At 42.3% G+C, this 59,777-nt stretch overlaps 2 protein-coding genes across 2 annotated transcripts; one reads left to right on the top strand and one right to left on the bottom strand.

Moving 5' to 3' along the window:
* Positions 1-40,039: 40,039 nt before the first annotated feature.
* Positions 40,040-47,896, top strand: RPS19BP1 (ribosomal protein S19 binding protein 1). The gene is made up of 4 exons (XM_054988956.1): positions 40,040-40,134; positions 40,325-40,465; positions 43,326-43,429; positions 46,780-47,896. Exons 1-4 carry the CDS (start codon positions 40,083-40,085, stop codon positions 46,927-46,929), a joined length of 447 nt encoding a protein of 148 aa, XP_054844931.1. The 5' UTR covers positions 40,040-40,082; the 3' UTR covers positions 46,930-47,896.
* A 7,929-nt stretch (positions 47,897-55,825) lies between these two features.
* Positions 55,826-58,768, bottom strand: ATF4 (activating transcription factor 4). The gene is made up of 3 exons (XM_054989155.1): positions 58,556-58,768; positions 57,009-57,323; positions 55,826-56,765 (listed from the first exon to the last, which is right to left on the bottom strand). Exons 2-3 carry the CDS (start codon positions 57,223-57,225, stop codon positions 55,918-55,920), a joined length of 1,065 nt encoding a protein of 354 aa, XP_054845130.1. The 5' UTR covers positions 57,226-57,323; positions 58,556-58,768; the 3' UTR covers positions 55,826-55,917.
* Between the last annotated feature and the right edge of the window lie 1,009 nt (positions 58,769-59,777).

Below are 59,777 nucleotides of genomic sequence, written 5' to 3'. Positions count from 1 at the left end.
AATCCAAATAAAGTGATGAAGCAACTCCTTAATAATGGGAGGCACAGTAAGCCAGGACTTTATCCTGCACCCACTTTAGGGACGGCTTCCAACTCCTGTTAAAAACAAATGATGCTTCGCTTCCTGCTCACAGAAAATGATCAGGAATAAGAGATGGAGGCAAAGAGGCTCCTGTGGGAAACCTTAACAGTACTGTCTTGCAGAACCAACATCCGTGGGGAAAGACATCCTGCAGAGATAATCAGAATGTCCAGTTCCTGAGATCAGAGGGTGATCTATCCTTTATCAAAGCAGCATGTTTTTGAGCATCACATTATCACATGATGGCAGGCTTCTCCATAAGCATTCACCTGGTTACCTGTGGCAAGTTGACTCTCAGGTAAACAAGCAAGAATGTTTATAGGGAAAGAGTTGGTCCTCTCTTTTTCTCTCTTTGCTTTCAAGATGTCAATGGGCTAAAAATAACAAAACAGTGTAAGTATTAGGAGCATCAGGACAAGTAAAAAAATTTTGAGAGGTTAACATATGTACAATGCAATGCTAAGCATGTATACTCTGAAGTAAATCCCAAGCCTGAATGATGAGCATCAGTTCTCAGATGTTCTCAGTTCCAGGCTCAGCTGTGCCACAGAGAACACAGACAAGCCCTTTTTCCCTGCAAAATAATGACGCACCTGGACAATTGCCCCTCCCTGCGGCGCTGCCTCCTGGTGAGTGAACAGAAGAGACAGCTGAAAGTAAACTGCCAATTCACATGAGTCCAGTGATAATCAGGCTGGCAAGGCTGTGCAGACCACGAAATCAGACGGCAGTAATACTCCGGCAGGGAGCCAGCAATAATTACCACAATACTGTAACCAGAACACACACACACACAGGGCCAAACTATTTACCATGCTAATTACTATTTATCCTTGTTTATGGGATCTGGATGGTTGTGGGCTGGACTGATTGATTGACTGACTTGAAGAAGCAAGCTCTTAAAGGAGGCTGGCTGTGACTATGAAGGATTCCGCAGTGGCTGTATTAAGTTGCCTCTCTCAGGACTGACAACACACACGAACAAGACTGTCTATCCCTGGGGGAAGATTGAGGAAGCTCATGGTAGAAGTCCCAAGAGACACTACTAGAAAAAAATACAGGAATTCCTCATAGATACACAATCCACTGGCTGTTTTCATAACCATTGGAGCTTTATCTGTATTTACTGAGTCCCTGAAACATTTTTTTTTCCTGTAGGAGCAATATAGTACCAATTTAAGGCTCTTCTTTCTGGACAGATATTGAATGTGGAGGGGTAACTAATTTTTTTTTCCTTATGTGAGCTGTTTGTGTTAAATATTTTAGTGGAGTTTAATTAGGATATTTATGATTCTGAATTATTTTACTCTTTTTATTGGATTGATGTATTGATTTTAATAGCTGTTAGCCAGCTCAAAGCTTTAGAGAAGGAGAGAGAGAAATGTAGAAATAGATTTTAAAAAATTTTTAAAAGGTGCTTCTAACAGGCATCTTTTCTCCTAAGCAGCATCTATTCAATTTAACAGCTTTCCACTAAACAGTTTACATTTGCAAATCTATTTGCAAACATTAAAATAGAGCTTACCTCAAAAGAAAGTACTATCATTTTGGCAAAGAAGGAAACAGACAGAGAGAGGTGAAGTTGATCTATCCCAAGCCATTAAAAGACAGGCACACACATTACAAGTGGGTACAGTTTACAAATCTATGATGGTCTGTGACTTCTCATTATGTTCATTGTATACATAATAAATGAATTACACATAGCCATTTTACATAACAGTTTTATGCCTACAACACGGTTTCACACATGTAACCCCTAAAAATATAAGGTGTCAATCTTGACAATGTGCCCACACTGGCCACTTTTAACTTGATTCTATTCTAGTCTGTACTGCTATAGAAACTTATATATACAAGATGTAACACCCTGTGTTGGATCCAACCAGCTTTTTTGCTCAAGCTCACCTAATTCTCCTTCCTACTACAGCCTCCACCTTGTCTGCCTTTTGCCCATACATATGCTATGATCCACAGCATAGCCTTTAGAGTGGTCAAAGGGAGTGCCCTCCACCCCTTTTCATCAGTAGAAAAGCTATTTGGCATCAACCCCATATCTTGTCTTGGTTTGCTCTTGGTTAGTGTAGACAGTATACAGAGACCAAGGCAAATATTTCCACAATTGTGATTGCACGAAGACAGTAGCCATAGCCTCAAACTACCATTTCTTACTTTATATGAGAGAGTAAGAAGAGTTTGAATGTGCAAACCCACCATTTTATGCTAACAGTGCTTATACGGAGAAATATACTGCCATTCCTTCTTTCATGGACACTGTTCCACCTCTTTCATTCTGTAACAGAATTCTTTAATCTGACCACACCTAAGAATCTAGTCTACCCATTCACAAAACTGTCTTTCTTTTCCTGATGTTGTACATGCCTGCCTATTTCACAAGCCTTTGGAGAAGCATGTTAACATAGTCCTTCAAACATTTCCATTTCATCTTAACATTCATCCATGAATAAAGAAGCACATGCCTGGCTACGCACACATTTGCAATGATCCAATACAAAAGAAAAAAGTACAAAAATAATAACCTGATCTTGTGAATGGCAAGAACAGTCCAGCTAACATAGAGACTGGGAACAAAAAACAATAATATGTAAAGTTCAAAAAGCATTAAGGTTGTCAAAACAACAAAAGGTTAACAGTGGTGTGAAGGGAGAGTGTCATCAATGAGGGCACAGCTTTGCTCTCCTCCCACCTGTAAAAAGAGCTGACTCCCTCCTAAAGTCCATGGCCATCAGATAGCCCCAGAGTGTTACTCTTAATCCTCAAAGAGCAGGCAGTCAGATCACATGGCATCAGCTTTCGCTACTTCCTGTTACTAAACTGCATTAAAGCAATATCATCCTAGCAGCGATTTCCCAGATAACCAATTGCTGTGCATTCTTCAGTTGCTGAGCTGAGCGGGAGAGAAGGCCAAATGCATCCACAGATCGGCTGAGAAGCTGGCATCAGGCAATTCTTGTATTATTCAAGTTCAATCCTTGCAGTTAATCCTTTTTTTAAAAGCTTGCTCTCTAAACTACTTTTCATCTCCAGGAGCCTGCGTAGCTTTAACCCCCACCCCAAGAGCTGACTCACTGTTTTACTTCTCCTCGGATAATAATGTCGGTCATCTAAATTCACCAGGCCCATCCTTGACCTTTCCGGGTTTGACAGAATTTGGGATTTGACCCCTGCCACCTTGCTCTCAAGCCAAGCAGTGTCAGCAGATCATTCCTCCTGTTCTTAAACAAAACGTCAACTGCCACTATAAACTTACAAAGGCTCCAAGCTACCAGATATTCAAAACCAAAAAGCCATGCTAATTAAAAAAAATTAATTCAGAGTATATATAGTGAGGCTAACTTGCTCCTGCAGTCTGTTTCTTTGTGGCAGATCCTTCAAGAAGAATGTTTTTTGACCCTTCACCATACACTCAATCACCAGAAAAGCAGCAGGGACACATACGTTCAAAATATTATTGAACACTAGCAGGATGTCTACCAAATGAAACATTATCTGCCACTCCCCATTCAAGTGATCACCTGTCCAGCATCTCCTACCTGCCTCTCATTTTTCTCTTGATCATTCCCATTAGCACAGGTGTAAAGCTGGCGGCTTGGGATGTGCTTTGCCTAATACATTTCCAGCACTCTTTGGGCATATTTTCCCTTCTAAATGCTAATATCTCGTCTTAGTGCTCAAGAGACACAGGTAACAGGTGGCAGAAAGGGCCAGTCCCCTGCTGAGCAACCTTTTGAATTTGCAGCATAGAAGACTCAGGACCAGATTGCCCATCAGGGATGGAGATTTATTACAAGGATGTTTATACGTGCTGCACTCCCCCCCACCCAAGTAGGGATCCAATGTGACTGACAACATCATTCTTCCCTCCTCTGCTTTACCCTCACAACAACAATCCTGTGAGGTAGGTTAGACTGAGAGACTGGCCCGAAGTCACTGAGCAAGCTTCCATGGGAGAGTGGGCGTTTGAACCTGAGTATTCCAAATGGAAGCCCAACATGCAAACCACTACACCATGCTGAGTCTCTGGGGTTTCTAATCACGCACATTTGAAGTTAGAGAGAGATGACTGATCTGTTCATGTAAAAGTACACAAACTGACATAGGCTTGATCTGATTTTTCCCACTGGAATGCCTTGGACGAAGGGACATATATGGAACTTTGTCCCAAGTGAAGGGCCACAGATTCCTAAATACATCTTATTATGTTATCTTTTCCACTAATACCTTTCCTCCTGGGCTGGTACAGAGTCATGTAAACACACAGAATTATATATAGAACACTGTACACAGAGATTTAACTGGCTTCTTTCTACATGGCCACATTAAGAGACATGTTAAATGTCTGAAAGTTCATTTGCACTCCACAGGACATACACTGAAGGAGTCTACCCAGGCAAACCACAGTCATCTGCTAAGGATAGAGTGCCCCCCCCAACTTGCAGGAAAATAATGATGGCCTGAAGAGAACAACCTTCCTTGAAATAAAAGAAACCTTGAAATAAAAGAAGGATGGTGTTTGCAACTTCCTACAACCAAGTACCTTCCACTTCTAGCTCTTAACCATTAACACCTATGTATTGTCACTGATTTAGGAAATGGCTGTCCATTGCCTCTGGGGCTGTGGTACCTTATGAAGCTTCAGGAACTAGAGGCTCTCCTGCCTGGAGGGCTGGAACAGGAAATCCAGCTTTGTCACTCCATCAGAACTGTCAGGAAAGATTTTCAATTGTCATTTTCCGTCTTTTATCTGCATAGTTATTAATGAGAAAGATTAACTTCCTCCAAAAGATAAAAGAGTGACTCCCAAAGTCAAATGAGTCACACCCAAGAGACAATGAAACAGTTGAGCGATGTCACCTCTGGTGGGAATCAACCAAGTCCCTACCCTTGGCTGTCCAGATGGCAGATTCCTTTTTCTTCTAGTGTGGGCGCCTTGTTGTGCTATTGTGACAGACTAAAAATAACAAGCATTAATAGTCCAGGAGAGTGACAACCACTTATCCAGATGCATCCAGCATGCATAACCTAGCTCATATGGACCCGAGGAAAAGAAATATGAATTACAAATTGAGGTAGAGGAGAAGCAGACAACAAAAGCAACTGCAAAATATAAGCAATGCCAATCAGCACTACATTGCCTTGAAGCAAGGTAAGCTCCTTCACAATCCTATTCCGTTTCTTTCATTCTGTTCTCTCAGTACACCTACAACACCTTGGTCACTAAAACAGCCACTTTGTCAAAGACCAAGATTTGGGTCCAGGATCACCTTAAAGACCAACTAGATTTCCAGGGTATGAGTTTGTCCTGGAAATCCAGTTGGTCTTTAAGGAGCTTCTGGACCTAAATCTTGCTTGTCTATTTCAGACCAACACAGCTACCCTCCGGAACCTTGGTCAAAGGTTTGTCCTGCTCATGAGGGGTGTGTGGTATAGCAGAGTGCCATTCTAGGACCTGGGAAAGCCAGCTCACACCCCACTTTGCCGTGAAGCTCACTGGCCAAACAACCTCTCTGAGCCAATTTTTTAAAAGCCACTTTGCTTATCTCGCTGCGAGCCAGGACCCTGATCTCTTCTTATTTCAGCAGTACCCTGGACAGCTCCGTAGGCATCATCTCTGCCCTATTCATAGGGCTGCTGTGAAGATAAAATTGGAGGGGGGGATTATTCATGTCAGTGTAAAATGTAATAAATGTTTTAAAATTTACTAGATCTGGTGTATGCTAATACACAAGGAAGCAAAGTAAAAGATCATGGCTAGGTGAGAAGATGAATCAGTGGAAATAAAATACAGTAAACCAGCCCCTTTGTTGTACAGATTAACATGTGGGCCTGATCCAGAGGCCCTGGATGGCACAGCCTTATTACAGACCCAGCTGTCATCTTCTTGTTCCTTACTTTGGCTAGAGCTTCATGGGGCATAAGGAGCTCTGTCATAGACTGCTTTTAGCATGACATGATACACATTGTGCAGACCCAGCACAGCCAGTATTCCTCCCCAAGGCTGATTCACCCTGTCTGCCTCTATTGTGGAAGAGGTTCCATATCACCTGGGGTGGAAGAGCCAGGTCTTTATAGGCTTTTTTCTCCCCTCCACAAAAAAAGCAAGCCGCCTGCCTTCCTCCCCCTCTGTCACTTGGCCTGGAGTGGAGACAGGCTGGTAACTATGCCAACTCACCTCTATCACTAGACGGGTGGGAGGGAGAGAGAAACATGTTTGCTGATTACAGTGATGCCTACGGAGCTGTCCAGGGTACTGCTGAAATAAGAAGAGAATCAGGGTCCTGGCTCGCAGCGAGATAGGCAAAGTGGCCTTTTAAAAATATTTAAGGCAGCAACATATGTCTGACTTCTCACCAACTGCCGGCAATCTCCCTGTGCTGGCCTTAGAAATTTTTTACCTAAAGCAAAAAATCAAAATGATTAATTCTCGTGAACACATTACACTACTTTATACCATGGTCCCTGGAGGTCAAGATTTTCCCTACTCTGACTGGCAGAAGGTATCCAGGGTCTCAGCTAAAGCTTATTCAAGCCACCTACTTTAAGCTCTCTTTGAACTGGAGATGGTGGGGATTGAACCTAGGACCTTCTGCATACCAAGCAGATGTTCTGCCACTGAGCAACAGTCTATCCCTCCCTCCTGGTATTAGAGCTCCTTTTTAAATATATGGCACAAAGAGATGCAAACTGGAAGCAGAGAAGCACACACCCCAAACTACCACATCATTGTAAAGTGGCAAAGTTTTCTCTCTGGTCATTAAACCCTTATTTTAATGTGTTGCAGAATCACTGCTGTTCAAACTATAGTTTGCATAATCTACTGCCCTTGCAGAATGTGGGGTTTCAATCAAGTGAGGCACACATCCAAGATCAAGGACATCACATCCCATACTGTAGACTGAGATGGCATATTCTTCTGCCCCTCTTGTACACTAGAGCACAAACAGAATGCCATTCCCTTCCTCGGGGTCAGGCCTCAAGGAACGTGTGGATGTGTAAGGACAGGGGTGTTTCATATCCAGTGTACTATAACTTCAGCTGATACACAACCCCTACGAATGGTATTCGCTTCCCTCCAGCTCCAGCACAGGGCAGCCTGAGCTGAAGCCCTTGCTCACCAGAGGCTGCAAAAAAGAAAGGAATGGAGAATGGACAGAAAAATTCCTGGCAGTGCAGCATCTGAATTGCCTGTGACAATTCAGAGGCAGGCTTATTTTCCCCCCTTCCTTATAAACACAATGAGTCTTGACTGCCTGTCAGAATGTGCCCAAGACATGTCACTGGCAGAGAGCGAGGCCCCAGGTGTTTCAGCCCCGCACAGCTGACACTGCTATGATGGCTGAGGTCAGGGATGGCATTTCCCAGAGACGGGCAGGGAGGCAGTGGCACAAAAGCCAAGCGACTACCTTGCCAGGATTGCCATTGTTTAATGGAACACAAAGATAAATCCTTTGCCTGGATGGTCCAGGTTTGCTCATTTGAGGGAGGGACAGGTGGCTGAAGCTTTTATGCCTTCAGGCAGGCAGACATGTTCTCCATTAAGGATCTCGGGCTTCAGCAAAATAGCTACAGCTCTGTTGCCGATTTGGATGATTTCCTCACGGTTATTGTTCTCCCAGGATAATGTGCGCACCCTGGGAACTTCCAACAATAAGGCAGATAAATGGCTTCCAGCCCTATGCCCAGGCACAGGACAATTCTCATTTCCTACCTGGCAGATTGAGATTGGGTTGAGTGGATCTGCATGGTTTGGCATCTGCTGAAGGAATCATGCCATTGCTTTGGCTCACACTTTGCTCACAACTCAGGCCACATCACCACTCATCTCACTTCCCACAGGTTGAGCTGCAAGTTGGGTGCATATCAAAGCTATTGCACAACTAGCATGGTGTAGTGCTGGACTAAGATCTGGGAGAACCAAATTTGAACCCCCACTCCGCCATGGAAACTCGCTGGGTGACCTTGGGCTAGTCACACTCTCTCAGCCTAACCCACCTCATAGGGGAAGGGAGGGGAGGGAGAAGAACATCTGCCAAATTCTGCACAGATCTAGGCAACTCTTTCCCAACATGCCAGTGTTGAAGTGGTCTAAAGTTAGTTGCCACCAGTCTCAAAGAGTCCCTGTGCCCACAAAGTCCCTGGTAAACACCCTCCCTTCTCTTTTTTCTTCTTAGGAAGGACAAAGCCCGATCACCTCTGCTCTTATTCCCAGACTCAAGAAACCGCCTGTCCAGGAATCTGCCTGCTTTGACCGTTCCCTGCGTGTATCCAGACAGCACAGGTCAGCTAGCGCTAAATCAGGCTTCCCTCATCAGCAGTCTTAACCAGTTTGCAGAACACCTCCTGTGAACTTGCGTCTGGCTGTAACGTTTGAAATAATTGCTGCCAATTAAATGGCAGTGATTTGAAAAATAATTGAAATTTAATTTATACTAATTATTGAGTTACACAGAAGGCTCTGTGTGACGACAAGTTGGCACCAATCAAGCATTAGATCTTAAGTTCTCGAAAGTACATGCATGGGAGACTGTGACAGCTTGTTTCCCTTCCAAAGAGTGGGCAAGACAACCTTCAGTGCAGAACCTGGATCCCGCTTCTCTTTACCACCCTCACCCATGCACTTCTGGGAAGATGCCACCATCCTCCCTTCCTCCAACAATGTCCTGAATCTCTCACACTTACATGCCACTTTTCCATAGTCAAGTCTTGCAACCAGCAGCTACCAGATGGGGGAAGGGGCTACTCCCCACCACCACTGCATTCTCCTCCTTGCTTACCCTGTGTCCAAAGAGTCTAGCCAAGTTTCTGGCATCCAAGTTAAGTGAGTTTTAGGAGCAGCCCATCCACCGTAAACTCACAACCATTGAAATTAGATTATCAGACACGATGTGGAGGGACTGGAATATTAGGGAAGTGCATCATTTCTCCCTTCCCCCAGTGCAAACATAATGTCTGCTGCATACTCAGCTTCACTCCCCCAGTGGCTGTCACCATTCTTGGGTTAGATGCTGAGGTTTTTTGTATAGAGATATTTCAGGGATGCTGCTGGAAAAGGCCAGCCTCTGAACCAGATTCTCACAAATAGGATCAGCCTTAGAACTTGCTCAAAAATACAAAAGGATCGCCTAAGGGGTGTCAGAGCATTGGCAAAGCACATGGTGTACAATTTATGGCATCGAGGAACAGGAATTCTCTACTTAGACTGGGAAGATTTATCCAGGGAAGCTCATCTGCCTGCCCGTTTCCAATTAAATATAACAGGACTAGGCAATGTCAGCCCAGCTTCAAAGCAGGGAGGGTAAACTGGATGTCATGCTAATGGTGAAAGGGCTTAAGAGAAGAATGAAAATATGATGCTTACTAATTAATCAAATCTGCCAAGAAATATATGTGCAATTTATATTCCCTGAAGAGCTAAGTTGACAAAGATTTTTGACAAGGACCGGAGTGACAGAGGAGAACGAAGAGCAAACAGCCAGGACACAGAATCTGATAAAAAGGAAGAAGTTGTACAAGGCACAATACACCACAGGGGAAGGGCAGGGAAAACAAAGTATCATGTTGCATGGTGGTTTATGCACCTGATCCCTCCACTGACAGTGCTAACTACCACTACATAACCACCTTATGCCCAAGGTTTATGGGGATTGGATGCATTGGATATGGACATTTGAGTTCGGGCGAGAAACTCTCTACAGAGCAATGCTTTTGACCACCAATGCCTGACAACTTGTGTGCTCCAACGGGAACAGAGACTAGGGGTACATTTTAGTGGCCCAGGTTATCCTGTGGGCTCCAGGAACCAGGCAAGGTGCTGCTGGGAGATAGTGGTAGCATACCTGTTCTAACCAAACATCTTCTGAACATGAAGGGGTCCAGATGGCATGAAGGGACACAAAGTGAATCTTTGTCTGGGATCCTGTGATGGGTCTCAGCAGCCCTGATTACATGAATGCAAGCCAAAGGGCTTGCATTTGGGAAATGGCTGTAACTTTCTCTGAGCCTATGGGACTCCAATCTAAGCAACACACTTCATCTTGGGGAATGAGAGCCTCTCCAGCCAAGCCACTCGGGAGCTGGAGGCTCTCAAGCGGTAATGTTATTGGAGCCCATGTGCACCTCCCAACATGGTGCAGAGAAGAGCCCAAGCTGGAAGGAACCAGAATTACAAAGTGTCAGCTACCCATTCCTGCCCTACAGTCCTGCAGTGAACCTGCTACTACTTCCACCACTGATCTTCTCAACAATACTGTTACTTTGCAAGTGGTTTATAATGGCATTGCTCTGGTCCCCAAAACAACATTGTGAGGCTGGGCACTATTATTCTTTTTTTAGAGAAGAGGGGCCAAGACTGAGAGAGAGGCCATACTGCAACCTCATCAATTTGTCTTGATTCTGAGTCTTCCTGGTTCTCATCAAGTATTGCCTGCTAGACCCCATTAGACAAAGAAACCCAAACTTAAGAGCGATGAAAGAATATTGAAGGATTCTTTAGGACAACTTTTGGCTTATCTGACAAAAAACACAACTTTAATATGGTGTCGCAGTGGTGATTGGGGTTATTTTGCTGATGAGAGCAACTATTTACTGGGAATGGAACTGACTTATTCCACGCTGAACAAGTAGCCTGGAAATGAATGGTGCACCTCTGTCTTACTCTCCATTTGATTTCTGCTTGGTTCCAATATGACTAAAGGACAAGAAGGCTTTACAATAAATGGAGATTGGCGCAACAAACTCAAGTTAGTCCATTAGACGTACATATGTGCATAAACCCCAATATGGCAGCTTCTTGCCTCTGCTCCATCTCCCAGCCAGGAGGACACTTTCCATATACTGCTGACTCTGGCCAGGTAGTGATGAGTGATAGTTGCACTCACTGCTGAGGGTCTTCTTATAAAAACATAGCATAACATTATTAAGAATAAACAATGAAAGGAACGCAAGCCCTCCCAAACTCCTTCACAGCTGCTTGCCTAGCCAGCTTACCCTGAGCCATAAGCAAAACCTGGTCTGGAACAGCTCCAACTTCTGTTCAACAGTGGTTTGTGAATTCAAACATTACAACAAACAGCAGAGAGCATAAACTGCGGTTACGAAACCATTCACAAATTCTGTCTTGAAATCCCAGTTGGGTACCCATGGGGGGCATGGGGTTGTATTCAGATGTCACAGCTCATTGCAGTTTGACCCAGCTACAAGCAGACAGTGATTATGCACCTTGCGCCTGCGATTGTAAACCACTCTTATTTGGTAGGCAGGTGGTTAAAAGATGCTTTTCTTCCTCCTGAAGCTCTAAGCCGACTAAGAAATGCAATCTCAGCAATACCCTGGCTTTGATGTAAAGAAAACAGTGTGTCACAAGCGATCACACACTTAAAGAGCAAGACAGAGAGAAGACACGCGCTAGGAATCATTAGCAATAATGCTAGGCAGAGAGCGTGGGTTGGCGACACCTGGTTCTTCAACCAAGGCAAAAAAGATGTCACTGGGATAACAACATAAGGAACTGGGAAGCCTCTCTCATCACTGGGCAAAACTTTCTGGGTGCTACTGCTTTCCTTCATATTCTCTCTCACCCCATGCCGCATTTCCATTTGACTCTTAACCTGCAGTTTGCTTTTAGCCACAGCCTGAACCCCCTTCTCCTTCTCCTTTTTCCTAGCCAGGGGAGAGGCCAGGGATGCAAAAAAGTTAACCCTGAGCTGGCACGGAGAAACTGGGAACAGCTCTGGCCATTCAAACAGTGTACCACATTCTACTCCTGCAGGTCTTTCTTCTTCACCCTTCCCTCTTCAGCCTAGCCACTTGTGCTACTGCTTCTTTCAAATATTACAAAATGGCTGACAGTCCTCCTTGATCTTCCTTTTCCTAAGCCAAACATGCCAGCCAGTGTTTTATTGTTTTCCACTTAGAAAGGCGGGGGGAAACCTTACAGAAAGGCTAAACGTGTTTATCCCAGAGCAAGAATGAAATCCAGGTGATATATTTTATTACAGCCAGCCAAGTAGACACAAAACATTGGCATGCTTTTCAACTCACCAGAACTCTTCATCAGGTGGCTGGATAGTACAAAATTTTAAAAAATTGAAAGGTAAAAGGCAGATTTCTCAGGCCATGATCTTAAGGTCTCATCTCGTAGACAATGAGATGCAAGCAGGCAATTAGCTTCATAAATCATTTCTTTCATTAAAGTTTTTATGAAAAAGGAAAGCCATGATGCTTCCATGATACACCTGTACTAAATGCATTCCTATAATTAGCAAAAAGGATGACATTTTATTTATTTTTTTACTTCATTTGCCCCCCTCCTTTCTCCCCAATGGGGTCCCTCAAAGTGGCTTACATCCTCCTCCTCTCCTCCATTTCATCCTTACAACAACCCTGGAAGGTAGATTAGTGTGCAGCTGGACCCATGTCACCCACCAAGCTTCTATGGCAGAGTGGGGATTCAAACCTAAGTCTCCCGGATCTTAAACCTTCACTTCTGCATGATTTCCATTGTACAATGCTCAGGTTTTTCTTATATTAGTCGTTCAGCAAAAGGGTACACATCTTCTTTATTTTGATACCTATCTCATTACAATTTTTGCTGCAACCAAAACATTTACCATCTGTTAGCACACTGTCTAAATCCTTGGTCATCAGCGTTGCCCTTCTCTAGAATCTCTCCTACTTGTTGTTATCATTCTTACCTTGCATGTCATGGTTTTGTCGCTTTCATTGAGGCTTGATTGTTTACATACAGCAGTGCTGACTTACCTGTACATGCCTTTGGCTGGGACACTGTCCTCTGCCGCATGTGCCAGCCCAAACACACACAGCAACACCACACACAGCAATACCACTCCAGCAATCTGCTGCCTTAGGAAGGTGTGCTGCCAGTATGCTAACACTGCACACATTTGGGCCGCCTCACCCACCACATATATAAAAGGTGGCCAAAAGGAACATTTACAGTAAGCACTCAGCCCGTGCCACATCAGAACAGCAGATCATGCCACGACATCACAAATTCTCTTCTCCGTGTACTACCCATCACTTCCACTAGTCCACTTTCCTCCTCTTGTACCTCTTGTTTGATCTGTGTGCCACAGCCGAGGAACGCTACCCTCTCAAGGGAGCCCCTGATCAGTCTCAATGTTTGGAAGGATCACTGCCCCCAGAACCTGAAATCCAACACTGAGAGCAGAACCACAAGTGACAAAAGGCACAGATTGGACACTTGTCTGCTTCCCTCAAGTTTTGATGGGAAATGTAGGCAGCTTGGCGGAATGTTGGACAAGTGACAGTTGAAAAGTCCATTGGACAGCAGACAGAGAGCGAAGCTGCGAGACCAGGATGCCTACATTTCCCATCAAAACTTGAGGGAAGCAGACAAGTGTCCAATCTGTGCCTTTTGTCACTTGTGGTTCTGCTCTAGTCTAGTCTCTCTTATATAGGCTCACATGAACGTTGTCCTTTCCTTTACAGACAAGTGAAACCTCTACTCCATATATGTTATATATATATATATTCCCTTGTGCCACACTAGGGATAGTGTTTGTATAATGAATAAAACATGATTCCTCCCCCCTTTCAATTGGAAAGGATCCAGGAACTCATCCCAACTCATTTTGTAAATGATATTTTATGGCACACTCTGGGATATCTGTGGAGGAAAACAAGTGCGCAAAGAGTTTAACTCCGTCCCTCTTCACTCTTCTCAAGCTAACTTAAGGGTCTCCCCATGCTAAGCCTCAAAGGTCCTAGGGATTTCTCCCTCATTCCAAAAACTCTGTGAGCAATAAGCCCCCATCTCATTACCAGCCAATGAACTCAGAGGCTGATTCATACTTTTCATGCAGACACACATGCAAGGCTGATTTCTGGACTAGAAGCAGGAAGTTATTTAATTCTGACATTAGAAAGGACAGCAAGAGGGACAAGCCCTTCAGGAGAGAGAGAAAAAGTGGGCTGAGAGAAACACAGCCTCAGCAGTTGTGATGGTACAGATGATGTACAAATCTTCATGCTTTATCGCCCAGCACAGTTATTAAATTTTCAGTCAACAATCAAGCCAGAGATGCACAATTTCTCCTTGAAAATGAAATCATTTACTCCCTTCTCATTTCTCTCCACACTTCTTTCCTTCCAATTCTCTCTGTCCAATGAGATATCTCAGCCTCCAAAAAAAAATTGGGAATGTTCTAAATCTCTCCTCCCTCCCCCTCCAAAAAAAAAAAAAGATAAAGAGAAGAATCAACTGAAGAAACTTCTCCGCTGCTCTCACCTTCACAGACCCTGTTGCCCTTTGCAAGAACTCAGCAGCATCCTGGCTTATGACAATAAAATGTGCCATATTTCTAAGCCACAAAAAGAAAATCCAGGCTTGCTTTTTGTAAAATGCTGCTGATCTGCAGAACTCTCTACTGCAGAAACTCATTGGGTGAAGAATCCAATGGAAATACACAGAAGTGACAGGACATTTAACAATAACAAAAGCATTTTGTAGTTTTTCATCTGGCTAGGTTCAACATACTATACCAGACCATCTTTAAAGTTTCCATAACTTAATGTTCAGTTTCATAGAACATTAATCAGGGCCAAGCGCAGGGCTTTTTTTCAGCTGGAACGCAGTGGAACGGAGTTCCGGAACCTCTTGAAAATGGTCACATGGCTGGTGGCCCCGCCCCCTGATCTCCAGACAGAGGGCAGTTGAGATTGCTTTCCGTGCTGCTCAGCACAGAGGGCAATCTAAACTCCCCTCTGTCTGGAGATCAGGAGTGAGGCCACCAGTCATGTGACCATTTTCTCCGAGGGCAACCCACCTCTTTTCCCAGAAAAAAAGCCCTGGCCGAGTGTAATGGTCATCCTTCCAAAGCATTTGTCCCTGGTTCTTGTTGGTCATACAAAAGTAGGGTTGCCAGCCTCCAGGTTGTGGCTGGAGATCTCCTGGAATTACAACTGATTTCCAGGCCACAGAGATCTGTTCACCCAGAGAAAATGGCTGCTTTGGAGGGTGGACTCTATGGAATTATATAATGCTGAGGTCCTTTTCCTCCCCAAACCCTGCCATCTCCAGGTTTCACCTCCCAAATCTCCAGGAATTTCCCAACTTGGAGACGGCAACCTTATACAAAAGTGGGCAACATTAGCCAGCAGCCTGCTTTTACTAGGCCACACCAGAAGAGTGTTACCAATACCCTTTCAGTTTCCTAGCAGATTATGATTTGATCTTGGACCTTTTTCACAAAGGACAGGAGATTTCAATTACCTGGAGTTATACAGCAGGGATTCTGTGAAAAGCTACACCAGGCCCACCTCTTCCAATTCCCCACCCTCAAACTCCCGTTGCCATAGCAATGTGACTGACAATTTCAAGCCATAAACCTAAATTTGCATTTTAATGGGACACAATTAGAATGTTGAGACAAATGGATCCTCCTCTCTTAAAGGTAACGAACACGTACAGCACCTTGTTTAACATTGCACAAAGGTGCCAGGCAATATAGTATGTGCAGACAACACTGAAATAATGAGCACTAGGAAAAGTTGCACTCTGAGAAAGGGATGTGTAACATAGGTTTGCAACAGAACTCATAGTGAAAAGCATGGGACAGACCCTTGTTATCTTGCAAGCCTCTTCATGCAAGTGCCCTGTCATACCTTGGTCTCTGTGGACAAGTCTCCCAGGCTCCTAATATGCCTGAGGAAGGATCAGGACTGACAGCATGATTTGTGTGGAATGTGTGCACTAAATCGGTGGTTTCCAAACTATATTCCAGGGAACCCCAGAATTCCTCAGAAGCTTACTGATGATAACATCATAATGGTGGACAAGCTTCTATGAAAGGCTGCTTGCTTGTTGACACCAATGTTCTGGATGCATTATAGATGAGTTTCACTGTTCATATGGAGTGACCAAGAGGCATAACAGGCTTGTCAGCATCCATGTGATCTGAGCATCTGCTGGTTTTTACCTTTGAAGCCCTTCATACCATGAGGCCCACATAACGGAGAGCCACATTACAAGTTACAGCAGCTATGGGTCCATATCAAAGCCACCATCACACTTTTAGAAGCATTTGTAGTTTTGGTTTAAATTGCCCGAGGCCCTAATCTGGAGTGCACACATGAAGCAGCAGCTCCAGGAGCTGTTATTTCTCCTCCCGCCACGCAGGTGCTGAAACAGCAACAGGGGACAGTTTGGGCACCTGAAAAGGTGCACGGGGGGGGGGGGGGGAGAGCTCCTGGGGTGCGATACTATGTGCATGACCCAAATCAGAGTCTCGTGATAATAGAAAACTAAAAATGCTTGGCGATGATGGCCATGGGATGGACCTGTGGCTGCTGTCACTTGTAGGCTTGCTCTGAGGGTCCTATATGAACCTGTACCCCAATTCTGTTCCCCTCAACAATGTTTGCTTGCTGTGGCTTCTATTAGGACAGTAATGTCTGCATTAGTCCAAATTATGGGCTTTTTAATGATCTTAAAGAGGTGAGGATATCTTCTCTGCCTGCCTTCAGAAAGACCTGGAAAGCTGTGTTATTTAGGAGTGTTTCTTTACAGCTGCAGCTGAATACACTAAATTGAATTTTTCTAGCTTTTTGTATCTGGATGGTAATATTTTGTACTTAAATTTATTCTGTCTGATATTATGGTTATTTTTTCATGTCGCTTATATGAAAACATAAGATATATCATGTGAACATCTATAAACGTATATTTTACTGTAAGCTGTTTTCGGCTCCTTTCAAGTGGAGGAAGAACAAAATAAAATATTTAGACAGAGAGACTTCAGAGAACCAACAGTCGAAGATGGGGGGAAGCCAGAGATTACCACTGAGCCCTTAGTCAAGGGAAGTTAGAAAGTATCCACAAAGCAAAAAAAGGGGGGTGTTGCCCTGTCCCTAGCGGTCAAGTATGGCCTTCTGTAGTCCTCTGCAGCACCCCCCTATATCCTAGGCATTAACATCTAACCCAAGAAACAGGATAATTATTTCCTCTCCTTATTGGAGAGAAATACTGTTGTATAATTGTCAGGCACTTTCAGCAGATGGGTAGATATTTGGAAAGGGCAAAACGAGGTGACATTTTAAATACACACACACACACACATACTTCTGAGACATCTCCATTTAGTCTTGCATCTATTTTTTCCCCCAGAAATCCACTCTGTATAAGATAAAAAGGCAGAAAATGAATTTCTGTTGCCCTCGGTACAAACCAAATTCAAAGCAGGCAGCTGGCAAGAGTGAATAGGAAAGAGAGAAAGAGAGAGGGTGTGGAGAGAGAGAAATAAATTAAAAATAAAAAGCTGGAAAAAGGGAAGTGCAAAGGGAGAAAAGCAAACAAGTGAATCATAAAAGCTGCAAACCGCCTGGAAATTTAATTTGGCTTTTCAATTTTAGAGTGACAGGACATCTGAAGAGGAAGGCAAATGGGGAGAGGGGGGAGAGAAAAGAGATGAGGAAAACTGTTAAGCGAAAAAGGAAGCAGCCCAAATAATCATATTGGATTTGGAACTCATCCAAGGGCTTGACCAGATGAAAATGAACCGCAGTGTGAAACCTCCCAACTATGCCTCTTAGGGGTTCTGAGAAGCAAGAAAGAGGGACGGCTCCAGCGTGCGGGTGGCTGACTGAACTGTAAGAGGAAGTCTCTGCAACTCCCACGTTAATAGGCAAGTGATAATGAACTGCTTAACCAGTCCCTTGGGAGGAAAGATTCAGAGGCTGGCAGCATTTGAAAGAGAACAGCCTGTTTAATGGGCACATGGACCGAGCAGATTAGCAGCCAGAAAGGGGAGGGGGTTAGAAGTCTAAAGACAAAGCACAGCAGACGGAGAACCCAAATACTGGAAATGGGGAGAGCTGACCCCACAGCTACCCATTGAGGAAGGGAGTGAATACAAATCTATATGGACGTGGTAGGACTGAAAATCACAGAATCTAGGGTAGCAGCATGGAATTTGTCAGCTTCTCAGTAAATGCAGTTTATTGTCATTCATTGGCACAATTTGGTAGCTTCTACACAACCTTGAAGAAAATCAGCTTTTCAATTCTTTAACAAGACGTGTGTTTCTAGTGCACATGCAAGGAACATGAAATTTATTGAGATATTTACATCCTGCTTTTCTCCCCAGGATGGACCTAAAGTGGCTTACAACATTGTTCTTCCCTCTTTCATTTTATCATCACAAAAACAACCCTGGGAGGTAGGTCAGGCTATGAAAGAGTCACTGGCCCAGTGTCATCAGAAAGCTTCTGTGGAAGAGCAGGGATTCGAACCTGGGTTTCCCAGATTTTGACTGCTACACTACACTGGTTCAGAGAAAATAGTTATGTAGTTCTTGTCAGACACAATCAGATGAAGTTTCAGTGGAGCTTTCAACTATGACGGCTGAGCTACCCAAACTCAGAACAGCCACATGATTCTGCACGGCTTGCTTTTCATGCCCTCCTGCTTCTATAACTTCAGCTCACAGGTGGACCTAACAAGTGATGCACTGCCATGCATGAGCAACTAATCTGAGCTGTTTGCACCGCAGCTTGGCTCAGCTGCAAGCCAGATGCACACCAGTGCACAACTGAGTAACAGAGATCCAGCTAGCATATCTGGGCTAGCTTCTGCAAGGCGTCAAAACAGGATTTACACGAAAAGACCCGCCCCATTTCTACTTCCTGCTGCAATGTACTTTGTGACCCTTCCATTGGCTTCTTTCCGTACAGGAGAGACAGCTTGCAGGGACACTTTGGCACAAATCTCCTTTCCCCACAAATACTCTGTGGGGAAAAACCCAAGTTCTGTGAACATATGCACATCTATATACATCCCAAATTAAGTTATCAGAATAACGCATGCCAATTATGCAGCTAAGGAGTCCGGGCTTTCTGTTCCCGGAATTTGGTGGAGAGGGATTCGAACAGAACCATAAGGCTGGAAGAGAGCTGTTGATTAGCGGTTTATTTGTTACCCTAACACTGCCAGAACAGGCATCATTATGACAGGCAGAATATTATGAATGAAGGGCTTGCATATTTGCAAGGACCTTTGGAGGATGGAGCACTTTCCTGGAAACAGAGACACGCATTTCTCCTCTGCATCAGAAAAGCCAGGCCACCCACTGGCATGGAGAGACTGTGAACTTTGCTCTCACCATAACACTGTCCCCAAATTCAGAGCTTTGCTGGCTCCACAGGAGTAGATGGCAACCATTCGCTTATATGGGGGAAAGTGAGCGGATACAATAAGGGACCCTCTTTGGGTAGGGACAAAACTAGCTCCCATTAAGCCTACTCCTATCTACATAATCCCACCATGGGGTTTTTTTGGTCGTGCTAGACCATGCTAGACTAATGAAAAGTAACTTTTATATGGAAAGAACTCACAGTTCTTTAAGATAACTGCCTTTGCAAAGCTTCCAGTGGTCTCTTATCCAGACCCTGAGTAAGTTCACTCCCTCTTAGTTTCAGAACTGCTCTGGGATCCAGGCATTTAATCGTTCTGTGAACCTAAACCATTCATCCACTCCAGGGCTTTCCAAAACTGGGCCCGCTCAGGAAGCCCTCGGATTCCTAGGAGGCTTAGCAGGTGCTCCCCGGTTATCCATAAAGGGGGATAACCTTCTCTGCATGACACCTTGCCTGGCATTACTGAACTCCTCCTGAAATGGGCTGCTTCACTGAGTGTTAGTAGGGCACACCCCTGAGTTGGCAATGTAGGCCAACAGGTTGGGCTTATGCCCCCAGGGGAACTGACTGAGCACTCTAGAATATGGCCACGAGTTCTCTGCAAAGAAGCTCACAAAACCCATCTCTATCCCAGGTGGCAATTTACAAGGCTGCAAGAAACTGGTTACATCTGTATGCTGAATGGGTGGACACACACAGAGCAGAAGTTTCCGTCTGGATCTGCACCCTCTCCTTCTGCCCTCAGAAATCATTCCCAAAAGATTTTAGCTCAGTGCTACCAGCGGCAGCAGCTGGTTGCTGTCACTGCCTCCCCACCAGGCTGCAGCTCCTTGCTAAATGGCAGCACGCTGGCACTCCTACCAACACCATCAGTAAAATGGAGATTATACATGGGTAGACAATTGCTCTCATCCCACCTTTTAACTCTAGCATTGTAGTTCTCAGAGACCAGGTTCTTGAAAACCCAGTCTCAGGTAGACAAGAAGCAGGTCCCCACCACAACTTCAACAATTTTCACCGTGCCTTCCCTTTTCTTGTGATGGTGTGGTGAAAAACTGCAGAAATTACACAAGGAAATGCTCACACAAAGTTTCCCAGATGGAGCTGCCCTCCATGCAGTCACGTTTTCAAGCAGCTAGCATGCTGTTAATTGCATGCATGATTCTTAGTGAGGGGCCGCTTCTTGGAGGCTGGTGTCTTTGCGTCCGGGGAAACTGGCATTTGGCACATTCCTTTGCATCTGCGTTTTGTGTGTGTGAGAGAGAAGCATTACACAAGCCTAACTCTAGTGAATTTTTGGCATTTAAGTGCATATGCACAGCTACAGCAAATTTAAGAGGAAAAAAACCCTGTCACTCTCTCTGACAAATATGCATCTGTGTGTGAGAGAGAGGAGAGAGAGGGAGAAGGAGAGAAAGTGCTAGTCTGCTCGGTTTACAAGGCTAAGACCTAGAAATGTTAGAAATGTCCTTAAGAAACAAGTGGAAACTAAGAGTCAACAAAGTCTCTTGTGAGTGACACAGTTGCACAGGGAGCTTTATACATGAGTCCTATTGGACTTCAGGCACAGAGCCTCCTGAAATTAGAGATGTTCATTTTGACCCTTTGAGTCACTGCGGAATTACAGTAATTGTAGAAAGTGCCATCCATAAAGGAGAAAGAAGCAATAGGGAGGAAATAGTCTTTCCCCTGAACTTCTGATTTAGTGCAAAAAAAAAATCCAGTACAGATCCTGGGAAGATTAAGTATACATGCCATACGTTGTATGAGCCTACCTTTCCCTTCAGATCTGCAAAAGAGGCCCGGCTGTAAGTGGCTGTCTTTCTGAAGGTAAAATATGTAAGGGGGTACAAAAGGACATTTCAGTTGAACTTATCCCAAAGAGGGTCACCTCAGCCAAGTCTATACATTTTTTGGAATATACGTAAGGATTTTTTAAAAACATTAAAATGCATCTACAGAATTTTTAATGACCTTGTTATGATACTTAGCAGGTTTATATTAATATTAAGCATGTTACAGCAAAGTCATACATTTTGTATTGTGCATTTCAATTCTGCTTTATATTCTTTGAGTGACTTGAACCAAAGTACTCTGTTAATTGCCTTGAGCATATTGTTGATAAGGCTGGATCTAAACTTAATAAACTAAACTGTCAAAGGCATTTCCCCTTTTTGTACCATGGTGGTTTATCCTCATGGTTCAGAAAAGCACAACATCTGGCACAAACAAGTTGGCACACTTTCATCAGTCAATAAAATGGGGAAATATACCTGATCCAGCAGTTCATCTTCATTGGACTGATTAAGAAAATTGGGTCACAGAAGCCAAACTGGGACAGCTACATACTAGTTTAATCAAGAAGACACAGGAACAGTAGAGGTATCCCTTGATATCTATGTCTTCTTCCTCAGGAATCCCACCTCACCAAATTTTGAAAAATACTATAGCAGCCAAGAGGCTGGGAAGTAGTAAATGCTTATCTCTAACTTTGAAACCCCCTTTCTGCCACCACTTGGACCTGAGAGCTGTCAATTACCTGGCCATAATCAGGCAGGCCACTGAAAGTCAGGTATGTGGTCAGTCTGGCAGTCTGAGGGAATACAGTAGAGCTGGGAACTATCTAGCACGAAGGACTGGCTCTCTACTGTCACCCGGTCCCCAGCACCAGGAGCTGCCTTGCCTTCTGGGCCGTGGTGACAATGCCCCAGCATAAACTGCTGTTTCCTCCCCTGATTAGCAGCCTCAGTGGTGGCAGGAAGCAGAAAATGAGTGCCTGGCCTGTAGGCTAAAAGCACCTGACATTTAGAGCCTAGGCAACCTTTTGAGCTAACCATCTAGTTATGTGCATCAACAGTTGCATCACACGAGAGTTCTGGAGAAGCTCTGTATCCCGTGGCTAGGAAGCGAAAGGCTTGCCATGCAGGCCAGGTTGGTTAAAGGCTCGGAATTAGGAAGGGTGTCTTATAAAGGGCCAGTGGTGTCCCTTCTGCACTCTGCTTTTGTATGTAGACCCCTTCACTCATATTGCCACCACTGACATGTTGTCCATGCAATTATTCTCCACCACAGTAAATTGACAAACCCTCCCAGAGAATACAGAAGACCAACATTTGTAATGGAACAAAATTGAGCAATTTAACAAAATATGATCAAATTACCCAAAACAAAGATAGGGGTTTTTTTAATGCCATATTCTGGATTTTCTTGTATCAAAATCCACGTTCTTTCAAGAGCCCTCCTGATGATACAATGGTGAAGGCTACATAAGCTTACTTTCATAGTTTCCCAGTCCCAGACCATGGAGGGCTGTTTCCATAGCTGTTCTGATTACTTGGAGGGAGGGGAGGGGGAGAAAAGTCTCTGGCAGCTGGAAGCTCCCCCTTGGCAAGAGCTCCTGATTAGGGCTTCTTGGGAACTACCCCTCCCTCTCTTTCACATAACTGACCTCTTTTAACCCTTCAGCGCTCTTTCATTTGCTGGAATCAAATATTAATTGCACAGCACCATAACAGAGCACATATTAGTGCACCCTGCTATTTTATCAAGAAGAGTGTATCCATCCCCCCCCAAAAAAACCCTGGGAAAGCAGAAATGACAGTCAGTGCCCTGAAATCTGAAGGGGGCAGATGTCTACAAGACAACTTTCCTCATCTGGAGTATCTTCCGTTCTTTCCTCCTGTATATCTATTCTGCCTTCATGAACACCCAGTGCGTAATCAGAGTGAGGGGTCAGTCACAGAGCAAACTTATCAATGTATTTGCCCAGGCAGTTTGTGTTAAAGAGCCCATACTTGTTTTTTTTTTTCCCCTGGAATCCAAAATAGAATATGCTGCATGAGAAAACAGCAGGCATGGAGGAAGCTAGCAGATATCAAACAGCACTATAAAACAATTTCAGTGACAGTGGCTCAGGATAAGTGGCCCAGCAACAAGTGGGGCATTTGATGAGAATATTAAAAGAAGGCAGCAGAGTATTCTTGAATGATGGGAAGAGGAGGCTAGGCTAGATCAAGGCATCAGCATGAATCCAAGGCAAACAAGGGAAGACAGGACTTCCCCAGTTCTACAGTTTTATGATCCAGCAAACCACTTTGAGAAATTTGGAATTTTTACATTTCACTCTTCATGCAAAAAGCCCTCAGAGCCGGGGAAATCTCATATAGCCAAGTAGCCTAGGAGAAGCTTAATCCCTTAGCCAAAGAAAAAGCCTGCCTGAAATGGAGAACCATTTGTTGCACCAACCTGGGGCTACATCAGAAAGGAGAGAGGCATACAGATGAGGTAACCATGGTTCTGATCATGGAGGTTCTCCTCGGCTTTTAAATACCAATGCACAGAGGTTCCTCACAGGCTTACTTATCGCTGCCAGAAAACTGATGCAGATTTTTGAAATTCAGTTGCCCATCTTTTTTCCTATGTGCCATATGATCACAATAGTGAAGGAATTCCTCTGGAATTAGACATTTTGCTACACTTTAGATCTTCCCAGGATCTTTTCCTGTTTTGCATAGGTCTGGAACAAGGAAGCACAAGAAGGTTTAAATCTCTACCCTTCGGTTGCCTCCATGGTTAGAATGTGGTTTATATGAAACTAGGCGACTCTGTCCTGGCACATGCCCAGTTGCCATTCCCCCAGGTCCAGCCACTTCTGCTCTGTCCAGTTCCCAGCATCCTGGGGCAACTGTCCATGTCCTTGCAAGACACCCTAGCCTTGTCTCACCTAAGCCTTTGCAACCTGAACCAAAATCGGCCATTTCTCTCAGGTCCTCACACAGAGCCCTCTGCTAGCAAGCAACAGAAATGCCACAGAAGGGAAACGATCACGCCATTTCAGACTGAACACCTGTACACAATACTTATTACTACACTCTTGTGCCTCATACTCTCTAAAATGGATCACTTCAGCAAGAGATCTCATTGAGTAAGGAAATAAAAATAACAGCCGATAAGGAGTGTGAAATATGTGGGGTACTGGAAGGGCAGTAACGGTTTTTTCAAGAGCTTTCAAAAGGCAGGAAGGTCCAACCAGATGCCTCCAGAGCAAAAAACACCAGACCCTCTATAAAAGTCACTAGGGCTGAACTTTGAGGAAAGAGTGAAAGGTTAAAAAAAGAAGGAAAGGAGGAAATGAGAAAGGAAGCAAAAGAGACCGACATGAGGAAGGAGGACGAAAGTGAGCTCAGACAGAGGAGAGCAAAAGAAATAATAAAAACCATGAGGCAAGCAGGGAGAGAGGCTGCAAAATATGAGGCTGTGTTAGAAAAAGCAAGTTACGCAGGACCAAGGCATGTCATCAGTCCCTACTCAGCTGGACCCGTAACAAGCATTTTTGTCCATTTAATTGGACAGCCACCCTTCTGTGCCTGTGTGTAAGCCAGAATACAAATGGGGATTTAGGTCTGTGTATTGGAGCCCTCTGATTGCACACTATTTGTTTGCTAATAGAGAGAGGTTGGGCATATTGCTTGGCTCTCATTCCAGCAATGCCGCGGGTGAGACAATTGTGACCACAGGAACACACCGAGCCTCTTCACTCCTTTTTTCCACCCCACCCAGGTTAGACTAGAGGAGACCAAATCAGAAGGGGGAAAGCCGCCTTACAGTGCAGTCTTATGGAGAGCTCCTCCAGTCTAAGCCCTTTGGTGTCAGACATTTGATAAAATAAGACATATTAAATTTCCCAGAGAATCACAGAGCTACAAGTTGCACCGCTGGTATAGCAGCCAAGGAAAGCTTTCCTGGTGCTCTGGGTGGTTTTGACAGTGCTAATGGCATCCGCATCTGCATGGGCCCCAGGGTTTCTCTCACAGTGACTTGTATCACCCCAGTGCCATGTTAAAAACAAGCTTTGCTTTGAAAAATAATTTGGCTATGGGGATGTTGGGAGCTGTGCTTTCTCCAAGGCGAATCACAAACCAGTGCCGTGGAATGCAGTGGGCAACGGGAGGTGCAGAGCAGATTGCTCAGTTTTACTGCATATTGCACATACTTCCGGTGATTAAAAAAGAAAAGAAAACTTATCTTCCAATAAAAGAATGGAGGCAGGAGAACACAAAGGCACAGTAAATCATAGCCTTACTGAGAAACAGGATTAATTCCAAATTCCGAGTAGCAGCAGCCCATCAGAAACAGTCTTGGCAAGGCAACAGTCCACGAGAAACAACCGTAGTAAGACCCCGATGCATCTTTTTTACATAGCAGAATACATTATGATGGAATAAACCTATATGAACTCTGCAACTGATCATGTGGAAAAGCTCTGCCAGTGCAGGAGAAAAGGAAGAAACACACAAAGTCAGATTAAGTACATCTAGGTGAGAAGAAGGGGATGCAGTCTGGGAGTACGTTGTAACAATTTTGCTATGTCTTATAGAATGGTCACCACTGACGGATAATTATTTCCAAAAAATCTGTATGAGACAGCTGCTGCTTTTAGGTGCCTCACATACAGGGACACGTGTAATTTTGGAAAAGGCAGAGGCGGCTCTCAATCAGCATTCTGTGTACCTCTTACAAAAAGGGTTACTGGTTGTTGTTTTTTTTAAAAACTAAGGTTATGAGATGAAAAAGGAAGATGAAACTCCTGTATATGGTGTAGAAGTGATCTCTGCAGATGCAGCTCTTCTCATCTGTGCTTGACAAGTGGCACATGCTGAAATGTTCTTTCTTACAGAAGCTTTAAAGGAACCAGGAGCTCTGGCCTCCTTTGCATTTGGTTACCCTAGAAATACCTGTAGAAAGACCCTGTCTGGAACAGAGAGATCCAGTTCAAAACTCTGCTCCACTATGAATGTTCCTTTTGTTCTTGAGCAAACCACACTCACTCAGCCAAAGTGCCCAGTATGTAATGTCAGAATATGGGTGACCTACCTTACTGGGCTGCTGCAGGATGAATGAGATTAGAAAGTGCTGTCTTCATAACAGGCAACTATCCAGACACAGATATAACCCCCTCCCCCCTTTCATGCATCGGTACGTGTATGAAATGTACAGACCTCACCAGAGGCCAACGCTTGTTGTCTTCCTTTACCAGTCTCTTCTATTATCTTCCAAAGGGCTAGCTGCAAAATATTCAGTCTGGTTTGATGTCTGCCTCACAGTGACATCATGTGGTAAAAAACAGCAATGGCAACAAGTACCGATTTACGTAAAGTTTCTGGCTCATGATAGTATAATTTTCATAATATTTTCTTTCAAAGGAAATAGACCTGAGAGGTTACGAGGTGCAGTAAAAAAAAAGGGTGGAAAGAACAGCAGTGGCAAGTTCTTTCCAACTGTTAAAGACTGGAACAATTCTCCAGATGAGTTCAAGGCTAAGTAGCTGCACACAAACTTATTATTATTTCCAGATAGACAGTTTCAGGTGGATATCAGAATTGGTCTGCAGTCGAAGCGCATGATCTGAGTCCAATAGCACCTTAAAGCCCAACTAGTTTCCTAATGTATGAGCTTTTGAGAGTCAAAGCTGACTGATAATGGGAGCTTTGACACTTGAAAGCTCATACCTTGGTAATCTACTTGGGCTTTAAGGTGCTATTGGACCTGGCTCATGCTCTGTTTCCAGAGAGAGAGCCACTATTCTGCAGCAAACAGAAGTCTAGTGGCACCTTCACTTCCGGTAAAGATAGCAGACTTATCAGAAGCAACTCTGTGCTGCTCCTATCTCTTCTGTGTGTTATGTATTGACATCAACCTGTCTTCTTTGATGTAGCGGCAACTGGCCTTTATTTACTGTTTAGTTTTTTCTCTTGCTATCAGCTTTAGATAAGCAGGCTTATAATTTTCAACTATGAGCTGTGAAGGGAAAGATACAAAGACAGTCCTTCCTTCCTCTCCTGGAGCTGGTGCAGAAGCTCAGGAAGAAATAATTTTTCTGTTGAAAAATATGGGGGCTCAGCTGGAAAAACAATCTGAGCAACTAAAACAACTTTACACTAACAATAAGGCAATTGATAAAGTCAGTTCAACAACTTCAGGAGTCGACTGAGGCTATCATTACATGAGTTCAACAGATGGAGACTAAATCGCTGCCTTAGAACACTGAACCATCACTCATGAGACAGCTGTCTTTGCTTCACATAATATTGTCTCTAATCGAATCTCTCATCTAGAGAGTTATATTCGGCGTCTAAATATCTGTGTTCTTGGAATATCAGAAGAGTCTGAAAAGACAGAAGAGGCTGGTTGAACTCATGGAGATACTATTTCGTGAGGTTTTGCAGCTTTCTGCTGATTATCAGTTGCAGATTGAAAGAATTTACAGGATTCCTCAGGCACCAGGTAGTGTAAACAAACCAGCTCCTGTAATTGTCCAGTTTCTATGAGTGAGGGTGAGAGATTACTTAGCAAGAGAGAAACAGGACTTGTATAGGGATCCTAATAATAAAGAGTGGTTAATGCTTTACTATGGTTGTATTAAAGAAGTGTCAATATTATGTCATCAATTCACAAAAGCAAAAGCCCTTGCAAGAGAGTTGAATTTGCAATATTACATCAATTATCCTGCCATCTTTTGTGTCCAGTACCAAGATCAAATTAAGAAGTTTTACAACCCTCAGTTGGCAACAAGCTTAGAACATTTATACATTTACAAATGAATCTAGAAACAAGCAGTCTCCCTTCAACTTTCCCTCCTTTTTCTCCTAGTTTCTTTTTTGTGTTTTGACTTCGAGATCTAGGCATAATGCCTGCTAGAGATAACAACTTGGCTTGTTGCCATGTGTGTGTACGTCTATATTTTTAACCCCTAATTATCTCTAAGCTTTAGGCAGATACATGGTCCATAAATATCTCAATCTATATAATGATAAAGAGGGGAGCGGCCACTATTGTGGAAATCTCTGGCATCTTGCCCAGGAGCAACCATTTTTTTCCTTTCTCCCTCTTTTTTCCCTTTATTTTTCCCTTCACTTTTGGTATGGGATGAGAACTGTCGTGGTAGGCAGTTGCTGGCTGATTTATAGAATTATGGTTCTACTTACTTTGCTTAAACTAGTAATTTTTTTTGCCATGTGTACACTTTTACTATTTTTGATAAATATTTTACTTATAAGGTTTGATATGTGATATCCTGCATTTATTTGGTGATAAAGGAAGAGAGCTTTATTGGTTGGACATACAATTTTATAGATTTATGATCAACATCATGTCATTGAATGTTAAGGGCATGAAAGACACTACCAAATGCAAAAAAAGTTATTTCCAAATTGAAAAATTTTAATGCTCATGCAGCTTTTTTACAAGAAATTCATATTACGGCAAATAATTAAAAAAACAAGTTGTGTAGAGACTGGGTTGGAGAAGTTTATCTTACAGATACATCTACTCAGTCTAAGGGTATGGCTATATTAATATATAAACATGTCTCTTTTCAGATTCAAGAAGTAATAAGAGACCCAAATGGTCACTTTATTATTTTGGTAGTGGAAAGCTTTGATTCTTTTATGGTTGTGATTAATGTATATGGCCCAAATGTGGATTCTCCAGGTATGCTTCATCAATGTTTCAGTAACCTGGTAGATCTTAGATATGATTATTTCTTAGTAGGGGGGGGTTAATGAAATACTACATATAGCTTTAGATCAAAGCACACCCCCATATAAAGAATGTTCATTGGTGAGATTTACACTTAAAGCCTATATGGCTGAACTAGGTTTGATTGCTCCTTGGCCCATATTACACCCAAAAGATAGAGACTATACCTTTATTTCTTCTTTACATCATAACTGTTTTCAATTAGATTATTCCCTTGTTTCAGTTGTGTTGATGCCTCAGATTAAAGAATATGATATAGATGTAATTGTTATTTCTGATCATGCCCCTATTTCATTAGTTCCTCAGCATCCTCGGGGGGGGGGGGGTTAAACCATCGCCCCTATGTGAACACAGATGCTGTTGCCACACTCATTACTACTGCATGTATTTGCTCTGGTAGAACCACTGTGCGAAACACCAAATTTATGTTATGTGCTTTTTAATTATTTATATGTAAATAGATGATATCATATATGATATGACATAGTGCTTTTAAATGTTTTTAATGGTATGTGATATTTGTATTTTGTTATCCACCCTGAGCTTGCAAAAGTGGGGAGGGCGGAATATAAATATAATAAATTAAATTAAATTCCTGATTGGGTTAGGCGATCAGCCTTATAGTGTCTTAAAGTCTCTCTGCTTAATAACAAAACTTTTAAAACACAGATGATAGCTGAGCTTGCAGCGTATTTTAATATTAACCAAGGAACTGTGGCTACTCATGCTATTGAATGGGAAACATGTAAAACCTTTATCAGAGGGAGGTTTATTGCATATGCATCTCACCAGAAGAAGCTTAGAGAAAGGGAAGCTCAGTTTGCTTCATCTCCCAATCCAGATCTTTATTGAGAAAGGTTAAATATGAGTTGAATAATATATTGTCAGTGAAAGGAGAACATGCTTTGACATGCCCACGCCTTGCCGGGCTTGGCCACTGGTGTAGCTCTCCCATGAAGGTCCTTAAGGCAGCGCTGCAGCCGGCAGCATGGCAGGCCTCAGAATTGCGCTGTTGGTCTTCTAGACCTTAGTGCTTATCAACAGACATATTTGTTAGTGTGTACAAATTATTGGGATCCCTCCCCTCAGTTGGAGTATCCATCTTGGGCTCTTTCAAAGGCCTCCTTTTTGGAACCACTTTTTAAGTTGTCTACTTATGTTAAAATGGATTTTGTTCTTCCAACAATTTCTTCAGCTAGAAAAGCATGGTGTATAATATCACAACAATATCAATTTGACCCATTCTCACATGCTAAACTAACACTAGGCAATGATGATGAGTTCCTGTCATTTTTCCAACTGAGTTCTAAATATGATTTGCCAATTTCTGCTGAATGGCAATATTTACAATTGCAACATTTGTTGATGTCCGCATGTGATCTGGTAGCTTTGAGTGCTTCAGGATCTCCCCCACTTTTGGAGATTCTTATTGAATCAATACAGAAAGCAAAATCTACAATATTTGTATATAAATATTTGAAGTCAGTTAACAAAAAAGATATGCAGAGCCTTAGAGATGACTGGAATAACGATCTGGAGTGTTCTATTTTGCTAAAGCAATGGGATAAGGCTTCAAGCCATACACCTGTTGCTACTATGGATCTTAAGTTGTGACTTATTCAGCAAAAAATTGTGTTTAGAGTATATTGGACACCACAGTGTCTTTTTAATAAAGGTTTAAACCCAGTGTTAAACTATTTGCAGTGTAATTCACAAAATGCATCTTTTTAGCATATACTCTGGTCATGTTTAGTCATTCAGCCCTTTTGGGAGGAAGTTACTAGTCATATTAATTTTGTGTTAAGAAACATATTTATTTTTGAGGATGTTAATGTACTGTTAAACCACCTGCCTGTCTCTGAGAATCTAATTGATGGTCAACAGAAATGGACCCTCCATGCTCTTACACTTACTAAAAGACTTATACTTTAACACTGGAAAGATAAAAGCCCACTTTCTGTAAATCATTGGATTAAAGACCTTATAAACTGATCAACATTTGAACATATCACATAGAAGGCAATTGCATACGGATATTTTTAGATATTTGGAAATCTTTTATAGATACCTATGTATAGATTTGCTAATAGTATTTTCTTTTTTTTCTGTCTGCTTTTTTCTGTTTTGCACTAATAAAATAATTTTTTAATTTAAAAAATTTGAAGTCCAGTGGCACCTTAAAGACAAACTAAGTTTATTATTTTGTGAATCAGGCTTCACTTCTTCATATGCATGAAATGAACAATCTTTTACAGGGAAGATAAAAGAGAAAGATCACATTAAAAGATGTAGGGGAGGGAGATTTCTCTCTGTCTGCTACAATCCCCCATTGCTATGATCTACAAATCACCAAAAAATATTTTTCGCTTTATTCATCTGAAGAAGCAAGCTCTGACTCACAAAACCTAGGCTGGAATAAACTGTGTTAGTCCTTTGGTGCCACTGGATTTATGTCTGATTAGCAGCACATTCATTCAGTTTGAGTATTTGATTGTGCACTTTTACTGATAGAGCTTCGTAAATCACTCAACTCAATCCAAAGAAAAATACTGTTTAAAAATATTGTAAATTAACCAAGAAAGAATTTCAACAGCCTTTCAAAAATTCCCTTATGCTTCTTCAACATCCAGACAGTCTCCCAAGCTGCTCCAGATTTCTGGGAACGGGTGCCAGCAGATCTGTGAATCTGCCACTTCTGTACTTATATTTAAGCTGAGGAACTTTGTTTTCCTTATAACAGTAATTTACAGAAATCTTGGAATGAGACTGGTTGACTTGGAGCGCAGGGACCGTTAAGCCTAATCAGAAAAATTATACTCAGACACATTATTCTATTCTTTTCACCATCCTCATACAAGTTCCAATGAAGCAGCAATAAGAAATATTCCTTCTATATTTAAGGGTAACTCTGCTTAGGATTGCCCGGCAAGCTCAACAGCACAAGAACGTAAGAAGAGCCCTGCAGGATCAGGCCAGTGGTCCATCTCGTCCAGAATACTGTTTCACACCTCAGCCAACCAGCAGACCTGGAAGGGCAACAAACTGGGCATAGAGGCATACATTCCCCTTCCTCCTAACACTGGTATTTGGAGATTTACAGTGCAATTCTAAGAAGAGTTATTCCAGTCTAAACCCATTGGACTGAAGTAACTCTGCCTAGGATTGCACTGTTTGTAGCTCTGAAGATGAAGGATCCATTTAGCTATTGGCCCTTGTTCTTTCTCTGTAGATGCGTCCTTGGAAGGAAGGCCTAAAAAAGGAGAAAAGGAATGCAACTTAAAGAAAATGACAAAATTGGTTACCTCACAACACATATGAGGAACATGTAAAACACCCGAATAGGAAGGCCATGTAGTTTACCTGGTTATTCCCTTAAGCATTGCTGGGCTTTTCATAACTGATAAGTATTTCTGAAGAGAATGAGAAACGAGATAGAAACTTGATAAATGAAAATCCCACTGTCAGTGAGATAAGGGGGGCAGGATCCCCCTTCCCCTCTAAACAGTCAAAAATAATTATATGCTAGATATGTTTAAGAACAAAATACAAGGAAATACCTCCCATTTGCTTGCATCCAATCAGCCATAAATGCAATGGAGGAAAAGATCATTTTTCAAAGCACTGTCACTATTTGAAAGCCAAAAGTGTCTACACCACATTCCTGCAGAACTGTAAGGCAGTGATCCGTATCGCTTTGTAGGTACAGCGACTGCAGAGCAAATTGCCTGAGGTTGGCAAATACAGATAAATATGAATAATGACAGGTTTGGATGTTGACACATAAAGCAATGTTATTCCTGGGGAAATGTATAATGCTGTAACTAATGGAAGCCTACAGATTCCAGAGTAAATCATGTTTCAAATTCAGACTATGCAGCTACTGTACAAGAGGTGCTTTAACTAGCTCGGTTCTATTTATAAAAAACAGGTACATGCAAATTATTCATTGCTAGTCATTAGGATTCATTTCTAAAGTGATAAACAGCGCAATCCTAAGCAGAGTTACTCGTGTCTGAAACCACCGATTCCAATGGGTTTAGACTAGAGTAACTCTTCTTAGGATTGCACTGTAAAACATATTCTGCAAAAGTTTTGAGAATATTTGGCACAGGGAATACACAGAAAAGATTGTGGCAATACTGAAGAAGACTTCACAAATGTCTTCAAGGACCTAGTAACTTCAAAGAAAAGCAAGACAGGCATCATCAGAGGCTTTGGACATTTCTGTCCTCATTCAGCTGCGACATTTCAGTGAGGTCTGGGCAGGAACAATTTCAATGGGTGCCTCTCCAGCTCTTAGATGCACACAATCTGATGAGGGCAGGGCCTCTGAGAGGAATTTTATGAGGCGGTGCAAAAAAATTTCAGGGCCCCTTTCCTGCTCCATTAGCCATCATTTATTTTTATCCATAATGGTTTTAAGCATAAGGTCAAAAAAGGTTAAAAAATAGGCTTTGTATTTACTTAAAAATGAGGTTTCCTTGCCTTTCTTTGTGAAAAATTTCTAATGACAGCATCAAAATTAATTGTTCTGGCAATGTTTGATTCAATACTCAGCCTGGCCAAATCCACAAGACATTCTTGAGACATTGTAGACCTTAAAAAATTCTTTTTTTTTTTGAAAATTTTTTTTATTGGGTTAGGATCATATATTTACACATCACAGTCAATTTTCCCATTTCCCAATTTCTAACCCCCTCCCTTTCCCCCCCTTTTTTGTTGACTTCCAACAGTTTTCCAACCCTTTGTCCCTTTTCCCTTACTCTTTATATATTCCTCTATCTAATCAAATGTATATTCTCCTTTTATTCTAAGCAATGCTTCTTTAACTATTTTTAATGCTCTGTACCCATAATGGATAAACAATTTATCCCATAATTCCGTTTTCAAATATTTCTGTATAACATAAACTATATAAACTATATAAGCCATACAATCATATAAATCAACCAACTTAACTTATACTCTATATATTATTCATTCTATCTTCTTCTTTCTGTTTTAGTTATATTTGTTTACATTGATATTTTATATATGATATCAATCAATTTGACTCATATATACCTTCATATAGACATATTCAGTTTGGTACATTGTACAAAATCAGAAAGAAAATATTATTAGTTAGTCAATCCTTATAGTTAACCCTTATGATTAGTTATTTTCTATCAATATTCTATTTATTATTCTATATATATCAATCTAATAACATAACTGCTTAGAGATTCATTTTTACCTCTTCTCCCCCCCGGTAAAGTCACCCCCCTCTGCATTTTATTATACTTCAATAGTTCTCAAACTGCCACAGTTCTCCTCCCACCTCCCATTTCTTCTCCAAATATTGTTTCAGCTTCTAGACCTTAAAAAATTCTTAATCAGCTCGAGTTTGCTAAATGATGTCTCTGCAGAAGCAACTGTTGCTGGAATTGTTAAAAGAATTCATAAGCTGACACAAACATTTGGAAACAGGTCACCAAGTCTCTATTCTGTTAACGTGTTCAACAGATCCAGTGGTTTTAACTGCGCATTTCCAAAATTTGCCTTATGTACTGAAGGTAAATGCTGCATTTCTGTCGAAAAATCCTCTTCATTAAGGTCATCAGGATATTGTTTTGATAAAAATAAAGCTTTTTCTTTCAAGTCACTTTCGGGCATGGTGAGGCATTTCCACAAGCAACTGAACTGTTCAGCCAACTGCTTCACAGTATTGAATCTTACAGGTAATCCTGCTATAACACTGTTTACTAAAACATAAACACAGACTTTCTGAAGTAGGCTTCTTCTGGTGAATCATCTGTGTCATTCATTTCCTGCAAGTCTTTTGGGAATGCTTTAGGCAATGAGATGTGTGACCATTGGTAACATACTTTTCTATTTCTTGTTGAGAAAGAAACTCAGTTATGATGCAACCTATGTCAAGGCCTACAGTATTCTCATTTTTTAACTCACTTCCACCTGAGCCTGAAATTGTTTCTTTCAGTTCATTTTTGTCATTTTCTGCATGTGCTCCTTTATCAAAATCCTGTACATTATTACCCAAATCAACTGCTCCTTGTTTGGGAATGAGGTTTTCAAGGGTTTTTTTCTGGTTCTAATTCTATAGGTGGGTTGAATGAGATTTTTTTTAAGGCACCCTTAATCCAATTTGAGATTTTGTTGTCCCCTTTTTTCATGTTCCTTTCGTTCTTTATTTTCATTTCATTTCTTAGCTCCTGATTTGTGAGAATATATTTTCAATGGATGATTTATAATTTCTTTTTATATCTAAAAAGCAAAAATTTAATTCCTAATCAGCTCTGATCATTGCCATGTTGCTTCAAAAAATCCTGAGCCCAAACTTACAAAGTTTTAAAATGAATAAATCAGTGAAAATGTAGCCTGGCCCTAATGTCACTACAGTAATTAAGGGAAAGAATTAGAACATACCTTCAACTTATCTATCCAAAGTTGCTCTTTATAAACAGATTTAAAATGTACTAATACACCAACAGGTCCACTACAATAGCCACCAGCCTAAACATTCTGTCTGCCTGGCTGGAGACTGGAAAGTCACGTGATCTCTAACTGGCACATGCTGCCCCTAGTGGAAGATCTTGAGAATGCAATGTAACAACATTGTAAAGGATAAAACTATGCTATGCAGGCCAACATAAGATATAAATGCTAGTCTTCATATGCAAACATTTTATGGGACAGCAGGAAATTCTTGGGCCCCCTCTGGGCCCATGGGCCCTGGTGTGATGCGCCTGCTGAATCCCCTCCCCCTCTCATAAGGCCTGGATGAGGGGGTTTAAGTGTGTCAGTGAAGATGACAGCAATACCATCAGTTGTTTAGATTCTGTCAAGAGTCTAAACTCCTAGCAGAGTCACTCAAGGTGGAATGGTCAAAAGCTGAGGTACGCATAAACGAAGTTATGATATATGGATATCAAGGTAGACAACAACTGGCAATTGGTGACAAAACTGAGATAATTTTGAGGCTAAGATGCATTCGCGCCCTTCAGGAATCAATAGTCACATCAGCAGAAGAAAAATGACATTTCCAACGATGATGGGATCATAGGAGGCACTGAAGAGTAGCAGCAGTCGTGGATGGTAACTCTGACAGAGGAACTTTCATAGACAACAGCAGGGACACTTCAGCTAACCCTGGTTAGTTCTGCATTGAAGGCAGCAATGATAAATTACTTCTGATCATCTCATACCTTGAAAACCCTATGATAACAACTCCAAATGAAAGACAATAGGATGTTTTGGAGGTCATTAATTCATAGTATTGCCATAAGTCAGAAGTAACTTGACAGCACATAACACAAAAACTCTTCTGGAGTAGTCTTCAAGACACTGGCCATTTTCACACTGTCTATAAACCTTCCAAGGCTCACGGAAGGCTGCCAAGAAAGCCGGCAGCCTTCCGTGAGCCTCGTGCGATTTATAGACAGTGTGAAAACGGCCACTGGTAAGAATCTGCAAGCCTCATCATGGCTGCTGGTCATCTGCTTACCTGCTGTGCACCATGGGACACTACTGGCATATGTGAAGCCCCCACTCAAAAACTTCAATTATAGATTGCTTGAGATTAGTTCTTTCTCCCTCATCTTTCAAATGCTTCCAAAAATATTCACTGCTATAATTTCTACAGCACTTCTTGCACTCAGTGCTTTAGTCTTTCTCTCAGTCGCCCTAACAACGGTCCTGTCTGAAATATCTCTTGTATACACTCACTATTCAGACAGAACAGGGAATCATCCAACACCATATCAAAGCCCAGCTTTGAGCCAAGGACAGCTAGTGCGGTATACTGGTTAGAGTGTCGGACTCAGTCTTGGGAGACCTCAGTTCAAATTCCCATTCTGCCATAGAAGCTCATTCAATGTCCTCCTGAGCCAGTCCCTCTACCCTATCACAGTGTTGTTGTGAGAATAAAATCAAGGAGAGGAAAACCACATTTCCTGTCCTTAGGTCTTTGGAGGAAGAGCAGCATAAAAATGTGACAGATATATGTGTTCTGAGTACAAAGCTAACCCAGTGCCTGGGCTACACTTCTCCCATAATGTCAGGGTAAGCATCAGGCTGGCCAGGAAAATATAATGCCAACATCATGTTTTTCAGAACTCCTTTTTTCAGAACCACCTCTGCCCATCTTCCTTTATTGTAGATTGGCACTAAATATATGATATAAATACAATTGGTAGAGACCTCTTGGATCATCTACCTAGAAGTCCCTACCAGGCTATTCTGTACTGAAGCATCTCTAGCAGATGGCTTTCCATTTTTTTAAAGACACTCCAAGACTAGTCAGAATTTTTTTAAAAATACAGCACAACCTTTATAGAAAAGAGTTGGAGAGGAAAAGATGCATTAAAATTCTTGATCTTAGCAGTAAAACTTTACGATGTTGGCTAAAATTGCAAACTATAAAAAGCCCAGAAACACATTGTTTTACTACTCAATGGAAGTTGCAATTTCTGATTAGCATTACAAAAGGTTAAAAACAAAGAAAACCCTAAGGATCGCTAAGTAATATTCAGGCAGCGCTAAACGGCTAATTACCTGTTACTCACAAATAAAATGAAACAGTAGCTTGCCTTATTTCAGGAGAAAGGAATTTAGAGCAGAAAAGCAAGATGTAAGGAGTTCCACTTCTAATCCTTTCTCCATTCCAGATTACCACCCTTCTAAACAGGCTTTTCTCTTGTGGGTTTTAAATGTTTTGTCTTGCAAACACCACAATTTGAAGTTCAGAAGAACAAAAGAGAGGGAAATGGGAGGCAGGGAAAGAGTTAAGTTCCCTTGCCATTCTCCGCCACTCACCAGGTTTCTCTCCCAATAAAGAATGTTTAGGATTATAACCTCAGTCTCAAGTAAGTGTCGTTGCAGCTGCAGCTTTACATGAATATATAAAGCTTATTCCTACAAGGAGTTCTGATTTGAGCCACAGTGCCTTAACTGCTGATTCAGATAAAATAACATGAGTTTTTTAAAAATCACACAGCACAGTATAAAATATGTCCTCACGTGCATTTGAGAGAATAATAAACTATATAGCAAAATTAATTCAAAGCTTTTGGTCAATAAACTCTTAAAAGAACTGGCAGAAAACAATGCTGTCTGGCACCAGCAAAGCAGAAATAAATTTGATTCCTTGAGGAATAGAGAATGTAATAAGAAAACCTCTTAACAACGCCAGCGTTAGCATTACAAGGACGCGCGCTACCAAAGTCACCAATTTATTGCAAATATTACCCTGTGAAGGGTTCCAAGTAGACTGAAATCAGAATAGAATGATAAACAGAAAAACCTGGAATGAGGGGTTGTTGGCTGGTGTTGTCCAAGAAAAGCTGCCTGATTGTAAACTCGAACGAAATAAACTATCATTGATCTGTGTAAATTACACTGAAAAACATTTGCAAGGTTCATTTGCTGCTCTAGTAAGTTATTTATCTCAAAGCATAGCTTGCTTTTTCAGGAAGAGATTACCTTTTCAACAATATAAAAGAGATAACGATCCAGAGCTAAAAGTAGCTTAAGCCTAGCTGTGCTGATGCAGTTATATAAACCCATTTCTCATTTATAGATTTTCAGAGGATATTCCACATGGCCAAGGAAAAACTCATCCATATGTGCAAGGAAGTAGCAAATACATATATTAAAATTTAAGGACTAGGGGCATTTATGTCCCAGTTTGGCTGGATGAAAATGATGACCCAAGACTTTATTATGAGAGGACAAGAGGACTTGATTTAATTTTGTCACAGAAGGAAAGACAGTAACTCGGAACAAAGAACCACTTGCATTGTAAAATTATGTAGCAGGCCACTGGTGACAACAGAATTAGAATGCAGGAGCCATAGAAAGATATCTTAGGAAAGGTTACAGCCACCACCTACCACCTTTGCTGAGACAGCAAATATGACCATGGCTTCTGCCTAGGCGGATTAGGCCCCTAATCCCAACACTTCACATCCTCATGTTACTCCCCAAACTACATTAATCAGAATGCCAAGCAGAGAGGCTGATACCTCCCATTGTGATTCTAAATATACCTGTTTAGAATAACTTCCATTAAAAAGCAATAGGACTTACTCCCAAATAAACAGGGTTAAGATCCAGCTATTCGCTGAACAAGGTTTCATCTGCACATTAGAACTTGCGATTCTAGAAACATGATCCGATTCAGAACAATGCAGCAAAGGCTAACTGAGCCATCCTGCTCCCGCTCCCAAGCAAAGATGTATACAAATGTGCTACTTCACACTGAGGACACAGTATGTGGGCACAGAAAAGTAGATAATGTCTTTGCTGTTATTTTAAAATGAATTTTATTTAGTTTATTTATGCCAGGGTATCATACATAGTCCTATCCCCATCAGAAATTCTAATTAAAACACATCTGTCACAGAGATCTTTGATAAAATCAGTGGGATGGCAATTTGGTTCAAAATATTTTGATGGATGCCGTCCCTTTTAACTGGATATCCAAAAGTCCTACGGGCTTTTTAATATGAATCATTATCTAATTTAAAAGATCATTGACTAAGGAATTTTGGAATCGTGCATGTGTGTGTGTGGCATAATTGTCTCTTATGGACCTTCCATAACATTACATTTCTCACATATTTTCGCGACACACACACACACACACACACTTTAAGGCATGCCTGGATAGTAGTCCCTTCAGTCTGTCACCGTAAACATTTAGGAAATGTATGCATATTTCATTACATGCACTTAAATGTTTATGTAGGTTTGTGTATATGTACACACATTCATACATGTATGCGTGTGCTTATTAGGAGGGTATTTAAGTGCTGAAATTAACGCAGGTCTATTGATATTTTCATTTTAAATCTGATTTACGGTATCTTAAAATTCATTGTTAGAGCCCTTATCTCAAATAAAAATTAGGAGATAAACTTTAAATAAAATAAAACGTTAAAATAAAGCAATGTTCTTCAGACTAAGAGCGGCCGTATAAAAGTCACAGCTAACCCTATAAATAAAAATCCATCTTCAAAGCTAGCCGCCAATTCCTTCCACTTCAAGCGGACGACCGCAAACCAAACACCCGGCTCGCCCGTCTGCTCAAGGGCAGGAGAAATTGAGCGTGAATACAATGGAACTGCCGGAAGTTTGGCAAAAGCCAGAGCGGAAATGAACGAAGAACCCGGAAAAGCGGCAAGCCCGCTCACGGAAACACTTTAAACTATAGAGTACATCATAGAGTTGAAGTCGGAAGAACTCTGGTTCACGTGCGTGAAGGGAGAAAAATGTCAGTTTCTTTGCTGAGGAAGGGTTTAGAGTTGCTGGAGGCACCAACAGGTAATGAAAAAATTGGAATAAGAAACTTCTCGGTTCGTTTTGGCTTTGATTTAATTACGGTCGGAATTATTTGCATGCTTATGCAGTAGTCCCGCTGTGTTCAATTGAGTTAAATTACAGATATGCAGAAGACGGTAACCTTAGCGTGTTTTTTTGTCTCTCCCCCCCCCCTTTTTTTTTGTTAAGCTAGTGTCCGCCTCCCGGCCCAGAAAAGCAGCGACCACCACCCGGTCCAAGAAACAGTTGCCAATAAGGAAGAAAAAAAAGATTTTCTCAGGATGCAAAAGAGAGACAACTACAGTTAAAGGCAAAGTCACTAAGTCAGTTTTAGGTGAGAGCTGGTCCATGGGAAGTGGGGGAATTGGGGAGTGGGAGCTCTCTCCTGGGAATCCACTTTATTTTCATAGCATCCCTATCAGTTCTTGGTATGTATTTAACTCGTATTGTTTCCCTAATTCAGTTATATTTAATACGCAGAATAACAGTTTTATGACATTGGATGTGAAACTTATCAACTTCAGTCCATGATGGGAAAAAGTATTCCCTATGAAAGTTCAAGCTATACTAACCAATTGATTCTAAAAGGCTGCAGCATTTTTTTGTAGCGATGATACAATATGATGCTTGGGTTCTTCAGTCACAAAACGTTTTGAGACAAGCTGGAACTTGTTAAAAGCTCTGTGAATTTCATATATAAATTTTGGCAGCTATTAGAGATATACATGAATATTTGCAAGCTATACTTCATTTCTTGGTATCTGTTTTATTTTTTGATTACATAGTAGACTTAACAACCTGAACTACGTATTACATAGCCATTAAAATAATTGTAGTATTGCATAGCTTTCTACTGTCATCAGTTCCCAGTCCTCTAGGCATATCAGCTTAGTATATTAAAGAGTTTCTGAAGGCTTCCTCTGAAGAACAAACTAAAATTGTTCACATTGCTGAAGAATTTTGGTCTGTGGATGGAAAACAAACTTTTCATTTTGCCTTACAAATAGTAGTAGCTGGTACATCAAAAAGAACCACCTTACTCTCTTTATGTCAAGAGATTGTGTCAGGAGATGGTGGCCCGACCCTTACATTCACCTACTCCAGAAGAGCCTCTGGAGAACTCCACCAGCGGTTGTGGGGAAAAGTGCAAGGATGAGGCCATGCACATAGGTGCCCTAGCAGCAGCCTTGCAGACCCTGCACTGGCTCAGATTCCCTTCATTCATCTTGGTCCCACCCCTGAGGAGAGGGCATTGAGGGGAAGTTCAGGGTCAGTCCACCCCCAGACAATCCTTTATTTGGATGACCCTGGGAAGGAGAAGGGCCAGGTGACTCTCAAAAGGCTAGTGAAGAGGAAGATGGCTTGAGAGAGGAATGGGGTGGGATAGAAGCCCTCCTGTCTGTATTCTGAGGTCTATCTGGGGCTGAGCCTGATAAGGGAACACTGGAAGGTGCTGAAGCCCCAGACTCTGCCCCCGCTGAAGGGGAGTCTTACACTTAACTTACCACCTTTAACTGTATGATCCAACTATAGCACTAAACAATCATAATATATGGCTCATAGGATGCACGTGGCCCACGAATACATGTGATGTGGACTGCAGCCCCCATAGCAATCGCTGCTGGTTCAGCAGACATCACTGGATTGTGGTGACAGTGGATAGGGAGAGAAGAAAGAAGGATGGAGAAGTAAGTGGAAAAACAATATGTCGCCCGATGAAGTGATGCCACGAGAGACAGGTAGCAACCTCACCCTACCCTGCTCTACACTCCCCAGTCATCCTTTCCAGCCTGTAGCAGACATATGCTCCACTCTCCCTGGCCAGGCTTACCTCAACCTCTTTGCACCTCCCAAGTAAGAAGAGGAAGAAACAACTTCCCCCAAGAGAAGAGAATGAACACAGCAGCAATAGTTCTGAGGAAAGGAGTCCTGCTGCCAGGGATGGTCAGGGCCTGGCTTATACCAAGGAAGGGACTAGGTTTTATGGCATTGGAAGAAGCAACAGCTCTGCAAGGATTCTGAGTATGAATGCTCTGCTGGGAAGTGGAGAGAGAGAGAGAGAGCATGGTGTCCACCTCTTTGTGGCCCTGCTTCCCTGATGAACATATTATCACCCTGTGTTACTAAAAACAATATTTTAGTGTTGCCAAGTCTGCAGCATTACTTACCCCAAGATTCATGGGGCTGGGCCAAATAATGTAACATTTTTCTGTAGTTTAACCCTCTTATTCCTAATAATTGTCAATTTTGGCCCGTGAAACTTTTCAAATCATGCTCCTTTGATATAGCATGTGAGGAGTAACAATGTATTTCTCTTTCTAGGCTTTAAGTGGTAGCAATCATATCATTTTATTTTTAAATATATATATATACAAGTCGAAAATAGAATACAATAATAAGTCTTGTTCACATAGGCACAAACTCGACATGTTTAAAAAACAAGGCATCTTAATACTTATCTCAGTATACAAGAATGTCATATAGAAGAGTCCAGCTGGATCAGACCAGTGGTGCCTCTAGTCCAGCCTCATGTAGTGGACAGTCAGTTGCCCTGGAGGAACAACAAGCAGGGCACGGAGGCCAAAACCTTCCCCTGATGCTGCCTCCTAATTTTCAGAGGTTTATTGCCTCTGAACATGGAGGTTCCCTTTAGTCACTATGGGAAGTAGCCCCTGATGGACCTCTCCTCCGTGAATCGGTCTAATCCCCTTTTAAAGCCATCTGTGCTCGTGGCCATCACTACATCCACTGGCAGTGAATTCCAGAATTTAATTTCTCATTGAGTAAAGAAGTACTTCCCCAGCCTGAATCTGTTGCCCATGAAGTTCACTGCGTGCTCCCAAGTTCTAGTATTATGGGGAAGAGATGAAACTTCTCCTTATCCACTTTATTCTCCTTATCCACTTTATTCACATATATTTTCACATATTTTCACATTCTGAACAGAATGGCTTTGTATGTAAGGAATTATAGTGTACCAGTATGATTTTTCAAGTTTATCTTGATAATTGCAGAGGAGTGTTTTTTTTTTAAAGTATGCATGAAATGTCTGATGTGGAGGGGGGAGGGAAAGGTCAGACTTTACAACAAGTAATGTTGCATTCCAGCTAGGCAGAATGTTCCCAAACCCGCCTTGCTGTGTATTTTATCCTCTCTGCAAACTGGCTTACAATTATTTCTTCATCTTTCCCCAGAGGAGTATCAGAAACGCCAGGCTCAGGCTGTTGACCATTTTCAGAAGAACATGCAGTACATGATGAATAGTCAATTTACTGCAGACAGTGCCATCACTCAGAAGGTGGGCTACCTTCTCTGATCAGTATGCTATAGACTTCCTTTCTAGTTTTGATTTCCCGTCCTTGTCATGTCATGCCTATCCACAACTTCCTCCCTTCAAGACCTTTGTTCCCCCTACCTACATTTAAGTATTTTAGGCCAGTTTTCTCCTTGGAGGGACCTAAGCTGCTTACAAAAAGAAGATATTCTAAATTATAAAAAACAGTATATGAATAAAACCAAAAGCTGACCTGGTCTGGTCCGGTCCATGAAGCTGAATATTGCAAGTCCCAGGCTAAAAACCTTTTGGCTCACTTACAGAAAAATGCAGGAAAAATTCAGCTAGGATGGGTCTAGCTGCTGCTAGTTTAGTGTGGCAAAACCAGCAGGATTTTCCTCATTACCTGCATCTGCCAGGAATACCCCTGGCCCTGCTCAGGGTTAAATATCAACAAGCTGTGAAACCTAACTAAACCAGAAGTCAAAATGTTGTATCATATGAATTGTTCAATAAGGATCTTAACAATACAAACAAATTTAAGTACATATGTATACACTCATTTACAAAGCTTTTTAAGTATCTAACAAAGTTTTCTATGCATTAAGCAAAGCATTTCAATAGCAGAACAGGTAGGTTGCGTTAATCTCCATTCTGCTCAAAATACTATGCAACAGTGGATAATCTGGTGCATTGTCCTCGTTTCCAGAAATCTTTCTCAGAGTAGTCACAATTCAACAGGATTTCCACATAATCAGAAATATCACATCCTCATCACCTCAGGCAAAAGGCTTGTGAAATTACCCGTCATAGTTGCAGTTAAAACCATATTCTCTGAAAAGGAGCCAAGGACCAATTAGGATTTTTTCAAATATAGCAGGACAGTTCATAATATTTTGTAAATGACTTATGAGTGGACTATATTTGCACTGTCACTATACAGATTAAAAATTTTCTCCCGCTATATTAAGATTCAGTTGATTGTGGAATACTTTTTACAGAGACTTGTTCAGTGTCTTGACTGTGTATGTAATTGTGCAATATATTTTTGAATGTATTAAATGCACAAGTCTTTAATGCTCTGAAATACTTTCTTTGGATACACAAGATTTAGTTATTCTGTTAACAACACTCTTAGAGGCTTGTGTAGTATTTTGAGCAGATTGGAGATTAACACAACCTCCCTGTTATGCTATTGAAATGCTTTGCTTAATGCATAGAGAACTTTGTTAGATATTTTAAAAGCTTCGTAAATGAGTATATACATATGTACTTAAATTTGTTTGTACTGTTATTGTTCTTATTGAACAATTCATATGATACAACATTTTGACTTCTGGTTTAGTCAGGTTTCACAGCTTGTTGTTTTTTGTTCACCTTTGTTCCATGATACTCTCTTTTGTGTAGGTAGGGTTAAATATCAGCAAAAAGACGAGGAAAGTCAGCCTGGAGGAGTCAAAGCTGTTGCTAGCCTGCTGTAGCAAGCCAGTAGGATCATCTTTATTTTCTCCCCTGCTTGCACAAATGCACCCAGAAAAAGCACTGGATGTGTTCAAAAACTAGACAAGTTCTATATCTACAGTTACAAAAAAAAGGGGGGGGGCGGGAGAAGTTTGGGGATGCTTCCCTGTTTATTGCAAGTGGCCTTCTGTTCCCACTGTAGCATAATGTATTTGCCTGGTAACATCTAGACTAGACTACTGCAACGCCATCTACATGGTGCTGCCTTTGAAGAGTGTCCAGGAGCTGCAATTAGTACAGAATGCTGTGGCCAAGATGCTGATTGTAGTGAGTCATAAGGAACCATATCACTCTGGTCATGTTTCATCTATATTGGCTCCCAGTTTGCCTCCATGCCCAATTCAATGTGCTGGTGTTGGCTTTTAAAGCTGTATACCTCTGGGTACACCTTAAGGACCACCTGCTCCCATATGAACCTACCTGACCACTAGAGTCATATTTAGGGACCTCAAATGGTGTCCCTACCATTTAAGGCTAGATGAGTTGCAACATGAGAAAGGGCCTTTCTGGTCTAGGCACCAAAATTCCCTTCCCAGGGTGATTTATCTGCCCCCCTCTGTCATTGTCTTCCCCCAGCAATGAAGACTTTTCTCTTTTGTTTAGTGTTCCCTCGCTGACTCTGTTTCCCATTTATGTGTTTTGTGTGGCTGTTATTTGTGTATGTGCATGCCCACATTCTAAAGTTATTGTAATGTTTTTGACTATTCCCGGTCTTGGAGACCATACGTTGAGTGGAAAGGTGGCATTAAAATGTTTTAAATAAATAATAATTGATGTATACCACTTCACTCTCTGCTATTCATGCTAAAACATTTCAAATTTTAAACAGTTGGTATATTTAGACCAAAGTATTTAATGCCAGTTTGGAGTTGGTAACCCATCCAGATGTACACTCTCAAAAGTCCCTAAAGGTGTACTGGCACTGGAATGTTAATCTGACATTTTGATGCAAGTTTCTTTAAAAATGTCACAGTTTTCTTTCGTGTTGGGCCACTATGCTGGTCCTTTGGTTCCAAACTGAAATGTAGGTTGATATTATAGGACTTAGGAGAATCTGTTCAAGTATAGGCAAGAACTGAAACTATTAGCACAGAGCTAGAATCTACTCTGTACCAATAAAATCGTACTACGATAACTCAAACTTTACAGCCTAATTATATAAACAAAGTAGAAATGCTGGGTAGAATGTCTGCAAGTCATTAAGAGGAGTCCCCAAACCCAGGAGCTGGTAAATCTGTCATGCAATTAGAGGGAGGAGGGGAAGATTTGGGGGAGAAGATCTTCGCGAGGGCAGGTAAGGAGTAAGTCAAGAGATAAATTAAGGCCAATTGGAAAAGGCAGCCCTAGCAGATGTCAGCTCCAGAATGGAGTGACAAGACTGCAAAGAAGTGTTCATGGCCATTGAGAAAAGCAGGAAAATGCTGGGGCAAAGGAGATGGCATGCTTGTATGCTTGCACAGAATATGCGTGGGCATTCATTGCCTTGTATGCATTTTTCTGACTGACACTGTTAAATGTCACTTGGTCCTCCACTGTGCACACATCTCGGAACTTGCTCAACAGAAATCCTATCAGTTTTTTTATAAAGCCACAAAGCCTTTTTAAAAATCCAGCTACAATTCAATTTCTTTATCACGTTGGTATGTGACAACATAGTCTAGATTTGCAGAACTTACTCTGACTGCAACAGCTGACTCTCAGCTGCTTTTTTTTTAAGCAGTGAGTTCTTCCTGCTTGTCATCATTCTGTGATCAAATGTTTCTTTGGTCTGGAAGAAACTGGATTGATAAGCCATAACTGTTTATGCTTCACTAGCAAAGAATATAACTAACTTCCGTTTGTATTTTCTGAAGGTTCTGGCCCAAAATAGAGGCAGGAAATCTAGAGATATCCCACAGGAGGAAGCAACGAAGAAGCCTGAGGGCACAGTCTTCACTGAGGAAGATTTTCAGAAATTTGAGAAGGAATATTTTGCAGGAGCTGGAGCAGGCAGCCCAAACTAACTTGTGTCTCATTGCTATAGAGAGATGGTCAAAGATCAGCGTGCCTTGTTTCCATAACAGGTTTGGAAGCCACATTTCCTTCAGCATCTCTCCTTGTGACTTGATTAGTCCTGGTGTCATATTCTGTTCTTGTGCTAGAGACCTGATCACCCAGAAAACCTGTTTACGGCTGTAACAATGCTTCTTCCTCTGTGTGAAAGAGTTCCTGACTTTAACCAGATGAAGTCGCTTTTTCCACCATTTACAGGCCGATGGTGGTAACAGTGCAGTTCTATGCAGAGTTACTCCAGTTCCATTGCAATCCGTGGGCTTAGACTGTAACAACTCTGCATAGGATTGCTGCACATTTCTGTAGGGAAGAGAGAGGTGAATTGAACTGAAAACTAAAATGAACTGAACTTTATGGTACTAGAACATAATTGATGTGGGGACTGGTGTTCGTTTGTATCTACTTGTTGAAATTGTCATCCTTTTTAAAATATGCCAAACACTAGCTACTTGAGGAAATAGGAATACTGTCTTTTATAAAACCATTAGGGAAATCCATGTGTGTGATTTTTTAAAAAAATGTTGTACACTCTCCCTCCAAATTATCTTATTGCTAAAAGCTGTGTTATCTGGCATTTTTTATCAAGACAACTCAGTCAATTGGCATCTGTTATGGCTAGTAATATGTCTGGGGGCAGAGGGAGGAAAAGCTGCTGCCTAAGCGGCTCATTGCTACCAGCATACTCTCTTTCTCGGCACTGAAGCTCCCAGCAAGGGCAGGTGACAAGCCACTGCTTGCAGTAATACAACAAGAGCCAAAAGGGAAGCCCCCGGGGCAAGGAAGCATACAACAAAAACCGGAGGACGCCACAGCAATGAACAATAATTATATAATAATTTATAATAAAGTGCAAAAGTGCAATAGTGTATAAACAAGGTACAAAAATTCTGGTGATATAATAAATACAATACAGCGGTCTGTCGCCGAAGTAAATTATTTACAACCATACAATGATGGGCTCAACTGGAGGTGGAGAGTGCAGTAAAGGAAGGGTTGGAGAGAACCAGTCCATATGTTCATAAATGGAGTAAAAAGGACCACGCTAGCCGACGGGCTAAAGCTTCCATTTACAATTCCCGTTTCGGATCTTCTTCTTCCAGGGCTAGTCTCTAAGGGTTATTAAATATAATATAATAATAATAATCACAAATGAACCGAGTTCCTGCATATACCACCCGACTATAAACGTATAATCAAGTGAATACTCACTATCCGTAACCAACTCTCCTCACACCCCCGCCAGTGCAGAGCAAAAATTAAATCGACAGATGCAGATACTCCACGACACGCCCCACTATTTATACTAACTCCCTTGGGTTACAGAGTCTTACAGAATTAAAGGGCTCGTGCTACTCTGGACTGAAGGTATACAACGATACAGTGAAGACAAAGATAGACACACACAAAACTGGAAAAACAAATATTTTTGGCAATTATTTCTTAGCCAAGAAAGCAGGAATAGTCAATGGAGAGGTTCAAACCCCCTGGGCTCATACTCTGGAGGGCGAAAATCCATTTACTCTCCGATCGTAAAAGTTTAGTGGTGCAACCAGCATCCAGCACCTCCAATACCGAGACAGACAACTCCCTGGGGTCATTATGGCAAGATATAAAATGTTCGACCAAAGGAGCTTCCCTAACTTGATTTTTAATCCTAGACAGATGCTCCTGTATCCGGACACGTAACTGCCGTGTGGTGCTGCCAACATAATTGAGGCGGCACCCGCATTGAATAATATATACCACGTTGGGAGATTTACACGTGGAAAATTTAATCGGGAAGGTTCTCCTGGGTGTTATTAAACTCGATAGGTCCACCATCAAATTACAAACGGAACAGTCACCACATGGAAAATGTCCAGAGGGAAGAGAACGACCGGGAGCAGATCTACTGAATTCCGATCTAACTAGAATGTCTTTAAGGCTTCTAGTTCTCCTAAGACCCGCTAGAGGATATTGCTCACAGCCTGGGATCCCGCTCACCAAATGCCAGTGTTTCCTAATAATTTTATTTATGGCCCCTGTCATGGAAGTATATTCCAGGGACCATTTAATTCTGGAGTCTCGCTGGCGGGGTCTAGGCTGTAGGAGCGCCTCACGTGGGGTGGACGCCGCTCTCCTGATAGCTGGTCGTCTAACCTCCTCTGGGTAGCCTCTCAAGGCAAAACAAACATCCATTGCCCGGCTATGCTGTTTGAAATCAAAATAATTGGTGGAATTCCGTCTGACTCTTAAAAATTGGCCAATGGGGATGTTACTTTTCAAACGTCTAGGGTGGAAGGAGTCATAATGTAAATATGAATTCCTGTCCGTTGGTTTTACATAAGGACGCACACCCAGCGAACCAGGTGTACGTTTGTAAATGGTGACATCTAGGTAATTAATACAACTTGTACTCCCAACCCAGGAAAACTCTATGTCCGGGTCAAGAGTATTAAGCCAATGACCAAATTCTTCCGCGGGGGTAGGGGAATCAAGAATGGCTATGACGTCATCAATGTATCGTTTGTAGAAAACAATAAACTTCTTAAAGGGATTAGACTCTGAAAAAACATGTTGCTGTTCCAAACGTGACATATAAAGATTGGCAATGCTGGGGGCCGCAGCACACCCCATTGCCACACCTTTGACCTGATAATAATAGGTATGGTCGAATCTGAAATAATTTTTTTCTAGAATAATATCCAGGAGGCTAAGCAAAAATGGGGTGGAGGGACTCTGTAAAGTCCGTGACAAAAGTGCAGTTTCTACCACGGCTCTAGCCCCCTCGTGCGGTATAGATGTATACAGAGACCTGACATCGAAGGTCATCAAATATGCTGTCTCAGGTACCTTCAAGGGTTCTAAAAGGGATATAAGGGACGTGGTGTCCTTGAGATAAGCCGCAGTCTCGATTACCAGGGGCTGGAGAAAAAAATCAATATACATATAGAGGCTCTAAAACCGAGTTAGAGCCCGAAATTATTGGTCTGCCGGGCGGCGGGCACCCCGGTTTATGTACTTTTGGTAAAATATAGAAAACCGGGGTACGGGGTTGTTTATTAATTAAAGCCTCATAGGTTTTCTGATCAATCTCGTTAGAAAGTAACCCTTCTTCCAACACAATCCTAATGATCCGTTGAATGTGCACTAAGGGGTTACTGGGGATCCGTTGGTAATCAGTATGAATGCTAAGCTGGCGTTCAACCTCCTGCACATAATGGACAGTATCCTGAACTACTACGCCACCCCCCTTATCGGCAGCCTTGATTATAATGCCATCATCATCCCTCAGGGACTGTAGGGCAAGCCATTCCTGTTTGGTCAGGTTGTGGGTACAATGAATTTTATTATGTTCCATACGGCCAATGTCCCTAAGGACGACCTGTTCAAAAGAATCGATTAATGGATCCGAAATGGACGGACAAAAAGTAGATCTAACCCTAATCCCTGTAGTTGGTGCCGGGGCCCCAGCATTATCAAAGATCCTTCTAAGTTTGATAAGTCTAATCAATTTGAAGAAATCTACACGTGTATGAAAAGCATTATAGCGTGGTGCTGGAACAAAGCCTAGCCCCTTGTTAAGAACAGTTTTCTCAACGCCCGTCAAAGCTCTCGATGACAGGTTGAATATCAAGTCCGGGTTCTGTTGTTCCTTTTGAACCGGGACGAAGGTTTCCCTAAAAAATGACCCCCCGGCTGACGAGGAATCTCGCGGTTCCTGAGTGTCCTGATACTAGTACCTTCATCTCCGGAGGTGTCTGTCTCGGATGGTTCAGTGGTCTCGTATTCAGACCCCTGTTGTAAACTACTAGCCCAGGTCACCCTCTTGCGGGGTTTCACAGTAATATCATCCCTCCACTGATAAATACGCCCAGTGGTGTAGTCCTTCCTATCCCTTTCAAATTTCTTAAGTTTAATTGCTTTCAGCTGTTCTTTGCTGTCAGCAATACACTGATCCAATTCAGCTTTCTTGCGATTGAACTCATCAAGAGTAACCTTGGTTTTTAAATCGTCTTCCAGCTTTGCTATGTCTAGCTTTATTTTTTCCAATTCAACATTAGAAGTTTGAATCAGAAGTAACATGGCTAAGTCTAACCCCCACCCTGGCAAATGAGAGGGAATGCCCTCCACTCACTCCTTCTAATCTGCTTCCGCGCTTCATGCTGAAGCTCTTGGCTAGGGCAAGCAACAAGCTGCATGTTTGCAGACACTGTGGCTTACAATGACGGAGGCTGCAAACCCATGGCCCTTCAGGATACCATGGAGCATAGCAGGACAGGTGGCAGCAGCCTAGCCAGACAAAGAGAAGCAATGAGTGTGGCTCACTGAGAAAGGCATACCCACCCACCCATCTTCAGCCTAAAGGAGAGATCCAGGAAAGGGGGGGGAGGAGGAGGACCCAGGTGCTTTTGCCAACCCTCTTCCCTCTCTGTGCAGCTGCACATAAATAGTGAGCAGTGCATTGTCAACAAGCAAAGGAGAGAAAAGAAAGTGTGTTGTATTGGCAATAACTCAGAAACTGGACATAACTAGGTGCCTGGAAAGAGGAGAAAACGGGGGCCAAATGATGCATGAGTTTGGTATTGGGTCATCAACTGTCTATACTAAGGTGCAGAAAGTAGATCTGATGAGATTCACACTCGGTTCTGAGACAAGCAAAGCGAATGAGAAACCTGTACTTTGCAGAAACCAAAAATGGAGCAATTAAGTGTATTCTGTGAATGTTTTCTCTTAAAGCATTCTGAGGGAGCTCTTGTTCCTGGCCCAGTGTTGATAAAAAAGGCCAAAGACCTTTATCACCAGATGGGAATGACTGAGACCTGCATTGTTTTTTTTGGTGGCTGGTTGGCATGCTTTAAGGCGTGACATGGTATCAGACGAGGAAGAGGAACAATCTACTCATCATGGGACTGCAGGAAAATATTATGTATTTTTTAATCAGTTGATTGCAGAGTATGGCATAACCCCAGGCACATCTACAATGTTGATGAAATGGGACTCTTGGCTTTGCTTGCTGACTTCAGCCCTTGCTGATGCAGGTGATGTTCATAAACATGGATTCAGGAAGAACAAGGACCACATCCCTATACTTATCTGTGCAAACGCTGCTGGCACTCAGCAAGATCAAGTTTCTAGTGGTCTCAAAAAGTTCAAGCAGCCAAGAGCATTCAAAGGTGATGTATAACTACCTGTAGAATGCAGGCACAGCTAAATGGGAGAATGGACAAGTAAATATATTCATATATTTATTCTCATTGTTAAAGACCATGTGAAGGAACTTGGAGTGCCAGAAGACACAAATGTGTGCCTGCTTTTGGGTAGCTGTTGAGCTCATCCTTCTGAAGTAGAGTTTGGGCCTGGCAATATTTTCAGTCATCCTGCCTACAAATGTCCCCTTGCTGTTTCCATGTAAATATCAGGGAATTATTGAAAATTTAAAAGACATCTACAGAATGGGTTTTATCAGGAAACTGCTGGTAAAATTCAAGAGTTTCAGTTACTGTACACAATCAAGGATGCAGTCTTCAATGCAGCATGGCCCTGGCCTGTTGGTAAGCCTGCAACTTTAAATTGAACATGGAGATAACTGGAGAGAAGTGATGTTCTTCTGATGAAGAAAAATGTGAAGGCTTCAAGATTAAACCAAAAAGGAGAGCACTAATGGAGATATTTGCTCTCTTTCAAAATGGCAACCCTACAAACCCAAATCACTGCACTGAACAATAACAAAGCTGAAGAACAGGTGAATATCAATCAATATCTAAATGTCACAAAACATTAGCAGACAGTAAAATTATAGGAAAAGCTGTGTTGATGAAATAAGAGTCAGAAGACAACCATAGTGAAGAGACCGGAGTATCTTGGGCTACAGCTGCACAGTGTCTGCGGACTTTCTTGAAATTTTTGAGCAGCAATCTTTTTCTGCTCAGGTGATTAAGCCGCTGCACATTATCCACAATACTTTTCTCAGGAAAAGGCAACTGTCTTAGAGGCAGGCAGAGACCCAAAAGATGCTTCAAAAACATTTCTGATCCAGCATCTTCAACTTTGACAGCTTAAATTACTGGTATTTTTAAAAAAGTTAAAGCTAAGCCTGTTCTTGCATTTGCTTTTCATAAATGCTTTTGATGCATATACTGTTCCTATACTATTTTGTCTTTTAATTACCTTGTTTTCTATTAAAGTACAGAATTTCAGGTATTGCAGTCATAGGGCTAATTTCCCGGGCTTGCAGTTTCATTGCCTGTAGATACCAGATAAATTTGCATATTTGAGATGTATAGAACTGTGAACTGTTTAAATATTTTTCTAATTCCATGGAAAACATAACTGGTGATGGAGGCATTACTCAAGTTGCTTTTGCTGAATTATTTGGGTGGACCCATCCAAAACATTGCTTAGCTATTTTCTTGATTGCTTTCCTTCTCCCCTTTGCAAACACTGAGTATTGGAAAATAATCAGCTGTGCCTCCTTCATAGCAGCAGAGGATGACTGTGCAGTAAATTATAGTGTGTAAGCAATAGTTTAATCTCCCAGTCACCTCCAAGCCACCTAGTTAGAAAATAAGGTAAATTACCTTGTAACATTCCTTACTATAAAAGTTTGCATAGCTACCTTTTTCTGGAAGTTCCTACATGGAATCTTTCCAGCAGGGGAACCCTCAACTGTCACAAAATTAAAAACCAAAGAGAAACAATACAATCACGTTTTAAAAGCTAATGAAAAGCAATCCAAGAGACTCACAAAAGGAAGGGGGAAGGTGGAATGAGAACTACATTTGAGGAAGAATGATGTTTGAGAACTTCAGAGAAGTCTGATTATATATAGTGTGTTCTGGTCTAGTATTTTATTCACCTTTCATTGATCAGGGGCAGCTCCTCTCATTCTTGAGGAACTTTTCCTACTTACTCAGTTATCAAAATGTATTATTTTACTGTGGGGGGCTCCTAACATGACACTTAATTGCACCTCATCTTCGTCACAATGCATCAGTATGTGCAAATGTGTGCGTGGGGGGGGGGTCTTTCAAATTAATCTTGAGTGAACTTTTGCTATTCAGAAATAATCTTTGGGGATTACATTAACAACTGGTGTAGTGGTTAGAGTAAGGACAGCCAAGTTCAAATTTCCCCCTCCTATAAACAGCAGACATCCTTTGCATTGGAAAATGGCGAAAGCCAGTTCCATTTTCTATCCGACAACTATACCTCCCATGCCACTCTACCAACTAGAGTTTATAAGACTGAGCTTTTATATCATAGCAACAATTAGTGGGCTTAAGTGACAGCTACTCCAAACTGGGATTGGAAGGGTGGTTGTTTGGGGGTAATAACTTGTATTTTCTGCTTGTGTATTCTTTCAGGAGACTGAAATATTGCAGGTGACCTGACATTGGCAAAAAGTTGCCAAAATTACATGGATCTTTTAAAATTCTATGAAACCACGCACAGTGTAAATGTTTGTCAGAATGTAGAAAGCGTTTTGAGCTCTCACACAAAGGGCAGTAATTTTAGAAAAGAATGAGCAGGATCTTGTCAGTGTTCCAGATTTGGTTCAACCATGTTAACACTCTTTGCCCAATAAGCCTCACAATCCCATTACAATTTGATTTACCCAGAAAATATTAACAGGTGTAACAAATTGAGTCATTCTGCTTTACTTTGTTGCTAAGGAAACAAGTTGGTATCACAGTGTATGTTACTGGGTTTCCTGCCAAGGATTTGAAATACCACCCCTCTCTTGTCAGCAGTGTACACTAGGACAAAATTAATCAGAGAAACCACATTCAAGTCTATTAACCTTATTTGTGGCAGTAGGAAGGTGGTCTATTTTTGACATCTAAGAGGTGGGAAAGGTTGTATTACCTGTCTCATCTTTCCAGATCACAACACAAACCCCAGCCAGGCCTAGTAAACACCTGGGACAATAGGGCGAAGTAAATTAAGTTTCAGGTGGGTAGCTGTGTTGGGCTATCAAAGAGCAAGACTGAAGTCCAGTAGCACCATAAAGACCAACTAGATTTTCAGGGTTTCAAGAATCAGAGGTCCCTTCATTAGAGACCAAATGTGGAAAAGGAAGGAATCCTTATAATCCAGGTAGAGCATGGGAAGGCTATTGTAAATTTAGTTTCAGGAAGCTAGCTATAATACACATGGAGGTTAGCTGGATCGAGCCTGGATGCAAAATACAGCAAGATTATAGCAACAGACAACTCTACTAAGCTTCAGATAAACTGAACGTGTGAGTTTTGCCTAACAAACTTGCACTAGTAAAAAAGACATCAGCACATTTCCAGTAATTCAACAAAAAGTGGCAATTCACTACTGAATCTAAATGGAGTATCTTCACCATGAAAGCAATAGCACCCTAAAAAGTGTTGCATAGCGTACTACTGAACATTACGTATCTCTTTGTATACCAGTAGAAAGGCAGAAAAAAATCTGCCTAGTTTTCCAAAGTAGGACTACACTACTCATAACTTCCCCTCAGTACTTGTTATACACACACACACCTGGTTGTTTCTTTCAGGTACACAACTACAGGAAAACTGCAATTAGTACTGCAGGCAGCTTCAAGGCTCACTTTGATTAATCTCAGAATTGTCAGTTGCCTGTTACATTTAGACATGTACTTTAATAGTTACTAGACTGGCATTGTGACGAAGCCTTGTAGATTTTGCACTTACTTCCAAAGGTTGCATATTAATCCTAGCCTTTTAAAAGCAGGTGCTCATTCCTAACTTTCAAGTAGTTTCATTCTATAAATATTAACTTCGCTTCGTTTTCATTGCATTTAGTTTCAAAGAACATGTTAGATGTGTATACCAGTTTCCAAGCAACTCTTCACTCCAACCACAAGAAACATGTATTAGAAAATAATTTATTAAGCAGGAATACACAGCTGTTCAAACTAAGCTCTTATATACATGCATGTAACATCCATTCTTTGACTACCCTTATTCTGGGGCTTTAGCTTTTTTACCCTTGGCCTTGCGGACCTCTTCAATTAGATCTTTCAAATACTGAATTTCTTTGCTCAGGGAATCTGCTCTCTCTCTTAGGGCCTCATTCTTCTGCTCTAGTTCGCTACACTCTCCTGATAAGGCCTCCTGCTCTGCCCTTTTTTTCTGCCGATAACGTGTAGCAGCTGTCTTATTTTGCTCCATCTTCTTCAGTTTCTTGTCTATTCTCTTTTCTCCCTTCACCTTTGCTGACACTACCTTCTCTTCAGGGAGATCATACGGCTTGGGGCGCGCAGAACTGTCATGCAGGGCTGTAACAGACTGGCCATCACTTGGGGAACTAATGGAGGTTGTAGGACTTTGTTGGGGTGTCCCTAAGTATGATGGGCTCATGCCTATTCCACTATCATTGTCAGAGTGGACTTCTTCCTCCATCTCACACTTGGGAATTACCACTACAAAGATATGGGCTTCTGTTTTTCGGTCTCCTTCAAGAACATCCACTTCACTGCCTAGTTCTAAGCTGAAAGAATGGTCTGCGCTGGAAACCAGTGACTCTGGGGAAAGTGGAAATGGCAACAATGGGGCTAGTGGAGCAACCTGGTCTGCCCCAGGGAGGGACACAGGGGAATGTATAACTGATTCTGTTGTCTGTGACGTTTCTTTGTTGGGAATTTCTGGGGTGGAAGGGTCAAATGGTTCACACGTGTCTTCCAACGTGGCCATAAGCTCATCTGGGGAGACGGTGGCTTCAAAGTCATCAATACCTAGCAGCGCATCAAAGTCAAACTCCTTCAGATCCATCTTCTCCACCATCCAATCCATGCCAGAGAAGGCATCCTCTGTCAAGAAAGAACAGTAATTTCTATTAAAAATTCAGTTTTCTGAATATGTTTAATCAAAAATCAAGGGCACTTTGCCATTAATTACCTTTCCCTTCCTTGCATGTGCTTAAGATAAAGACTGAACATATGTTGCTAGCAATGTCACCTTCAGAGTTAAGGTTGCCACTCCTGTTTTATTTATAGAATCCCCACAATGCATTACCAAAACATTCACAACGTGTGACTGTATGTACATCTTACCCTGGCTGTTGTATGTGGCATTGTTCAAACTATCCACAGCCAGCCAATCGGAGGAGCCCACTTTAGCCTTGTCGCTGGAGAACCCATGCGAACCGAGGTTCTTGGCCACCTCCAGGTAGTCATCTAGGAGTCCCAGACCTTCCTCAGCCACCAAACACGGCTGGCTGAAGGGGGACAGAAAGTCCCCCAACATCATCTCTGTGTTTGAGAGGCTCATTTTTGCCAAGTTTTAGTATTCTGTGATCAAAAAGAGTAGAATCGTTGATGGTATCTTTCTTGGTTACAGCAAAACTGCTGTGTGGTACCTTGAAAAACCTGAAAGATAAAGACAAAAGTGTGTCACTGAAAACATAGCCACTGGATTTATATTGGAGTCATTCCTCCTGTAGGAAGAGGACAACCATAATTTTTATTTCACATTTTACTAAACAGCAAGGCGGCAATAGAGCTGTACTTCTGCTTTTTTGAGCCACTACTGTATCTGGATCAACTTCAAGTTAAGAATTCTTATGCCAACAAGCCCTACTGCACAACAGCGCCAACTAGGATTTGTCAAGAATATCCTTGCATGTGGCAGGCAGCCAACTCAAGTTCCTCAAGGCCATATATGGCTAAAGCTAATTACAGCTCCACCCACCATCCTTTCTGGTTGTGATTCATGCATTCATTAGCATTGTAATAACAGCTGCAGCCATTTCACGATCTGCCTGCTGTGCCGGTCCCACCCTATATATAGGCCGCCATTTTGTATCCTGCCACGTTTTCACCAAGGTTACTTAAGACTAGCCTTGGCATTCTACTGTCTGGCCACTCTTCACCCCGAAGAAGTGCCAAATAGTTTGAATTTGCAACCAGTGATCAAGGAACGGGCATTCTTTCCACAAATAGTTACATCAACCAGTTCCCCTTCAAACTGAGCCCTTCACAAGACAAGATAGACAACCCTAGGCAATACTAGTTAACAAGTCAGATCAGCAATTAGGACTCGCAGGCACAGTTCCCACATCTGATAAGCAGATTTAGGAGTTGGGGTTTTCCTACCACATTGTGTACACTAGGTATTCTTATGTTATAGTTCTGCTTGTCAGACAGAAAAAATGCAGACGCCTTGCTTGATGTGCCATTTTTACCCATGCTTTGTGCCCAGATGCCAGCCTACTAAGGGAATTCGTATAGGCGTTCAGGGAATCCACCCCTTCTCTAATTAGCTGAGGGAGCCCAGAAGCTCATTAAATCGCATCTACAAACAAACAGCCTCTCTCTCACACAACCCATCCGCAGCGGTGTTTCATGTACTGGGTCCCCTTTTCTCTTCCCCTTCATTTCTCACTCCATCTTCCCGTTCAAAGGCTGGTGGGTCTTTCCCAAGATCACATATTCACCCGCCTTCTCCCATTCCATCTTTAAAAACACGAGAGGCCGACGACGGCGATATTACCATCTTCCCCGCCTTGTTTATCTAATGTTCTCTCCTCTTCCGAAGGGACTAAAGCGACCCAACCTCCACCCAGCGTATCCCCAGCCCACCACCTCTTTCCAATACTCACGCCATGGTTGCAGATGCCGGGAGGTGCCGAGGCCGCGGCCGCTGATGCTGCGCCTCTGCAATGGCCAACGCCGCCGCTTGCACTACCACCCCTGCACAGCCATGGCGGCGGCTGCGGTAGCTGAATCGGCGCCTAGCTGAAGAGCCGTGCCTCTACAGGACGACTCACAAACAAACAATCAGCTCCGTCAACGTCTAACAATGAGAACGCGGCGCCCGCGTTTTCCCTTTTTATACTCAAGGAGATCCGGCAGGCGACTCGGTCAAAGAACAGGGATTTGAGTAGAACCTTCCGCTAACTGTTTCTAGATTTTAAAACAGATTCAGTCAAAAGAGTGGGTCTGGTGATCAAGACCCTCTCGAAGACACTAGGAACAAAACAGCCCCTTTAAGGGAACTTCGAACCCCGTAATTAGCCCAGATCCAAACCTGGCGGAAGGATTACAGGTACTATATTATGGTTCGATTTCTTAATACGCTCTGCGTCTCTCCTCAATTAAGGTCAGGTCATGTGACGCAAAACAGACGCTCAGTTTCCTATTGGTTTCCTTTAGACTGGTGGGGGTCGAAGACCAGGGGCTGAGATGAATTCCTTAGCTCATGGTGGCACGTGGATGTGAAAAGTCTGATTGGTTGACAGGACCATGTTCACGTGCAATGTGCACTACCATTGGCTTAAAGACCATAACACGTCAGTAGATGCCGTTGGTGGTAGAAAAAAGGGTGTATGTGCCTGTGTTTTTCTATGCCAATTCCTAGTATTAAAAATTCGGCCGCCTCCCAGTGTCTCGGTTGGGAGGAGGTAAAACCATAAGCGTAGAGGGGGCGGGGGCGGCCACAGTGAAAAATGTTGAGGGGCGTCTGGTCCATGGCCTCCCCCCCCCAAGAAAGCCCCTTCCTGCTGCCACATGCCCGCCCCTTCCCCTACGCTGCCGGGCACCCAGACAGCGGGAAGTGGGGAGGTGGACCGCCTCACAGCTCGCCTTCCGGCCCCTTCAGCTGCGCTACCAGGCGCCCCAGCGGAAGGCGGTGGGGATGCAAGCGGGGAAGAGGGCTGCCTCGCTGCTCGCCTTCCTGCCCCTTCGATGGCGCTGTTAGGAACCCTGACCGACGGAGAAGCGGGGAGGCAAGCGCTCGCATTCCCGCCGCTTTACCAGCGCTATAGGGCGCCCAAGCTGTGCGTAAGGCGGTGGGGAGGCAAGTGGGGAAGCGGGCTGCCTCTC

Source organism: Eublepharis macularius, chromosome 9 (assembly GCF_028583425.1).
Source record: "Eublepharis macularius isolate TG4126 chromosome 9, MPM_Emac_v1.0, whole genome shotgun sequence".
Lineage (NCBI taxonomy): Eukaryota > Metazoa > Chordata > Lepidosauria > Squamata > Eublepharidae > Eublepharis > Eublepharis macularius.
Note: the sequence above shows the minus strand (reverse complement) of the source record. Positions and strands in the feature narration are given on the sequence as shown.

Bases quoted from the DNA above. Each gene is read 5' to 3' on its own strand.
- ATF4 (XM_054989155.1), bottom strand. From the start codon at position 57,225: ATGAGCCTCTCAAACACAGAGATGATGTTGGGGGACTTTCTGTCCCCC. The intron at 56,766-57,008 runs GTAAGATGTACA...CTTTCTTGACAG, and splicing joins TGCCACATACAACAGCCAGG to AGGATGCCTTCTCTGGCATG.
- RPS19BP1 (XM_054988956.1), top strand. From the start codon at position 40,083: ATGTCAGTTTCTTTGCTGAGGAAGGGTTTAGAGTTGCTGGAGGCACCA. The intron at 40,466-43,325 runs GTGAGAGCTGGT...ATCTTTCCCCAG, and splicing joins AGTCACTAAGTCAGTTTTAG to AGGAGTATCAGAAACGCCAG. The intron at 43,430-46,779 runs GTGGGCTACCTT...TATTTTCTGAAG, and splicing joins ACAGTGCCATCACTCAGAAG to GTTCTGGCCCAAAATAGAGG.